General features: G+C 35.5%; 7 protein-coding genes across 11 annotated transcripts in view; 6 read left to right on the top strand and 1 right to left on the bottom strand.

Annotated features, from left to right (window-relative positions):
- The window catches only part of LOC147408776 (uncharacterized), a 1,478-nt gene extending 1,060 nt beyond the window's left edge, over positions 1-418 (top strand). Inside the window, exon 4 of the mRNA XM_086458969.1 lies at positions 1-418. This exon is cut by the window's left edge and continues 154 nt beyond it. Coding sequence (XP_086315095.1) covers positions 1-269 — 269 coding nt within the window. The 3' untranslated portion in view covers positions 270-418.
- A 6,965-nt stretch (positions 419-7,383) lies between these two features.
- LOC147408775 (BRCA1-A complex subunit BRE-like protein) lies at positions 7,384-14,415 on the bottom strand. Of its 4 annotated transcripts, XM_086421744.1 has the most exons (14): positions 14,185-14,414; positions 13,916-14,003; positions 13,637-13,826; positions 12,445-12,535; positions 12,258-12,293; positions 12,073-12,171; positions 10,739-10,869; positions 10,562-10,610; positions 10,341-10,430; positions 10,208-10,261; positions 9,740-9,805; positions 8,343-8,440; positions 8,175-8,261; positions 7,384-7,667 (listed from the first exon to the last, which is right to left on the bottom strand). In XM_086421744.1, exons 1-13 carry the CDS (start codon positions 14,269-14,271, stop codon positions 8,192-8,194), a joined length of 1,149 nt encoding a protein of 382 aa, XP_086277870.1. In that variant the 5' UTR covers positions 14,272-14,414; the 3' UTR covers positions 7,384-7,667; positions 8,175-8,191. The 4 variants fall into 4 exon arrangements, with proteins under 4 accessions (XP_086277870.1, XP_086277863.1, XP_086277878.1 ...); XM_086421737.1 differs by lacking the exon at positions 7,384-7,667 and having other exon boundaries at positions 7,997-8,261; XM_086421752.1 differs by lacking the exons at positions 7,384-7,667; positions 12,073-12,171 and having other exon boundaries at positions 7,997-8,261; positions 14,185-14,415.
- Positions 14,416-16,552: 2,137 nt separating this feature from the next.
- On the top strand, positions 16,553-44,149 carry LOC147408774 (nucleoporin (DUF3414)). 2 transcript variants are annotated; one of them, XM_086421718.1, is made up of 32 exons: positions 16,553-16,879; positions 16,971-17,144; positions 17,387-17,482; positions 20,624-20,693; positions 22,426-22,559; positions 23,249-23,389; positions 23,469-23,626; positions 23,737-23,905; positions 23,988-24,086; positions 25,978-26,055; positions 26,139-26,198; positions 26,328-26,485; positions 28,452-28,650; positions 29,708-29,827; positions 30,653-30,735; positions 30,875-30,985; positions 31,777-31,869; positions 32,773-32,861; positions 34,605-34,753; positions 35,098-35,241; positions 35,339-35,446; positions 36,046-36,156; positions 36,555-36,662; positions 36,769-36,879; positions 37,261-37,415; positions 37,569-38,043; positions 39,060-39,167; positions 39,333-39,391; positions 40,536-40,920; positions 41,214-42,785; positions 43,522-43,729; positions 43,890-44,149. In XM_086421718.1, exons 1-32 carry the CDS (start codon positions 16,742-16,744, stop codon positions 43,985-43,987), a joined length of 5,961 nt encoding a protein of 1,986 aa, XP_086277844.1. In that variant the 5' UTR covers positions 16,553-16,741; the 3' UTR covers positions 43,988-44,149. The 2 variants fall into 2 exon arrangements, with proteins under 2 accessions (XP_086277844.1, XP_086277838.1); XM_086421712.1 differs by having other exon boundaries at positions 23,734-23,905.
- A 1,396-nt stretch (positions 44,150-45,545) lies between these two features.
- Positions 45,546-46,322, top strand: LOC147408773 (peptidyl-prolyl cis-trans isomerase 2-like). The gene has a single exon (XM_086421726.1). It carries the CDS (start codon positions 45,612-45,614, stop codon positions 46,128-46,130), a length of 519 nt encoding a protein of 172 aa, XP_086277852.1. The 5' UTR covers positions 45,546-45,611; the 3' UTR covers positions 46,131-46,322.
- A 3,403-nt stretch (positions 46,323-49,725) lies between these two features.
- On the top strand, positions 49,726-55,217 carry LOC147408772 (putative magnesium transporter NIPA6). Its single transcript, XM_086421701.1, has 9 exons — positions 49,726-50,081; positions 51,367-51,423; positions 51,565-51,655; positions 52,237-52,397; positions 52,507-52,634; positions 52,759-52,896; positions 53,843-53,935; positions 54,063-54,180; positions 54,780-55,217. The coding sequence occupies exons 1-9, from the start codon at positions 49,958-49,960 to the stop codon at positions 54,872-54,874; spliced, it is 1,005 nt and encodes a 334-aa protein (XP_086277827.1). The 5' UTR covers positions 49,726-49,957; the 3' UTR covers positions 54,875-55,217.
- Positions 55,218-57,467: 2,250 nt separating this feature from the next.
- LOC147408771 (glycine-rich protein) lies at positions 57,468-61,751 on the top strand. The gene is made up of 2 exons (XM_086421686.1): positions 57,468-58,746; positions 61,422-61,751. Exons 1-2 carry the CDS (start codon positions 57,533-57,535, stop codon positions 61,492-61,494), a joined length of 1,287 nt encoding a protein of 428 aa, XP_086277812.1. The 5' UTR covers positions 57,468-57,532; the 3' UTR covers positions 61,495-61,751.
- A 5,172-nt stretch (positions 61,752-66,923) lies between these two features.
- On the top strand, positions 66,924-69,416 carry LOC147408770 (Pollen Ole e 1 allergen and extensin family protein). Its single transcript, XM_086421675.1, has 3 exons — positions 66,924-67,178; positions 68,193-68,595; positions 68,838-69,416. The coding sequence occupies exons 1-3, from the start codon at positions 67,028-67,030 to the stop codon at positions 69,187-69,189; spliced, it is 906 nt and encodes a 301-aa protein (XP_086277801.1). The 5' UTR covers positions 66,924-67,027; the 3' UTR covers positions 69,190-69,416.
- Positions 69,417-70,041: the final 625 nt, after the last annotated feature.

The following is a 70,041-nucleotide window of genomic DNA, read 5'->3' as shown; positions in this document are numbered from 1 at the left end:
ACAATGAAACATCACTGTCAGCCAAAATTGTGGAGAATTCGAAACACCCATACGGCCTAATGCCTCCATCGTTGTTTTCTGGAGGAGCTTGTGTGAAGGAATTGAGCCCATTTGGTATCCCTGATCTCAACATTAAAGCAGAGGAGACTTTTGAGATGACAGCAATCGCTTCTGCTCAGGCAAGAAAGAGAAGGCTTGAGCTCAATAAGGAAAAGAGGGAAAAGAAGAAGGAAAAAATATTCATGGCCTCTTTGAGCACACGAAGCTGATCAAGATTTTTGTTTCTATTCTCCAAAATTTTATATTTTTTTTGTTGTTGATTGACAGACTCAAATGGGTCCAATGAGCTTTGCTTTATGTAACTATAGAACTTATGCGGAGAGGTTTAATGGAGTTTTTTTTTTTTTTTTATAATTATTTTTTCCTTTTATTGGAGTTCTAATCCATAAATAAAAAACCCTAATTTGATTGAAGATTTTGATTTGATGCTTAGTTTCTAAATTGGAAACTTAAGGTTACAGTTGTCAAATTAGGCAGTTAATGCCAACAAATGTTTTTTAGTTTCATACTAAGATAAAAGAGTCGTGTTGGAGTCCAACGTTAGCCACAAACGCTTAATGAGGGTTTACATCAAACGAGCGGTTGAGATGCGATAACACTTCTAATGATTTCCATCTTTCTACTTCTTGATTGATGATTTCTAGTACGTTATGGGAAAATACAAAATGTCCAAGATTGGCAAATCTTTTGATCCAATCGTTGCTTGTTCTTGTTTGCCTATCGTTCTTATCCCCAAACTACGTTGAATAAACAACTGAGAATAGGGCTGGTAAATACCCGATCCGTTTCAATTCGAAAAAAATAAGATTCGGATCTTAGAATTCCAATAAATTTTTGGATTGATCTAATTATACTTTAAAAAAAATTTTATACACATCACATATTACATATTACATGGTCAGTTCTCACTCGATCTCTCACTATGGACAGATTTGTTGGTAGACTTATACATAAAACTAAACTTGTTCGGGTATCTTGATTAACATAAACTAGAAAGTAAATATTTATTTTGGAATCAATAAAAAAGTCTATTTTGGATTAAGTGAATATTTAGTTGGATTGGATTTGGTTCTAAATTTTATTGATCGAATTTCAGATCCAGATCATATGGTAAAGAATTCGGCCGTTGAGCACTATAATTATTTATATGAAATTACGATGGATAATTTCTTGACTTGATAGTCATCTTTTTGAAATCTTTAAGTAATCATGTAGAGACCAATCAAGTTTGATGAGGGTGCTTTAGCCACTACAAAATTAATATCATTTTTATTATTTTAATGGGAGTTTTGGACTTGTATGCTTGACTAGCAATAATAAGATAACTTGCTTTTTAGACATTTTGCCCAAATCCCTAAGATATATGCAATACCCAACAAATCACACATATCAAGTAAACAAAGATAAATCCTTATAGATGGCCAATGAGAGAGTTTGAAATCGAAACCCCATCATTTTTGGAGGGATGCCTTAGCCACTGGGCCCAACACTCATTGATTCAAAATTGATATTATTAGACCTAGAGTGGAAGAATATGTAAGAAATTGAAAAAGTAAGGCTTGAAAGAGAGTTTCCTCCAACTTTAGGGAGAATATTTAAGATTTTGCAAGGTTATTTTGTATTATTATTTCTTACGTCAACAACAAATTAAATTTTGAGTGATATTTTATTTTCCATATGAGAGTTATCAAGTTCACACGCCCATCAAAAATATATTGACAAGTAGTCCCTCTCCCGCCATACACGTAGCTTGCCACTTCTCTTCGCCCACCCTCTTAATTGTAAAATCTGAAGTGATACCTCCTTAATCATGTTCAGTGGTTTAACTGAATGAAACTCTCTTAAACCCATATCCCAAATAAGATATAAAGAGTCCGAAGTTGCTGTTAATGAAAAATTGACACACCTCAATTCTAATGTCACATACGTTTATCTAGAATTATCTTTTGATTGCACTCCAACATTCAAATTAGGATCTCAAATTAGAATGGAAAAAATGAAAGAGTGTGTTTGACAACTAAGATATTAACAATTGATATTATATTTTTCATAAGTTTTTTTGGATTTGTTCTATGTTTCTCCGTTTCTTGAGATAGTTTGTTTATTTTGTATTATTATTGCACACTTAGGTGAGTGGTTGATGCACGTAAGTTATGAGTTCGATACCTAGCAGGGTGCACCCTCACTTACTTGATGCGTGTAATGTGCACGTGCTCCAAAATAAGTCTTTGGATAAGACCATGGTGTATGAACTAAGAAAAGCCTAGATACGAGCTTGGTCCACTATCTACAGAGATACCCGGTAATCAAAAAAAAATTTATATCATAAATTGAGATTAGGAACTTGAGCCATGCCAATCTGATTTTCTTTGGTTAATGTCATCTCTAATATATGTATGTGACAAGTGGACAGGCAATTTGGACATACCCCTCCATATTTTGGTGATTCTTTTCAAATTCATGGCATACCCATTGACCTTGGTCTATCATAAAAGACTAACATAAAATGATCTAAACACCCTCATCTACAACCTCTAGCTAAAAAATCCTTGACTTTTTGTACTTTTTTTATGGGTAAAAAAAAAAATACTATTCGACATCATCTTCACTCCATTTTCTTTAATCTCCCGTCGAGAACCCTTGATTTTTCTATCCAAAAGTCAACCGTCTTCTACTCCCCGATGGTCCTATCTTAATAAATGTTAAAGATCATAATAATAAAAAAATCTATGCCTAAGATTGAAGTCGACGGATTTTTGTAAAAAAAAAAAATCTAGAGTTTTTAATTGGAAGACATTTAGTTCTTTCCTATTGATCTATTTGATAAGATTGAGGTTAGGGCTGCAACTTGGGCTGCTTGGCCCAAACTCAATCCGGGCTGAACCCAATTGACGGGCAAACTTGGGCCGAGTTATGTAGAAATTGAGTTGAGTTTGGGTCAAAATATCTCAACCCAAACCTGATGTTATATACTAATATATAAATATTTTCATATTAACTATAATTTTTTTTATTTAACCTTTTTATTCCATCTTATTATTTTGATTTGTGGACAATTGATTATTATTAATGTGAATTTTGATTTTGTATAATTTTTCTAATTGCTAGTAGTTTTGCTTTTTTATGTTGTATGTCTTTTTCTAAAATATAAAATTTATTTGCTAATCAAAATGAAATTAGGGTTATTCCTCCTTATTCTTATGGATTTCTGACATTTTTAAAGTACACACCGTCAAAGAGAGTTTTAAGGGTCTACTAATTGGATTGTCGAAACCTAAGAGGTGCTCGTCGAGATCCATCAGCATCAATTCTTAAAGTTTTGTTAGGTGGTTGTTCGATTAATAACACAATACCTCTGTTTGATCCAAGCCAATGGTATGCTACTATCAACAATGATCAATGAATTCGAACCCACCAATACAACATTAAATCAACTACAGCCTGCCTGTGGAATGGTAGTACCTGAGATATTGTCTTGTAATTTCATCACACAATCTATATACATATAGTCAGGGTAGTGGAGACAGGATTTTACCCACGTGGGGGCAATTAAGAGTGGACAAAATTTTTGTGAGGGCAATAGTGGCAGATTTCTTTATCCGTCACTGTTATATGTGTCAATAGCTCCCCCGCCCCCCTCTCTAAATCCGTCCCACATATATAGGCAATGATTTACAATCGAGACTAGTCAATGAAGGGGTCTAAATCGGTCCAATTGATGGGTCAAATCCTAAAGTGTAATATAGAGTAAAAATTTATTTTTCTTCCCAAAATTGGTCCAATTGATAGGTCAATAGTGTAAGAATAATTTACCATAAAAGTTGAAAAGTTTGAAAATGTCTGATTATAAGAAGAAAAATCAAAGACTCTTTGCTTAGAAGTTGAAAACGGGGACATTTAGGGCATTTTCTATTGATTTATAAGAGAAAACCTTGTTCAATGGGGCATGCCATCAGTTTCACACCACATTTCTCAAAAACTCCCAAAAGTGGAGGGACATATGAAAATCACCCTAAAATTAAAGGATTAATAAATTTGATTAGGACCGACCTCACTGTCTTGGTGGGATCAACCAACTCATCGGTCCAGCCAATAATTGAACCAAACAGATCTAAATATTTTCTTGAACTTTTTTTTATTGGTAATTTTTTTATATATTTGGTGTTGCTACTAAATAAGCATGTTTTTACACAAAAATTAGCATATTCTCTTAACTTATCGTCATACGACTACATAGCAAATGAACAATCATTCGCCACCACTTGACAAACCTTCTTATGCAAAACTACACAAAATAAAATGACCTCTTCATCAAATAACATTCACATGTTAGTTTCCAAGGAATTGAGATTTGTTGTTAATGAAAACTTGCACTAAGCTGCTAAACCAATGGCACGACACAACGTGTATTGAATAACATCAACCGATTGCTTATTTGGATTTGGAGAAAAAATTGTGGGAGAAGATGGTTATGCAATCAAGGTTGAGTTAATGATTTTTTGCCTCCCCCACGAGGAATACTCAAAAATATTCTCCTGATGTAGCATATGCTATAATCATAGATATTTTTTTTCCTTTGGATACACAACTGCACATATTTATGGGGATGTGCACATGTGTATCTTGAGGCATAAAATCTAGCACGTGTCACGTGGGGGGAGTCAGATTATCACAACTCATTAAGGTTTCCTATTTTACCCTTTTCTATGTACATGTGGCATCGTGCCATTGGCTTTTCATTACCAACAAATTCCGACTTGTTATATCAATAGTAATACTTCTGCTACATCTCTACTTTTACGGTCATGAAGTCTTGGAATTAAGATTGAAACCTTCCCATTGAATGAAGAAAATGACTTCATAGCTGCAAAATCGGTGAGCATTGTTCACTCCATCTCACACTCACCTATAAGACTTTTAAGTTCTCTGTGGGCTCACACTTTAATTAATCCCTCTAAACTCTCCATATAAAAAGGACTATGACCACTCTAAACTTCAATATAAAAAAAAAACAAACAAAGAAGCTCAATTAACTTGTGAGCTTACTTCCTTCTCTCTATCTCTCTTATTTGATTTTCCAAATGGGAATTCTTCACTTCAATAGGGCAGCCCTTTTGGTCTTCTCTATGACCTTAATATTGATGGCGGGTTTCTGCTACTGCGAAGATAAGTCTGTCGAGGTTGTTGACAAAGAGAATGTCAATACTGAGACCTCTCCTGAGCTTTTCCATCACTTACTCCATCATAAATACAAGAAGCCCTTCTTTCATCATATTCCAAAGTATAAGAAACCATGTCCCCCTATCCACAAAATCAAGAAACATCCACTGATTCATAAGGTTCCAAAGGATCCACACATCCCAAAGATTCCATCTCATCCAGACATCCCAAAAACTTATCCACCTGTCCTTCCATTTCCTACTACCCCCACTCTTCCTCCACCTTACTTCCACCCTTAGTTTGGGTATTTGCTTCCATTAGTAATTTTATAAAGCCCTCCTATATGCAAGTAAAGAAATAAAAGTCTGTGTGGTGTGTCTCACTTCTGTCCTTAGTTGAGAGTACTTACTTGAGAATCTAATGGTAGAATAAAGTCTCTAATTAAAAATATGAGAAACCATTTGCAAGACCAAGTGACAAGGACTCTTTTATTGTCTAATAGATGTGTGTATTTTCTTCGATACTTTGTAAGTTTGGAGATATATATATATATAATAAGAAAGTTATTGTGTCTACCATATTTATATTATATTTTGTCTAAATGGAATGAATTATAGTAATTATGCTTGGCTGTTGGGTGAATTGTATCAATTCTATTATCTATGTTGTGTGTGTGAAATTTGTTAATGACAAGGATGCCACTTGGATGAAAATATATTATAGCAAGAGACCACAAAACTCTGTAAACTGATGTAAAATAAAATGTTATCGTCCTTGGTGTGTTTGGTTGTGTTAGAGTACTAGTTATGTTGTATTTTATTAAGATGTATTGAGATGCATCAAACCATGCTAAATAGGATTAAATCACGAAGTTGGGATAGTTAGGTTGCATTGTATTAAAGTGCACGTATTGAGACTCAATACACTGAAGGATGTTGATTTGGGTATTTGCCTCCATTTCCACCCGTACTCTTCCCATCTTTGGGAAAACTTTAGAGCCCCTATATGCAAGTGTAGAAATAAGAACCTTTTTGGTATGTAGTACTTTTGTTTCACATTTAAATTATTTGTTTGAGAATCAGAAATTAGAAACAAACCTATTTGAAAGAACAAGTGATAAGAGGCTTTCTTTGTTATCCAACAGATGTGGGTATTATTTTCATGGACACATATATTATAAGTTTGGAGGCAAATAATAATTAAGTTGTGGTGCCTACCATAATAATATTACTTTGTCTAAATGGAACGAGTTAGTTGTGCTTGTGCGAATAGCAAGCAATTCCATTAATTACTTATATCGTGTATGTGAAATTTGTAATTGACAAAGATGGCACCTCTATCAATATAGGAGACCACAAAACTCCATAAATTGGTGTAAATAAAAAATTAATGCCTTCCAGGGATCTCGGTGGTTGATACAAACCAACGAACGTGCCATTAGTGCTACAGAAAGCTAAACTCACATCTCTTTGGGATCATAGCCATTACAGCCTGCTCGCCCTTCTTTTGGGGCTACATAGCGTGGATAGTACATGTGATGTTCATGTTGATTTATTTGTAACGTGGGTCCTTTTTTAATCTTGTGATCATGAATTTTTCAAACATTTTGCTGGTCCAGATTGTAGACCATGATTTTTCTTTTTTCTTTTCCACCTAAGGGACCCAATTTAAGGGTGATTTGGCCCAGAAAAGATTAAAATGGGAAGATTATAGATAATTTAGACCTACCTCTTCTAGGCTTAGGTGAATATTTGAGATGCCCTGTGCATTTCTGAACCGATGACCTAGCCACCTCGACCATGGTCATTCACGAGAGACCAACAAAAATGATCGACATGCCCTAATTTTCAATCTCTCCCCAAGGTTTCTTGCAGGTCTATTTTCTTGCCAACCCATTACTAAATGTGTCTCACAAGAAGGTTCAAATTGTTGGCTGGTCCTTGAGAGTCAGTTTCTAAAGTTCTCAAGGTCCTATTGCGACACAAAAGCTTGAGGTCCTCTACCCCAAAAATGCATTATGGCACACTTCCTTAGACCCATTTGACCAATGAATACATGAGGCCCATCTCTTGTTTGATCTCTACACACCAAAAGTCAACTTGATTGGTCAGATTTGAGCACTCAAGAATGATTAAAATACGTGACTTGAAATCATCAACCGTATGAAAAATACTCAAAATTCTAGCCAATCAAGCTGATTTTATTCATGTCTAGACTGCCCACAATGTCCAGCCAGACAAGATTTTAAATTTGTGATTCGACCCTGAAAATTCACATTGTCGGAATTATTTTATCACAACACAATAAATGAATTTATGAAAAATAAACCAATTAAGTATTTTACTTTCCCCTCTTTTCTCTGCCTGTCTCTGCTCCCATATCCACTCTCTCCCCCTCTACCTCTATCTACATCCCTCCCCTCCTCTCCACTCTTTCCTTGGTTTAGGCTGCAAGGAAATTTAGTTGTAGAGAAATCATTAAAGAGAAAGAAAGGGGTGTTGCAATGAAAATGATGAAAAAATAATGGTTATCTCCACCTTCTTGACAACTAAACAATTATACGATAGAAGATCTAGAAGCAAAACTTTGTCCAAACAACCAGATCACCATCTTTTGATGACTCCAACTAAAAGATTTTCTAAACTATTGGTCTTCCATCGTCAAGATAAACCTGGTAAAATTCCCATAATTAAAACTACCAAAAAACAAAAAGACTACATTTTATGGTTGGATTCACAGGACTTGAACCCACAACCTCAAAGTGGCATTTTCAATATGTCAGCCAACTAAACTATGGTCCACCAAGCGCTCAAATACAAAAAATCAAGAAAATATTTACAAATAGGGGGAGAATACTTAAATCCAACACCATATAAAAGAATAATGATGAGTTAAAATGGAACACACATTATGAGCTTAGTTCTAGTCAAGTATATGGAACATTAATTACACACCTTTTAAATGAACCACACTAGTGTTGTTGAAGTAGGGTATCATTGCAGTACTTCTTAAAGTTCAAACATTCCTCCGCAAGAAACTCACTGCCAAAATGATTTGCACAAATAAAACAACCATAATGCATATAACATTCCAAAAAGTGGCAAGTTTTTGGAGAAACTCACAATATTCTCTCAGCCATTTGTGATGCATCCCATCTTGGACTCCATGGATAATCCGCCAAAGGAGGTGACATGATTGGCATTCCTTGAGAGTTGAAATGCTACAAAATTACAAGAAAATGACCTGACTTGTAAGGACTGCGCTAACAAGCCACAACCATAAAACTTGGACAGCCCAACAAGGCCTTGGATGGGCTTGGGCTGAACTTTTCTACTCAGTGTTACCTCGGTCAGGGATTTGAGAACCCAGCAAAAAGTAGAGATGGGCTAAGGTTGAGGCCTTAAGCCCAGCCATACCAAACCCAACCTTATAATATAATATAAATATATTACTAATAGTAAGCTGTTATACTTAGTTCACCTTTATAATTAATCATATGACTTGGACAGGCAAACTTGATTTTAGATCGGGTTGGGATTAGATCAAGTTGTACAAAGGTCAGGTGGGCTTGGGTTGACCCCCCCAACCCACCCAAGTTGCAGTGTTACTAGATAATAATGAAAACAGATGCGGAAAACAATAATGAATTGGAGATTGATGTGCAGTGGAGGACTAGAGGTTAAATCCTGAAACCCAAAAAACTGATTCAAATTTTCAACAAAAATAAGTCCTTTACAGTCCAAATTTGCCTCCATATTTCCAAAAGAAGATGAAAAGACTCTGAAAAATCTACACCCAATAGGTTCATGATATACAAAGGTGGTATGGTTTTAAAAGTACAAAGGGGTGAGAAGTGAAAATCCTTATTCCCCTTTGAAAAGGGATTATGGGTTAATAGATCCTAAGTGAGCAAAATTCCCGACAAGAATTGCAACCAGAATGTGGGGAACAGAGTGGCTTTCTCAATGCTGTAAGGCTGCCTTGGCACAGTGTGGAATAAGCCACACACACACACAAATTAAGCACACAAAAATGCTAGTGAAGGCACATGATATATTATTGTGTATGAATATTAAAGCATTTATCCAATTACACATGTATAAGAAGGAAAAAAGCTGAGATCGATGCATGTATATGCGTTGTACCAATTTCTGTGTTTTTGTGACATATTGTAATTGGCAAGGGTTTTAGAACGTTGATAGATGTGTATGGGGTGAGGCAGCAGGACCTCATGCTGTGCGAGGCATAACCCTCCTGGAGTGGGGGCATAAGCCTCATATTCCTAACATTTTTCAGAAAAGGTTATAAATATATAGGCGTTGAAGCAAGCATCAACTTGTGTATGCCTGACCATTGCAGGCTCGGGCCTCAAAGGGTATATATATGTATATGCCTTTCAGGCCTCGAGGAATTTTGCTTACCCCTAATCTCGAGCACACACCTCTGATACTTTCTGAACACTGATCAAAACATGAATGAATAAAGGTAGGTATTAGAAACGTTGAAGTTTATTCATTACCTGAGAACTTTGCAGCACCAAAACAGGTTGTTGCCTAGGAAACTGAGTTGAAAGGGAAAAGTGCGCCTACAAGAACCATGTGGGAGTTTCTCATTTGAATGTAAAATAAGAAATAGGACGCAGATGTGTCGACAATAATAGAGAAAAAACAGATCATCCAGGTTAAAACTTTGGATATAAATACTACATAAAAGGAATATTTTCTAGAGGATTTTCTTTGAACACAATGATCCATGCATAGCGCACTAGAAATATTCTGCATTCTCAGTTAGGAGTTGGTCTCTAACTGCTGTGTTTTGGTCCCTGGATAGTCCCTTACAAGGGGTCTACTGCATATAAGCATGTCTGATTGATATCATGTGTAGGTCATGTATGTTGGAAAAAAGACAATTTTTTGAGAAATAAATATCCCTCGTTATCAAAAGATAACAAAACAAGATTCCATCTCACAAGAAACAAATAGCATACCAGAAATGTAAAGATCCCCGAGGCAGCAAGAATTGTAGCCTTCCTGCAAAAGACCTGACAGGGAAAGAATAAATCAGATCAAACATATTTAATTAATTAGATGAGAAGATACAGTGATGTCTAAGATGCATACTGGATCAGCTTCCACTGGCCTTCCAAACAGAGGAGCTAAAGCCTCGATAAAGCGTCTCCTAGCGCCAACCGATGCAACTGCCTCCAAGATCTTAAAAAGGAACCATATAGGGTTATGGACCCAAAATAGTGCGTCTAATGTTACTTAACACTTCACATGAATCCTTGACTGACAGAAACTCCAAATAAGAATGATGGGCATAAAAAAAAAATGTAACTAACCTTTGCCTTTAGATTTTCTTCTACAGTAGGAAGATATTCAGCCATGCACCTTTGGAAACCAAAAAATGAAAAACAGGAAATATCAACAAAAATCTTTGTGCTTCCTCTCAAAATCACGGGGAAAAAAAGATAAATGTTGCCATGCTGGGTAATTACAGAATAATGGACACGTCTTACATTCCATCTAACCATGTAGGAAGCTTAACATCTTCAATAGAAAATAGCACCTTCAACTCTGAAGAAGAAACTAATTTTATACGTGGGGCAGAAGGAGCTGAAGAGTATTTCCGGCTAACTGGAAATACCACCTGCATCCATACAAAAAATCACTTAAACCAATTGTACGCAAAAAAAAACAAGTAGATGCATCCTTCAATCCCCCTTGCATTATTACCTTCAATCCAATGAGTCCTTTTTTTATCTAATCTCTTGGCCAGCATTGACCAATGAAAAGTTAAGTGTGGTTCTAAGTCCTTTGGGCATTATACATTATCGTGTGTGTGTGTGTGTGTGCATGTTAGAATTCACCAGCAATTTAGAATGTTGTCAAGCTTCACATGATCTTTCTTCCCCATGCAACATAAGAAAGAACTCTAAACAAGCAATGGTAATCTTGTATTTCAAGCATTTCAAAAAGTGAGGAATGAAACAACACTTCCCCGAGATTTCTTGTCCATTTTTTTCAAATTCTTCTGAATAGAAGAAATCCCTCCATCTCATGTTTATGACTTCTATTGTTCAATCATTTCTCTTGCATTCACAAACACGGTGAACTCTAAAATACCCCCATATTTAAGTGTACACACATAAGCACCCATATACACATATAATAAGTGCATTTGAGCTTTTAACATCCTACACAAGGTACTAGATGAATCCTACAAGTTTAATCAAATCTTAACCCAAACGCTCTAAATCCTAATTCTTAATTTTTGAATTGCTAAGTGTGAAGGAGGGGTATTCATCCCAGGTCTTTGTTTGCATATAAATCAACACAACTTATATGATATTTAAAACTCCACCTGTGCGAGCATCAGGTTAAATTGATGCCTTGACTGACGATATGGCTCAAGATAGAACTGAATGGCGAAATTGTTTCCATATTGTCAACACCAATATTAGGCATAAGGCATAGATGATGATGATACTCTTGTCTCATATTTTTTTCTCAATTTTCAGGGACAACCTTTTCGAATTCTGCAGTTTTATATTATTAAATTCAGAACTACCCTTATAACTTTACAATTCCATAAGACTTTCATAAAATTGGGGGGTCAAAATTTGCATTTGTGTATACACACACCAAAAGATCAACAGAAACACCCTTACAAAATATAAATTTCAAAAACTAAGATATTTCAAGAACGACGTGTCTTAACCTAGATATTCATTACACCCCATATGCCCAACTGAAACATGCTAAAATTTTCTAATGATTATGATCATTATCAATGCTAGGGTTCCACACATGTTACCCATTAGCTAAACCACTAAGAGAAGCAAGAAATAACCTGCAAGTATAACTTCTGTGGATGTCTCCATGGGCACCCATGCACCAGTTTATTTAAGTTCATGTCCAGCAAAGGTACAGCAAATTTCACCTCCTCCAGCTACACTAAAATTTCAATCGCTCTAAACAGAATTTTGGCAAATATATTTGATTAAAAGGAACTATAGAAGCATCAAAAGTATTTACCTTTTCAGGTCCAGAAATCATACAGACTTCGATGCCCTATCCATGACCACATTAGTGAACAAATCAATATGTGCCACCCAACCATTAAAAGAATGCAAACTGACTCGAACTTAGTCGATGCCATGTTCAAGTTAGTTTTGTTTATCTACAAGGAAGATAAACCAAACATTCTCAATGAAGTAATTACCTCCCTGGAAAAAATGGTGCTAACTTCAAATTTTATCCTCTCATCATCAAGTTCTCCGATTCGCTTCCTCTGGTACAAATTGTACAAATCCCTAGAAGACAAAACGACCCAATTAATAGAGTACATAATGCAATTTAATATGATACATGAGATACACTGGATCATATTGGATGTATCTCAACACAAAAAGCAAGTTGTGATGTATGTGTATCAATCTTTGTGGTAGAGATTTGGAAATATTTAGAAGGCTAGTATTATGAATTAGTATTCTCGAAATTATGAAAGTCGAGGTCAGGTATGGTTTTCTTTAATTTCGTTCTTGTAATTTTCTATATAAACTCATATAGGGTTCTTGCAATGACAATCAAGTTATCAATAAAAGTTATTTGTTCAACAGTTCAACATGATATCAAAGCCTAGCGCGATAGTTGTTGCCAAATCTATATCTTTTTTTTAAGCTTTACTATTGTTTTACTTTTCTTTAAATAAAAATCCTTCCTCCCCTCTATACCTTTGGAAACATCTCTAATCCGCAGACTCTGTCTCATGATCTCCACTTTTTTTTTTATCTTAAATCTCTCTAACAATAGTTTTTTATTCAAGTAGCATGACCCTACTAAATATGCTCCTGAGAGAGATCCTAGCAAATCTAATCAAGTGGGCTATCGGCTCCGACAGACTAAAAAAAAGAGAGCGGGTTCAACAGTCACGGACTTCACGGACAAGCGATGAACACCAGCAAGCAAGATTGGACATCTTTGGCCATCTATCAATAACACACTGCACAAGATCAAGGTTTAATATTACATTTAACCACTTATATGTTCATTTTACAAAGGATCGTGCAATTGTAGGGTGGGGGGTAATAAAGCAAATGATGCAATGTAATATGATACATAAGATATCGTGAATCATATTAGGTGTATCACATCACAAATGGCAAGTTGTGATGTATGGAACGTTTTGGTAGGGATTCGTTAGGATTATCAATTAGAATTTTCTAAAATTATGAAAGTGAGGTCAAGTATGATTTTCTTCTATTTTTAGTTCTTACAATTTTCTATATTAACTCACCTACAATGCTTGCAATGATAATCGAGTTATCAATAAAAGGTATTTCTTGAACAAAATCATGCACAAATTTCTAATGGGCGGAGGATTGAATACAACATCAAGACTCCCAAGCCCTAACCTTAGTTCCTGAATAAGCAACAATAGGCGTGAAGGGTCTTTGCTATTCCAATCACACAAACTGCTCTTGGATCTCTTCGCATCTGCTTCGCTTTCACCAATAACAACAAAGGGGTGGAAGTTTTCTTCTTCAATTTCGAATATAACATCCGGAGCTGCCATTGGATACTGTGCATTGTATATCACATCCCCTATAAATTTTTTGAACATTTATAAGAACATGAGTTATAAGAAGCAATACGATGAAGAAATCATAATAAATTTTAACAAAATCACAAACATCGGATGTAATCGAGGCAGAATGGGATGAGTAGAGTGAACCGATCGGACAATTGAGGATTCTTGCAACCAGACCATATCTGATCAACCTGCGGAATCATAAACATGTAGTAAACTTTCGATCTAGATATATAAATTTGCAATCTAGGGTTTTTAAAAAAATTATGAAAGATTGGTTCAAAGTTCGATGCCAATATTTCGATTCTTCTACCATGAATCGTCTTTTGTCTAGTAATGGAGATGAGATGTGTGGATAGTGGAGGGATTTACCTTTACAGAAAGGGGGGAGTGAGTGAGGAGATAGTTGAGCTGCGAAGCTATTAGTGGAGGAAGCTTACTATCGACAGCCATGGCCATCACAGAGAGAGCGCTTTCGGTCCTTTTCTGAGTTTCTCAACCCCCTCAAAAAAAAAGTACAGGTTATTAGCACCCACCATTTGTGCTCACTGCACCAACTTAAAGCAAATTTGGTGGATGACCGGTAATTGATTGAAGAAAATGGGTAGACTGAGCATAAAGGTGGGTGCAAATAGGACGGATAAAAAAATGTGAGATCAGGACATGAGAGATCCTATTGCCACACCGAATTTTCATAACGCCGTCCCACTTCATATGTAAATGGGTGAAGCCCCATTTCGTCAGTTGAGTGTGAAACCTACGACGAAGAATAATGTTGAAGTGACCTTAAGATTACTTCATATCACACATTTTGACGTGAAAGTGTGTAAAATCATAAATGATTTCATTGAGATGGGAGTCAAAGAGCATTAACGATTCCTGCACACTTTCACGTCAACATGAGTACCATGAGATACATTTTGATGTCACTCCAACGCAACTCTATAACAAAATTCCGAGTCTGATATACTAATCATTTTAATTCTCAAAATATACATTTGTCATTTTATAACCTACAAACTTATGGATTCATCATTTTTAATATTTAAGAATTTATAGATATACCAGCGAATTCATTGGGTATAAAGGTGATGAATTCACTCGAAATCCATATTTGAAAATTAAAATGAACAAAATACTAAAATCAAAATTTGGACATAAGTTATTCACGTGTTGAAAAAAATTGCTATGTAAATTACTAAAGAATTAACACATATCTTAGGGGGACGTTAGTAAAAGTTGATGTAACAATTGAAGTTCTCTTTTGACATACCACAACCACGTTTTGGTGAATATTTGAGACACCCGTGTTTTGCCACTCCTGGCTTCAGTTCTACCTAGACGATTACTAAAATGATCTAAATACTCTCGTCTTCGGCCTACATTTAGACATAGTAAACTATTTTTTATCTGTTTGATCTCATGTCCAACCTCTATAGGAAATATTTATTTTTCTACTAAAATTTCATCTTCTTTTAATTCTCCAAAAATCCTATAGTGGACTTGAAACTATAAACGTGCATGATCCAAGTTTTTTTTTCCCCAACTTTGATATTTTGATATTATGTTAATCTCCTCAAAATACCAAAATGCATATTCCGAATCAAAGTTTACGATGTGATCATCAAAATATCTAGAATTTCAGCTTCGTTCTTCATTTTTTCAAAGAAATCATTGAAATATATCTAAATATTCAAAGTTAACAGTTTATATCCAATTCATCGTACACGATAAAAATTTGTCAAAAATAAACGCAATCGTCACTATAAAAATAAACTCTGTGAAAAAAGATAAAAAAAAATGGTAGTTTGGGTATTTAAAAAATATCAAAAGGGGAGATGGGATTCAAGCACCATTTAGGAAAAAAAAAAAATATCTTCCACGTCATTCAAGTTATCTTCCCCAAATTTAAATATAAAGGTGAGAGCATTTGTGAAACCCAAAATTTGTTGTTGAATCGGTTCTACTCAGTCCCTCCCATTTTAAAAAGACGAGGAAATTTTACTTAAAGGACTCTCGCACAGTAGTTTATATCTAAATAATCCATAATTTTTAGGTGGTAACTTAATAGTCTATGTAATGATTTTTTTTTTTATTTCTTAACGGTCCCTCAACCTCATCTTACCTTATAATATTTTTGAAATATCCAAATTACAATTTTTTATTTACTTTTTTACATATTTTACTTTTTTCAATAACGATTGCAACTATTTCCGATGTGTTTTTTTTTTAATATTGTGAATGACAAATGAAAAGGATACATTTCGATTTTGAATATTTAGATATACTTTTTGATTTATTTTAACAATTTATAAGAAGGAAGTTGAGATTCCCAAATTTATAGATCATGTAAAGCTCACATCTTTTTATTGTCAAGTTCGACATTTTTTATCGTTAAATTTGATAATAAAAAAAAAACATCAAATTGGACAATAAAAAATGGTGAACTTGACACTGTAAATGTGATATAATGTTTTTTATTTTATTCTTATTTTTTTAACTAGGATATTTGGTAGGTATTTTTGAAATATCTAAAATACATATATTATAATCGTGAAATGGACAATTAGATCAAATGAGAAGTATATCATCATACGTTTGTCATTAACGCCCACAATTGATCTTAATCTCGCTTGAAAACCCAATTATTTGGAAAAGAAAACTTTACTAAATGGACCATAAAACATCGCCCAAAATTTAAGAGCTATTTAGAAAGAAATCCATTCGACAGAGTCCTTTAAGATGAACCCCCAAAACCCAAAGCACTGTACGTTTATAGAACACTTTCCTCTTTCTCTCCTAAACTCGTTCGAAGCATAAAAGGGCGGGATCAAGAAATTTCCTTCCCGCGATTCCTCTCCAAGGGTTTCAAGTTCTAACTTCGAACAAACTTCCTCTCTCATCACAGACCAGAGCTTGAGCTCCTCTAATGGCGACTGCTGCAGCCGCCATTGATCAAGCTGCGCACCCTAAGTCAGTAGACGAGTCTCTATGGTGGGACTCTTTTGTCCATCTCTTTAACGACCTTGAAAGCGCTTCTCTCTCCACCGAACTTCCATCCTCTCTGGTAAAACCATTTCATCTATCTTTCGATTATACTTCCAAGAAAATATCGAATTCTCATCTTTATAAATTCAAACTCTTTTTGTTTTGCTCAGATAAAGAAGCTGAAGAACAACCATGCTTGGTTCTTGGATACAGTTTCTCTCTTTAAGCCTCCAAATCAGAAGTCAAGAGCAGCATTGGACTCCCATCAGATTGATGTGGGACCTCATCGTTTAATCGTGCAGCCCAAATTGAAAGATTTAGCTTTACAAATTAGTTCTTCTTTGGTAAGTTTTGTAACATTCTTGCCCATTTTTCTCCATTGCAATTATGGTGTTAAAATTCTATATTCGACCATGTTTGAAAGGTACCAATTAGGGGGGGAAAATATCCAATTTTGAAATTTCCTTTATAGCAATCTTGAATAATCTTTCCACTAGATATAATCCACGACATGGTGATGATGAAACTGAATCCACCGCTGTAAGTTATATTATTGTATCAAATGAATTTTTCTACCGACTTTCAGGGCTTAGATGAGGTGCAGTCATACATTCTCGTCACACGGTCTGTAGAGAGTGAAAATTTTGCCGATGATATCAAAGTTCAACAGTTTCTTCATTTGGTTAGTAGCTTTCTTCTTTGCCTTTATATGCCACAACTATACTTTAGTTCATTAATTGAACAATGGTTGATTGCATTTACCTAAAAAAGGTTCTTATGAAGTGGTTGGATGTCCTTGTTATGCCATGTTGGATTATTGTCATTCATGATATATTAGTATATATATTATGGGTTGAAGTTTCAATATACCAAGCATTCTTCTTATGGTTAGATTAGATAAATTTCTTATACGACTTCTTCAGAAGGTTACACTGAAAGCTTCCCGTTTATTGGATTTCCCATTTTCTCACTATTGATCTGTGTGAATCAAATAGTAAAACTTTACCTATGAGTGGTTGCAAATGCAAGAGATTCGGTGGTATTTTATATCTCTCTTCAGAATAGTTGAGTATATTCCATCATCTAAGGTCCTCCTTCACTCATGCCTGCAGTGGGAGGGCAGTTCTTTTCTTCAAAAATATTATTGCGGAGTTCTGCCCGTCTTGTGATCTGTTTTGAAAGGGAGGAACAGTCAGATTTTTGAGAATAAAGAACACTTGATGCAAGATGTTAGTATTTTATTTGGGCTTGATGTTCTTTTGGTGCAAGGTATTCAAGGAATTTAGGGGAGTGTTCTTTGACTATTTTGCAGGGAAATGGAGAAGGCTTTATGATATTTTTATTGATGATGTTAATCCACTCCAGCATTTTCTTATGAAACACCTACATGACCATCATATTCTTCTTCTTATAGCAATGTAGGTGAAATAGGCCATATCATGAAATACATCCAAATAATATGTTTGTAATTACACATAGTGAGTGGATCATGCAATTGTTGGATACAATGAATTCCTTGCATATGAAGTTGGCTAATTAATTGATCCAGAAAAAAAAAAAAAAAAATTCTATATAAAGAAAAGTATATGAAGTTGGCTAATTGAGGTACTTTGGGTTTTTGCTCAATTGGAATGCTCTGAATATGTATTAAGAGCTTTGCTTTGGTTGACTAGGCTTTGTCTTTGATGGGCGCGAGTTTTATTGGACAAGCTGAGCTTTCGGAATTTTTCTCAGAACTACATTTTTCTGGAGTTAATTTTGATCCCAAACATGAAGTCATGCAAACATGCATCTCAATGTGCTATTGGGTGACTTGAACTCATGACATTTTGCCAAGGTCATTAGAGGAAAGCTCCCAAACACTATGCCGACCCATTTAGTTGTGTTGGGGATACTCAAACTAATGGATTGTATATCATCTTGAAATCTGTGGGGGGAAATTCTTGAGCACGGACACGTGGCTCGATCGGGGGCCAAGATTAATGATTTGAGGTCGTGGCTCGGTTTATTAATCCCGACGAATGCATGTATTCTAAGCTCGGAACTGTGCCATCAGCTCGTAGGTCGGTATGACGGGTCTGACAGATGAGCATGCAATAGACAGCTAGCTCTAACAACCCACGTCATGTCAGACCAAATCTGACTTTCTCAGAAGTGATAGGGCAGTTGCAACAACTCCTGCAGCTGACATGTCAGAGAGTAGGCTAACTACCCCAAGTCACCTCAAGGGGTGGCACAGAAAACGAACAAGTCAAGCACCTATATAAGGAAGAAGATTATGAGTAAAAGAGGTTCGAATTCTTCTTCTCTAAGCACATTACACTGATCAATTTGGCTAACTTGATCGTCGGAGTGGGCTGTTTTGCAGGTCCCCCCGAGCTTAAAGAGAAGGAAAGTGTAGTGCCATTTCGAGCATCTACAAAATCCATGCAAACCTGTTATGAAAATGAGGTTAATGTTGGGTTGAAGCATTTCGGTTGGCCTGAAAAAAGAACAATAATATTTCAGATGGGCCCTTTGTATGATTTTGGATTACCTCATAATGCTTTAGCCTAATTGGCGGTTTAATAACTCTCACCACTTCAGATCTAATGATCTCAGATATGGATTGTTCAGTTGATTAAGAACATTCACAATCTCAATAAACTCAAAATCAAACACACAGTTCTGTCATGTTTTGGTTCCACAAACCAAGTCTCTACACCATCATGCACCAAATCCTTAATCCAACGGATCTTACCACTCTCAAATCCACGACTAAGAAAGTAGAAACTTTGTTGTTGTGATTAGACTTAAAAATTTTAGCCATAGATCATAATCATTGAATCTCTTGGAGAATTGGGTCTCGAGGCTCCAAGGTTTGATCTCCCTCCTTATATATTTTTTAGACCTTTTAGGGTTCTTCAAAGAGTCCTTGAGAGCTTAGAGAAATAATTGTATAAACACATTTTATAGAAGTTCAGATTAAAGCTCTTAATTTCTTATTAGAAACAAATTCTGTGCAGTTCGATCAATTGCCCATAACTGTCCAATCGATTGGATATCTCAGTCCGATCAATCGCCAAAGGAGTTTTGATCGATCAGCTGTAAGCTTATTTCAATCGATCGGATATATGATCTGATATATTGAAATTGATCCGAATTCAAAAATTTCCCCTCTCTTTAAGGTGCTCAATCTGAGATCAATAACCAATTTAAAGTTAATCTAATCACCTAAGTCTATGGATGATGATACCATGGAGTTGGGTTCAATTCCCACCAGCATTGAGTTAAGTTACCAACCTAGATGGTTTGACAACAATAACTTTGAAAATTCTTCTTTTCCAATCATGGTCAATCGCTGGTCTTTTTACGAAGTGACACATGAATGCACATACTAGACCATGTATGGTTATGTAACTTATGACTTACTATTTTTATATGAGATTGGGAATTTTTTTGAAGTATTTTTTTTTTTTTTTGGGTGATGGGTTTGGCTTCTCAGTTTCTTGAAGATGGGACTTCACTAATTTTGGGTTCTATGTTTTTTAATATTTCATTTGTCACTTGTTACTCTTAATATTAAGTCCTTGTACACATATATCGCCGCATGTTTAGATTTTCTTTTTTAGGGTATTTGGGTTTGTTGTCACTTGTTTGTTTTCATCTAAATCTATTTGTGCTTCTGCATACCCGGTGGATGTAGTTGTAAAAGCTGTTCTTGTTAGTCTAGATGTGAAATATTGTATGGTTTTAGAATGGAATAGTAATATAGTGTAAACAAAATTTTTATTGGTGTTCTCTTTGTCTGACCTTTGCCTCTTCCTTTTATGCTTTTATAAAGATATCACTTCAATACTACATTGAGCGACAGTGCTTGCTGAAGTGTACCCGGCAGATTATCATGCACGCTTGTAAGTCAATTACTATGTCATTGGTTTTTTTGCAATATAGACTTGATAAGAAAATTTTCCTCCCTTTTTCTTTGTTCTTTTCTCACCCGTGTGCTTCGTAATAGTTATATTACATTGCTAAGTTACCTATCAAAAAAGAAAAAGAAAAAGAAAAAAAAAACGACAGGCTAAAGCTTTTCCACGTCCATTGTGATTTATGCCTGGTGGTTAAGGATAAAGTGCAAAGGTGCTTTGACCTCTTGTACTGTGAAGTGTGACCTTCATCTGTTGATCAATGTAAAAATAATAAAAATATGGATGATCTGGGAATTGATGAGGACACTTTGATGTGGTGCACCACAATGTATAATCGGTCATCGGCAGACTATGTCAAAGTTTGGACTAAGTATCATTATTTACCAATTACAAATTTTCCCTCATTCTCACTGTTTGCACACGTTTTTATCTACAAAATCCTTTTCCAATTTGTTGCTAACTTATAAAATCGAATTAGATAATGCTCCACATTCTATGCATATCTGCTACATTGCAGAAAACCTCTCAAAAGGTGTGGGCCTAAAAGATGAGGAATAAGCAATTTGATAAAAAGAAAACTACTAATTGGATATGCCTTTCCAAATACCTGTTTCATAACAATACGGGGGAATGATGTCTTCCCAAGCTATATTTCTTACCCCATACTTAAAAGATACGATTCTTCTGTGTTTGTTTGTTCTTTCTTCACCGAATCCCCACCTCCACTTCTCGAGGAGAGCCTTGTTCACATTTTTAAAATGTTTTTGAGGCCAAGAACCCAACTTCATTCGAAAGGCAAACTTTCTTCTGTTCAGTTAGATGGAACTTGAGCTCTTCGTTCCCTTTCCACACCAATTCTGACTGATTTTTACAACTACTTGGCCACACTCAAGGGAATCAAGAATAGAGACAAGAAATAGACAGACCCGTTCCACCCCTCTTCGATATATATAGTCTCATCTAAGGCTCCAATATCCTATCAAACCTTTTGATGACTGAGTCCGTAATGGATTTGGATCTGTATCTAGCTCCCAAAGGCAGACGGATATAGGGTGTCGGCAACCAAATCTGAAGAATTATGAGCATTTTGTTAAAGCCACCAAACGTAAAGTAGAAAATGGTGAGGGGATAGGATCCTAGGAAGGTGAATAATGTGGCATTGGCAAGTTTTTTGAGGCTTGCCTACGTCTGTAAATGAATTCACTGACTACATTATGATTGACCCCAATGTTTTCTGTTAAAATCAGCCATTTAACTTGGGTCTGTTCCCTTGGCTTATGGTTCCTTCACCCTTTATAATGAAGGTGAATGTTATGATGGTAGGATTTTTTAATTAGTTTGTTGGCTGCAATAATCCATGATATTTGATGCTGCTTTTCCACCTTGATAAGGTTTTGTTTCTGGTTTCGGTAAACTCCCATTTTACTCATTCTTCATTCCTTTATTTATCTATTCTTGGTACTTGTTTGTAAGCCTCCTGCTACTCTTTAATGTATCATCATTTCCGTGCACGTTTAATATTTTCATCGTTTCTCTATCAAGTTGTTTCTGTTGTGGAACCGTATCTTCTTCTTTGGTTGATCATATCTTTGGTTCTATAAGTGCCACTTCTTTTATGCTTTTTTAGATGTAGATACTCAAGTACAAATACTTAAAAAGGTGATTCTGATTTAGTTCATGTCAATTTAAATCGACATATGTATTTTTTTGCATGTAGCATACATTGGAAATGGATCCGAAGAGGGAGATGCCATTAGTGAGGAGGCATTAAAGCTATTATCCGATGGATTGGATAGAAAATTATTATCTGTCATTCGGGGTCTACTGTCCTCCAAGCACCTGGAACATATGGTATGCTATTTGGAAAGATTTTATAGTGATTTAGAGGGTAGAAATTTTGGTATATGTTGTGATCTGTTCAATATCTGTCTAATATGTGGTGTTTGATTATATTTTTTGAAGCAACTATAGAACGAAAGCTTTCCTTCATACATATATATATATATATGTATGTATGTATGTATTAGTTTTTGCTTGTTAATAGATATATTTGTTTGAAGGCTCCTTTCATTCTTCTCTTATTTTCTGTTCTTTTTGTGTCACGTGCAAGTTAAATGGTAAATCTGTCAGTAGTATACTCTTCCATCGTGATTTGGCTGGGGTTGTATGCGAATCTAGAGGGATGCTTATTTAGAGTCCTCTTTACAGTGATATTCCATGAGGAGGCTATTTTTTTTAACATTTTGAGGTTGTTTAAGTAAGGATATTATTGTGTGTGTGTGTGCATTTTTTTATTTCCAATGTTCTTTTTCATCGTTCTCTTCATGGATGTTGTCTCCTGTTCACATTATAAGTATAAATGTACTTGAGAAAAATGGTCATGGTGATTGTTGGGAGGCTTTGTCATCTTCATATTCTCCCTTTCAATTTATATTTTTCTTTAATTTTTTTTATAGGCATTTTTGTCTTTAATTTAGCATACAAATTTTTGTTTCATTTATGTTTATCGTTTGATGGGCTTTATGCTGAATGCTTTGTAGGAAGTTGATCTTGCCACCTTGTGGGCGGAAGAGATTCTAATCGAAGATAACTTGGTCCTAGACATTTTTTTCCTTGCTTATTATGAGTCATTTGGTACTTGTAATGGTGAACAGTGGAGAAGCTTGTGCTTGCTTTACAAGGTATGCTGTTATCCATTGCCAGTTGTCATGTCTAATCCTTTGTTTCATCTCAATCTTGCTTAATGGCACCAAAATTCAGGAAATGTTATCCGGGTCTTTCAACTCCGGAAAGCTGGCAATATCAGTTGAAGCAAGAAATCTTTTTAATCACTCCAAAGTTCAGCTACTACTTATTCTTATTGAAACTTTAGACCTGGAAAATCTCCTTCGAATGGTTCATGACGAAGTGCCTTTCAGGTTTCAACAAAGAGTTGGTTATTTTTCTTTTAACCTGTTTGGATTTGGTCCAGTATTTCCATTTTGATTGCCTATTTCGTTTATAGATTACTTGCAACATTCTTTAGCAGGCAGGGTCATTCTGTATTTACGTTGATGGATATCCAAGATATGGATGCTATGATTTCAAGTTTCAATGCTTTTGAGATGGAAGAAGCAGCCCCCTTGATTCTAGCATGGGCAATATTCCTTTGTCTACTTACATCACTTCCGGAAAAGCAAGATAATAATGTTCTCATGGTACATGTTCTATTGAAATCTTCCATCATATATCTGCTTGGCTGTATATTCACAACCTGACATTGACCATTCATTGTTTCAGGAGATTGATCATGTTGGTTATGTTCGCCAAGCCTTCAAGGCTGCACCATTGAGTTATGTTCTCAAAATTCTTGAAAATGACATATCGAAGGATTCAGATGTAAGTTCTCCATTAAGAAATTAGACTGGAGTTGTTTGTTAACTTGTTACTTAGTTTTTCTTTCAAGTTTAGATCTTGTTGAGTTTGTATTCCCAGCCCTTTTTTTCTTCACAGGCTTGTCTACTAGCTATTTATAAATTGTATTTTAATGATCCATCAAATACCATTTGGGAGATGTGGGTGGGTTGAATGATATGTAGTTGATGGGGACATCAAATATTAAAGAGTAGATTTTAGTTTTTATTTAGTTTTCTGGTTAGGGCTTTAATTTTATGTTTTTTGAGCTTATTTTGATGAATTATTAGCCTATGATGTTAGTATAGGTGTTAGGGGGAAATTTGGTAACTTTATAATGAGTTTTCATAGGCTGAAAATTCATGGGAAATAAAGTTACGGGATTGAGACATAGATGGTGTTTCTGCTTTTGTTTTATTTAAGTTGTTTTAAGTTTTACTCTCAACCATTGGATATCATTATTTTAGTTGGATGGTTGAGATTAGATTTAGGGTCTAGAGAACATTATAAATACTTGTTTCTTGCCGAATTTTCTTGAATGAATATGAGAAGAATGATGAATAAAAAGAAAGCTTGAGCTTAATCTTCCCAACAATGGGTGTGGTGTGAGGCCATTTTGGAGTGAGTTAAATATAACATTCTTTTCTTCTAATCTTTATTTTTATTTTTTATTTTTTTGTTTTTCTTGATTTTCTTTTAGTTCTTTGATTCTTGATTCTTAATTCTTGAAATCCCTTTCTTGATTCTTGAAACCTACAAAACTCAACCCTTTATCCTTTCTCCATAACCTTAACCTTTAATCCTTTCCTTACCTTATAAACACAAGCCTTTAACCATTTTCATTGGGATTGTGGTCATACTTACAATCATTCTTTTCATTTTACCTTTTGGGTTTACCCAATCCTAAATTAAATTCCATTTTCTTATCTTCCCTCATCGTCCTGCATCAGTAGTTCTGAAGGAGTTTCAAGTAGGAGGGACAATTCAAAAGTGTTTTCTAGTCTTATTGGTATGGCAAGTTCTAGTGCTACTAAAAATAGGATGACACTTCAGGGATTGCCTTTTCTTATGGGATTTTGTATTTCCATGCCAATTTCATTTTATGGCACACAAATCATAACCATTTTTTCTACCCACCAGGAAAATCCCAAGAACAAGCTAAGAGAGTAGGTCATTTGGTGTACTATATCCTTATTTAGTGTGTGACATAATTCCGTAATATAACCTCTCTTTATTCAACAGTAATTTTGATGGCCCATAATGGTTTAGGAAGATTTCGTCAATGCTATAAAGTGGGCTTGTGGCACAGACTAACATCCCAGGAGATCTGCAAATATTATACATCATATCAGGCAAGTGGTTAGAGGATGGACCGTCAGGATCTTCCATACCCTCTGAGGTGCAAATGAAGTGGCAGATTCTCTGGAAAGAAGTGCTGTTCATGGGAATAATGTGTGCATTGAAGAACTTCTCCAAATCTCTATCTTGATTTTTATAGGGGACACCTTTTCCCTTTTCTTTATTGATCCTTGAAAAGAAAAGTCGCTTGACATTTAAAATCGCCATTCTAAGCTCCAGGTGGTTCTGCTTTGCCTGTCTATTTACTTTTCATTCCCAATATTGGTAACATGTTTCTATATCTTCTGCTGGATTGTCCAAGAGCTACTTGTGCACAAGTTCATTCCTTATGGAGCCTCATTATTAGGATAATTTCCTCTTGACATGAATGCCTTTAAATTTATCCTTCCAACAGTATTTGAGCATGCAAATAACACATCCTCTGAAGTTCTAAATGTACTGACACGTATTAATGTAATTGGGGACTATAATGGTAGTTTAAGAGTTCGTCATCTGTGGTGCAAATATTCTCTTGCAGGCCCCTACTACTGGTCATCGAAGTGTCCTGAGAACATTTGTTTCTGCATTTATTGCGTCTTACGAGATTACTCTTCAGGTAACTTCAGTCTTGCATTTCTGAGTTAATTGTACAGAATTTTTAGTAAGTATCTTGCTTATACCACTTTCTTTGTGGTGCAGCTGGAAGATGGTACCCTTAACTTGATATTGGATATCCTTTGCAAAATTTACCGTGGAGAGGTGTGAGCGATTTGTTATCTTTCTAAATGACATCCTAGGGTGCTTCAGTTAGTTATCATTGGTTGTGTTGCACAACTCATATATGGTCATTACTCATTTTGTAGACGTTATTGTTTATGTCTGGTGCAGGAGTCACTTTGTGTTCGGTTCTGGGACAGAGAGAGTTTTATTGATGGTCCAATAAGGTGTCTTCTTTGCACTTTAGAAGGTGAATTTCCATTTCGAACAGTAGAACTTGTTCGCTTCTTGTCAGCACTTGGTGAAGGAACTTGGCCTGCAGAATGCGTGTAAGTGGAACTTGTTTGCTTACCTATATGATCCTTTCTATTTTTTTTTATTGGTTTGCCGATATGATCTTCTTGGTCTTTATTTCTGCTACATTATTCCTTGCAAGTATCACTTTTTCAAAAGATCTGTGGGTGGTAATTTGTATAAATACTTATGTAGTTTGGCTTTAACTATAAGTAATAAATAGAAATAATACTTGCTTGAGCACCTGTACTTGCAATTTGAAACCTCATCCACACTAGAGTGCTTTTATTTTGTGCTCGACTTTTAATCCCAATCTTTTGGGCATTAACTTGTATTGTTGTAGCTCCTGTTTCCCTTGATCACATGCATTTTTGTGCATCACTCTCAGTGTAGATCTTTATTAATCATAAAGGACCCATAGACCTAGTTGGAATGGCTTTCTATTTTGATTTCATCTGTATGATTTATTTGACACAACCATCTATACCTTTGGCACCAACTTTTTATTTATTTATTTTATATCGATGATAAAGCATTTATTCAAGAGACGAAGCAGGCAGCTGAGATGACCACCAAACTGAGAGCAAAACAATATTAGACATTATCTTCTCCTTCCATTTATTACATTCTTATACTTACCAAAAAAATAAAAATAAATATTAGAAGGTGATCACGAATCCAAATTTTATGGGCGAAATCACAATGTATGAGAAGGTGATCACCGACTCCCCATTGGCTTAACACATAAAACAATAATCAACTGAAATAACCCCCTGACCCTCAGATCATCTGAAATTAAAATTTTTCCAAAGCAGCAATCCAAATGAAAAAAGACACTTCTGAAAGGAATTTAGGAGACCAAGCCCAAATCTCCAGTCACTTTCCCAGCAGAGCTGAATTCATCAATTCGAATCTCTGAATTCCTAACCACATTTCTTCTTACGGTGATGAACAACCTTCCATTTCACCTGATGAAACTTGTGATAAAAGATAGTCCCTCACTAATTTTTCTAACCACATCTCTAATTCTCCGCCCTTTTAGGATCGAGAACAGGGATAAAAGGTATGTCGGGATACTACTCAGTGTACTTTTGATAAGCATCAACTTACCTCCTTTAGAAAGGTACCCAGCTGTCCAAGACCCAACCTTTCCTTGCTCATTCGATGATTGAATCCCATGTTATGGAGGATCTATATGCAGCTCCCAAAGGAAGGCCCTAATAAGAGGATGAGGAGTCAAGCTGACACCCCAAGAATTCTGCCCACATATTAACATCCGGGACATTCCCAACTCTGAAGATCTTACTTTTCCTCACATTAATGGGCAGCCCTGAAAAAACCTTTAAGCACCCAACAAGGCCGCTTAAGATACTAACCTGATCAGAGGCAGCCACAAGGGAAGAAAGAGTATCTCCTGCAAATTGCAGATGAGAGATCCCTGACTCATCAACCACAAAACGTCTCAAATCCCCCATTGTCACCGCTCTAGTGGTCATCGCCATCCTGCCAAAGGTTTCAGCAACAATGCTGACAAGGAAAGAGGATAAAAGGTCACTTTGTCTTAGAAGTGGAGATTCTACACCCGTGACATTGTTGATGTGACATGTTCTCTTTGTTTTTGTACTTCGTGGTCATCTTGATCACTTAAAAAAAAATTAAATATAAGCATTTTCTTATATATAAAAAAAGAGTGTTGTTGTGACTTGTTCTTCAGTTAGCCATGCCAGTTACTGTTTGCAACTTGTGAGTCCTATTCAAAACTTTGGTGAAAATGGAATTTTAGGCACTGAACTCTTAGGTTTTCTAGTCCGTAGTTTCACTGGTTAGGCCACTATTTCAACCAACATTCCATATAAAATTTTTTTTCCTGGTTGTTTTCAGTGGGAAATCATCGAAGAGGAGAAATATTTCCTTATCTTGCACATTGCATAGAACACATCTTGCTTTTTAGTATAATATTTTGTCTTATTGTTTTTTAAGTTTTGTTTGTTCTGTTAACAGGTATAATTTTTTGGATAAGGCAGTTGGTATATCATCATTGTTTGAGGTTTCTGATGATATCGGTATGGAGAACACTTCTGAGATAGAGACACACCAACCATTGAATGTTCCCGGGGTCGAGGACCTACTCATTCCTAGTCATACCCGTGGTCATGTTCTGAAAGTCATTGATGGAAATACAGTTCTGGTTCGTTGGGAGGTATATTTTAATTGGCCTTATGTTTGCTTATCTTTGTTCTTACTGTTTCACTTTAAGATGCTTGGGGCATCCTTGGAAACCTTGGAAACTGTAATTTTTGTTTGATCTTCAACATCGTTGTTTAATTTTTATTTGACTTACTGATTATGTTAATGGTGGCTGAAGTATGAAATTTGATCAAAGCTATTTCGTACCATTGGTCCTTCATCCTGAAAGAGTTTAGAGGATTTGATTTGAGAACTTTCTTTTTAGATGTGAGATGATGAGGTGGTTCATCTTGAATTTATTGTCATTGCTATGTTTGTGACGTGCTTCAGTAGTTGGGAAGACATGTAAAAAATTATTCATGCAGTTACTTCTGTTTGGCATCCCTCTGGATTCAAGAGGGTTTACTGTTTTGATTGTCCTATTTTTTTATAGGTAAGCTGGACTTAGACCCACAACCTCAAAAGCACTTTGATGTTAATTTGTGTTTTTTGAGGCATTAATTTAATCTCCTCTTGATGCCCACTGATTCGAAATCCAATTTAGCGGTTGATCAAGATGGGGAAATTTGTAATACCTGTTGTTCATGAGTCACGTGCATTGAATTTGTTTAGATGTGCACTATGGTGCAACTCACATATTTCTTTTTTTTTTGATACATGGGTATCCAGACTTAGTCCGATTAATCCCATGGACAAAATCTTTTCAACCTTATAAAGCTTATCTATATCTTTATTTATTCTCAACATTTCATTACCGTCATTATCTCTTGTTCATGGAATGATTGATTCTGTAGGTAGCACCAATCAAACTAATAAGCTTGAGATCAGAGATGTCCACTGCCCTTGATTTTTTGGGATTAGTGCAATAAAAGTGCTATTGGAAAAAAAAAACTCAAGATATCCTTCTGCACATTTTTTATTTCATAGCCAAACCCAAAATCTTTGGGATACGGCTTCAATGATGATGATAAATGATGACATTTTTTTATCTCATCAACTTGGGCTCAAAATTTTCTTTTCCATCACATAATTATGTTCTTGTGCTGACACATGCATAATTTGTAATGCAGTATACTCAATCTGGAGTAATTGTTTTGCTCCTGCGTTTGGCCCAACGGTTGCTTTTGAATTATGATGAGGAAACACTTTTTACTCTTGACCTACTTTGTCGATTGGTGTCCTTCAGCCCGGTAAATTGTTATCAATATCTCCTCTTTAATTTTTTTCCAGTTCTTGTCAATTTATTGAGTAAAGTATTCTCTTTCTTTCCGATTTGTTTTTCAGTTTAGAAATGGTTGATATCAGTGAGCTCCTATTAGCAATTGTATAGATGTATGCAATGACTACATCATCTAATGCCAACATAGTTGCTCTTACCATTCATGCCATACTTAGGTTTCCCACTCAAAATAAAATTTCATAAAACCTAAATACTAAACAAAAATAACATAAGCTAAATCAGATCTCAAGATGAAAACTGGTAGAAACCCTTACAAAAAAAATAATACCTAAAATTGAGAATTTTAGATCTATGATTATCATGTATCCCATCACTGATTTGAACCACTTTTTTAGGTGAAGTGATAAAACCTCTGAGATTTGTTGGAAATTTAGTGTCAAGGATTTCGAAAAGTCCTTCTAAATGAACTATTTATTAATCTAAATGGACTTCTAGGTGAAAAATTCTTATATCTACTTTTTAAGAAGACAACGTATACACATTGGGGAAGGTTTTCTGGACTGTAGATCTAGACTTCCTTACGTGCCATACAGGGATGCTCTGACACATGGGACATGGTAATCAATCTAGTCTGTCCAAACATTGGGCTGTAATCTGGATGACCATAGACCAAAACCACGAAAGCTTCACATGCTTAAGGATAGACAGGCCTGTCTATCCGTGAAATGGATGAGCCCATTATTTGAAATGTCTCTTTTTTTCCATTGATCTAATGTAAAATATTTACTTTTTTCAAACTGATATCAACTTCGTTATGTTGAACGACTTTGTACAGACTGTATGTTTTGCTTTGATGGGTCCCATTTCATTCCATGTTCAAACGGCACATATGAATGATCATGTAGAACAGAGTATGCGGTAAGAAGCTCAATTACTAAGTTGTCTTTTTTGTGTCAAATTTCTAATTATCAAGACTTATTATTATTATTATACCATTTTGATTATATCTTTATAATTTCCTTTTAGTCTACATCGTTGCATTATTCCTTTTTTGCAGGGTTGATGTGATCGAGATCATTTGCACTTTGGTCAGAAATTTGTCGTCTAATGTTAACGCCACAGCAGTGATGTCCATGAGTATTAGTATTTTAGCAAACATGTTGAAGTGGTAAATCATTTGTGTTCTTGTTGTTTTTACCTTTGCATTAGCTTTAGTGTGCGTGTCTTCTATTTCTTCTTGTTTCGAGAAATATCAGTAACTTCATCAGATTAATATTTTCTATATTGGTATTAAATTTGTTTCCTGTTCCTTTTCTTTATTGTTCCATGACAAATTATATACATTGTAGACGCATGTTTTTTCATTTCTGCGGACTACATGGTGGTTTGGAGTCACCACCATCTGTTTTAGGGCGTGCATGGTCACCTATAACGATCGACTTTCAAGTGCACATCTGCACAAAAAGTAACTCTGATCTATTGCAACCTAAGACTTCAGATAAGGAGGTTTATTTGAGAGTTGGGAAAGGTGTTAGGCACCCCAACTCGCCTACTTGGTGTTAGGCACCCTAACCCGCGGACATAAAAAAATCCACCTGTCTATACTGGTTATAAATAAATCTCGTAAAAAAAAACCATAGTTGCGTGAACCTTTGATGCAGGAGTATAGGGTTCTGCGCAGCATCTATTGAATTGTTAGTGGTTTTACTAGTCTAGAATACCGAATCTTTTTATTCAATTGTTGAACTAATTTTTGTATTCAATCTCATTTTTGTATTCAATCTCATTTAATTGGCACTATTAACAAAATAATTTTGAATGCCAAATGCCCTGTATGTGCTACTTTCATTTTGTTTTTTGCAATGCTTCATTAGAATTAGTTTGCTTCCTGTAGTTTTTTTCTTGGTGTTTCCGATAGATATGACATGGTTATTGTTGTTTTTCTTTTGGATGTTGCAGCTTACCATCTCACGTTATTGCGGTGGTTCTAAAGAAAGATATCTTTGAGGTGGCTTTGAATACAAATAACTTTGATGTGGCCAGTAATAGAAGGTGGATATTTTGTCTTGTATGATTTCTGGCATCTATTGAAAAAATGAAGCAATCAGTTCTTAGGTTGCTTTGGTTATATTCCAATTTAACTTGTATCGTATGATTTTGGAGTTGTTCCTTTTGACACCGAGGAACCATACTTGTGTCTTCAGATTTTCTAACTTCCTTTTTTTGACATTTTAATTGCCCAGTGGGAAATAATGCCAATTAGTAAGACCCCCTGCATTATATAACATTGTTAAGTCCCTTTGGTTGTTTGTCAACATTGTTGACTCCCTGTGAAATGCAAGTGTCTGTCAACCACTTAATACCTATTGGAAAGATGAGAATCCCACCCAAAAAAATTGTTTCTGTTGAGTTTGTAAAAGGTTTGGGTGTATTTTTGTGGTCATATTGACAACAAATTAGTGGGTTTTTTAATGGGTTTCATAGCTGTACTAAGTTTTCATGAGTCAGCAATGTTGATCCATGGTCAAAAGGTCTTAATCATTTCACAAAGCTCAGGGGGTCCTACAAATTGGCTGGATTTGCTGGAATGTCGTACTAAAGTGACTGCATAATAAGCATCTAGTAAGTGTGTCTTCATTTATAAGATACCGTTAAAAGCATCAATTTGAAGTTGTCTTCTTCTCCGTCTTAACTATTTCATTCTTGTATTGATTTTTCACTTAATTTGTCTTGGCAATTGTTGTTGTTCTTCTTCCTTTCTCTTAACTATTCCATTTTTGTTTTGATTTTTCACTTTATTTGTCTTGGAAATTGGTAGTATCATGAAGTAAATATTTTGACCTTCATTCTCCAGTTAGTATGAGTTCAATGCATTCTCAAGAAAAGATTATGAAATTAGTTTATTGTATATTTCACATCCGCATATCATCTTTTAAGATAGTTCCCTTCTTCCAGTGGCATGTGGTTACTTTCAGGTGGACTCGCAAGAATTCTCTTGATTGACTGTGAGCTGGCTGTGGATTGCTGCCCATTGACTATTTCAGGCATGTTAAATCTTGATTTTCTCACATACTTAGAATTGCTATTGTTATCTGCACTGTATTTTTTTTTTTTTTGGGAGTATTTTGCACTCAATTCTAAAATATTTGCCCAGCCCATATCTTTCTAGCGAGTTTGAATCTTAGACATAGGATCTAATAAAATATAGTTTGGATGTGTAGAGAGGAAGTAAGACCAAATACAAGAAGAAAATGGGCCATGCAATAAAATGTGACATGAAGGTTAACTTCTAATGGTAAATTCTCCTCAAAGAGGGTATATACGGCAGTCTTAGGAGAAGGTCCAAAGATGAATTGGAGTAAAGCTATTTGGAATAAAAAAAGAGCACCTGAACATTAGTTTATAACGTGGGTGGCATTGCATAAAAAAACTCCTCACTAGGGAAAATCTGCACAAAAATAAAAAAAAGAAGTTAGTTTAGTTTCGAGATGCTTTTTTGTTACAGGGCATTGGAAACAAATGAACGCTTCTCCAACCGCGCTTAATCAAGTTATCAAGAGTAAGGATTCTGTCAAGGGAAGCTGTCCAAATGAAGAAAACAACTTTGGTTGGAACAAGAGGAGACCAAATTGCATGTTCTGAGAAAACAAGATCAAACGGAGGCCACAACACTTACTGAAAGGAGCGAACAAAGAATCTTCCCTTGACAGTTAGGCTTTGTGAAAGTAGCAAACGGAGGCAATAATACTGTTGGGCTTGTTGTATTGTTCATTTGAGGATTCAGTGTTTTGGCTATCAGTTATGAGTAGGCCATGTCAATTGGTAAGCAGTGGGATGCAATGACCATGAGTTAGTTAAGATACTAGGAAAGCAAGTAGGGTGTTGACAAGTAGTTCGAGGAATTAGTTAAGACATGTTTCGTTAGCACATGTCACAAGTGAAGATGGAAGGTTCAATGAGCTACATGAAGGGAAGATCTTGGGTATTTTTTCCCCCTTTGATGGGTAAGCTGGAGTTGAACCCACGACCTCATAGCTGTTTTTCCATATGTCAAACCAACTAAGCTATGGGTTTAAGTCCAAGGGATAAAATAGCTATGAGTCTATATACAAGATACATGTGGTGTAGGTGAAGCTATGGTGACTCGTGGAGTAGGCAGTGAGTGGAGCTTGAAGAGCTTCCGGCTTGGCTTCCACATCCATTTCCAGTCTTACTCATTTGAGGGAGGAGAGCGAAACCAGGGAGTAATGAGCTATTTGAGTTGTGAGTCAGTGGCCTGGTCTTAGCTGTTCGTCTTGTCTTGTCATGTTCACCCGTTAGGGGAACATCGGGAGGGAGCAAAGACAAAAGTAGGTTAGTTCACATTGTAGAAATCAGTTTAGTGTTAAATCGTTTATTTTTTAAGCTAGAGCAACAAGTTTTTCTAATTCAATTCGCCTAGGCTAGCATCTTTGGATCCGAATTTAGGTGGACGTGACGAGTAATGTTGAAATGATTTCATTTCTTTCAAAACTGAATTCAAGTGTCTGATTTTGTTTTTTATGTTTTCAAACACAAGGTTAGTTGATAATATTTGTTGTAGAACTCTCGTTATGAAAATTTCAATTGGCGATCGTTGCATGTCGTATCAATTATTATCAGATTCTTCACATGGTCAAACATGTTGGATTCAAAATTTTTGTATTTATGCTCGCTTGTAAATTGTGTTCATATGAGTACTTTTTTTTTTGCCTCCTTGAAATAAATGCTTACCTTTTCCCTGTCCTGCACAATTTTTATTATTGCAGTGCTTGACTTTACCATGCAACTTGTGGAAACGGGAGCAGAGGATGATATTGTGTTGGCTCTAGTTGTGTTCTCTCTTCAATATGTTTTTGTTAATCACGAGCATTGGAAATACAAAATGAAGCATGTCCGATGGAAAGTGACATTGAAGGTACCCTTTGACGCCTTGTTTTTTTTTTTGATGGGTAAACTTAATTTATTAATTAAGAAGAAAGATAGATGACTGTGGCTGAGATGGCCTCCCTATACAAGATATTATAAAGAGGCCCCCTTCACCATTACTGAACAATGCATAATGTGTCCCATCTGAATAAGAAATCCCCTAAAAGACCCCTTGGTCTCCTCCCTTAAAAGATTACACAAAAAATATAACAACCTTTGCACTTTATTACTACTATTGCGATAGAGATTACTGAGTTTTCTCGACTTTTAATTTCAATGGATGTGGCACTGCCAGTTTTGTTCTCATTTTTGCACTGGTTCCTATTGTGTTAGGTACTTGAAGTGTTGAAGAAATGCATTATGTTGATTCCAATTTCACGGAAACTAGGTGGTATTGTCAGGGATATTTTACTATGTGATTCTTCTGTTCACAACACACTTTGCCGGATTATGTGCATAACTTCAACGATGTTAGAGGTCGGTTATTTGGCCCTTGGTATTGCTAGCATACTTTATCTGCAAGTCATTGTTCCTTTTTTCGGGGGGTCTTATTGAAAGTTAACATTTTTAACAGAAACTATATGTCAGTCGGCTATACGAAGTGGAGGAGATCGAGGGATTGCATACTGCAGTATGTACCGTGTTAGATATTGTATTTACCACACTCTCCACTTTTTCAAAGGTGTGTTTTGGAACTGCCAAAGTATTAATTTTCTTTTAAAGGCTGTTCATATCAGGGGCTTGGTCCACATTTCATGAATGTGCCATCATGCTGTGTCATTACCCTAATCCTTCACGATCTAATGAATAAATGTAATTGTTTAAGTCTCTCTCTCTCTCTCTCTCTCCTGTGTGCTAGCCAAACCTTGGGTCTGTCGGCCTTGGGTTGGCCCTGCCCAAGTTGCATCTTTCAATGTGTGCAGGTGCATTATGCATATCTTATACTGTGAACGCATGATTTTACCATATATGAATTTCCATTTATTTCCACTAGAGCCAAACAAACGTGTTTACGTTATTCCTTCCAATGTATGGGAGTTCAATAGAAGTTTTTGTGAAGCGCAATGGTTATGTTAATACTTGACAATACTTTCTGTGAAATCTATAAGCTTCTATCAGGTCTGCAATTATCTTGTTTTTTATTTTGATGAATATTTTCTACAAGATTCTTGGTGCATGTAGATGATATCCTTACTTCTACTGTAGTTTGTGGAAAGTTTTATTATTGAGTTCTTGGTTCATAAATTTTCCATTTAATTCTTTTGCTTGAAACACTTTCAGGATGATATGTCCAGTCTGCCAGGTTTTCACCAAGCAATGTTGTCATCTTCAACCAAACCAATTCCTGTTGTTACAGCAGCAATATCCTTGATATCCTACTTCCGTGATCCTGTAAGGGCTATCTCCACACAAATAGGGAACCATTTGCTTTCCTTCTAATATTTTAACTTTCTCTCATATTCTGGATTACACAGTAAATTCATCTTTAGGGTGTGTTCGATTGCCAAAAGAATGGTTTCTCGAGAAAATGGTTCTACTGAAAATTGGTTTATGATAAATGCATGCCAGTGTTTGATTGCACATGAGAAAAATGTCAAAAAAGAACCAGTCTTATACATATTTCATTTTGATTTCTTTGTTGTTATGTATATGCTTGTTCAATAAATTATTAATTTTTACCTATCACAACAAAAAAAAATTCTTTTTTTGACCGGGGGGGGGGGGTGGTGAATACATATTTCATGTCGTTATAAATGTTGATTTTATTTGTATGTGAGTTGTGTATGTAGGCAATACAAGTTGGTGCTGCTAAAGTTCTTTCTATGCTCTGCATCATTGCAGAAAATGCACAACCATATTTGTTTGGTGATGTATGCCTTGTTTCAGATGAGATGCAGGTATGACATCATATTTGAGCTTATTCCATCATCTTGCGTGTGTAAATACCGTTGTCTAAACCAACTATTTCTGATTTAATTTCACTGTCAACTGGTTGTTTTTCAGATTTCAGATTTAAGGTATTCCATTTATGACATATTATGTGAGGAAACACCAAGAAATGAAGATTTATTTGTTGCTATTGTTAAACTTCTCACTTGTGCAGCACGTTATCAGGTTGGTTTCTATATTCAATGACGTTTGGATTGTCAGTTGTTCAATTTCATCAGTGGCTGGTGAAATCCAATGTACTTTGCTTTGGAATGATCCTGTGTGGTCTTCTGAATTATTATTAAAATAAGAAATTCTTTGGCATTCTGGTCATTGTATACTGCACTGTTGCAAATCTATCCCAATCTTAAAGGAGTTTCTTAAAAAATTTAAGTGGCATTTTATGGAACTCACTTATATTAGATGGCTAAATTGCTACTTTAGAAAACCAAATATCCTTTTTTTAAATACATAAGCCGTCATTTTTCCATTTGATATCAGTTTATATCATATTATAATTTCTCTTTCTTCCATGCCACAAACAATATTAATGGATCTCTATTGCAGCCCGCTTTTCTTGTTTCTATGATAGCCACTAAGGAGACTATGGAGGTTCCACTGAAACAACAATCAGTTTCTTTTGGGCCATTGAGGTCCAAGAAAGTAAGTCTCATAGATGCACTTCTGCAATATGTCAAAAGATCCTCGGATCTTATTGAGAGGTATGTTATCTGGAGTGGACAACAGTCTTTGTTAATTTAATTTGGATGTTATGGCCTTCATTACTACCTTGTATAGTTTTGTATGTTATGCTCTATATTATTTTATCCCTGAAAGGGTGTACCACATAATTTGATGAATTTTCTTATTTCCAGGCATCCCCATTTACTGCTGAATATGCTTAACTTCCTGAAAGTATTGTGGCAAGGGGCTACTCAATATGTGCAGATCTTGGAATTGCTTAAAACAACTGAAATGTTCTGGAAACAATTGTCTTCCTCTATCTCATCAATTGCAACCAAGAAATCTCCTTCGCTTGATAATCAGACCGAAGATGAGACTCGACACCTGGCATATAAGTATCAATGTCATTCTGCAATTTTAGAAATAATGGCATATGACATGTTTCTAGAGAAAAAACTACTACAAGTTGAATTGCCTTCAAAGCAGACTTCTGAACCATCTAAGGAGAGGATAGAAAATAAGGCTACTTTGGAAAAATCAAAAGCAGCTAATCGAACTGATCTTAAGAATATTTTGTCTGCATGGTGTGAGAGCTCAGTCGTGGGTGACCTGATCAAATCATATGCGTCTTGCAGATACGACGAAAAAATATTTTTTCGTGCAAAGGTGAATTCACTTTCAATTCCCTCCCCCCCCCCCCCCCCCCCCTTCTTTTCTTTGCATTAGTTAATGCAGTAAGTCAGTAGTGCTTCATGTACATTCGTGGAGTTTTTATTTGATTCTGTCCACTTTCTGTGTTGGATGGATTGTCTTTTATCATATATAGTGTCACTGTTCTAAATAACTCCTGTCAAAGAAAAAAATGTACTCGCATGTGATAAAAATCTTTTTCACTCAGTAAAAACTGGAAATCTCTCTCAAATTTCATGACTGATATTGAAATTCAGGAAAAGCCCTTTGGAATCATTTTGAGATGGAAATTCTCAAAGCTAGACAATAGATGGTGAGTGTAGTATAGAGTCATTTGGGTGCAAGAAGGATTTCCAGATACAAATTTATTTCATATTTGGTTTGATCGGATGTATGGACAAGTATGTTACAAGACCTGCATTAAGATGCTGTTTTCCTACTTTGAGACCTGCTGATTCCCCATCCTCTCTACGTAAATGCAAAAGTTTGGAGATGGAAAGCCCCTTTTAATAATTTGATCTAGAGTGGTCAACCTCCCTAATGAAGCTGCCTAGATGAAAACTGAGACTTTGGAAGGAACCTTTCCACCCCAGTACAATTCTAACATTCATAGATCAAATGTGCTTTTATTTCTCATTTTTGTCCATGTATTTTTTTTTAATTATAAATATTAATTATCCCTCTATAATATTGCCTAGTTTGACATGCCAGGTTCTTATTCATCACCTGCATCACTCATTTGAAGTTTCATCATTTTGTGCTTGTTCAGTTCCTTTTACCTGATGTGTCATTTCCTTTATGTTGGAATGATGACTCAAATTTTATTTTTTCATTGTTACTGCTAGAATATTTTCATAAAACGAGTATCACTAGCACCCGAAGCTGTGCAAAATAATACTGATAAAGGTCATGAATTCTTAGTGTTTCAGCTTCTGTTATAGATTTGTTTATAGTTAAGCAGTGTTAATCATTTTCTCATAAGCCACTTCCAGATTGCTGCGAGTTCATTTCTTGTGCATGTGATGGGGAAGTTAACTATTGGTGATGCTGGAAGTATGTCTTTATCATTAATTGAGAAGATTCAGAACATGTCTAAAAAGGTTAGATCCATTTCTGATTACACTTGTGATAAATATACATTCAATAGCCCCTTGAAAACTTATTTTTTAAGTGATTCAAATACTCAGGTTCAAATCTTATTGGTTTGTTACTCTTGCTTTCATTTTTGAACTTACGCATATTCATTGTATTATTCTTTTCTACAGTTAAGAGACACACCTGCATTTTCTGAACTGCTAGGTCAATATTCACTGCGTGGTTACAGGTAGAGTGCCCATAATCAAGGTTCTAGGGATTGTTTTCTTACCACCACCTATATTTTCTATTAAATTCTATATATTTTGAACTTTTTTTTTCCTTAGAGATAATACTAGAATCAAGGCTTATGCATCACCTCATGGGGTAAAGCCTCGTATACTTTTGCACCTTTCAAAACATTGCTGACGATCAGTGTCAAGGCTACATATGTTAGGACCAAGTATTTTGTTGTCTTTCTAGGTTCTCTTCCTTTTAAATAAAGGATACATAGTTCACAATCATCTAATTTTGATTGAGTTCTGATAATATGACGGACTTGACGCACGCTGACGTGGAAGCACAAAACTTATTAAAAAAAGAGAGAAAGTTTTTCTCTCTTGCCCGTTCTCTGCCCACATTTATTTTTTTAGATTTCAAATCTTAAAAGGGATCGTTGGGCCCACATTGATTATCACATTGACAATCCAACAACACAGACATCTAGATTTCATGAAAATATTCATATTCAAAAAAAAAAAAAAAATTAAAAACAATAGTTTTTCGAGCTTGATCCATGGTAAATATAAAACACAAGGTGATCAAATCTGAAAGTTTCTTTTTTTCACTATGGGCAAGAGAGAGAAACTCTTGTTTTCTCTTTTTTATTTTTTTAATAAGTTATGTGCTTCCACATCAACGTGTGTCAAGTGTCATATTATCAGCACTCATTTTGATTCTCTGCCACTGACTTATAGGGAAATAAGTAAGTTTGTTTACAAAATTGGGAATTCCTTGAGTTTGCTATGCTTGTTGACATTTTCTTTTCACAGAACACTATATATAGTGTAGTGTATACTAGGTGTACATGTGTATGATAAACCAATTTAGTTCCCAAGTCTCGGAGCACCGAGGATGGGTCCTTTTTTTCAGAATTCTATTGCCAAAGCTCCTTATATTTTGTTTCTTCTCTCTTTTTCATGTTTATGTTCTGAATCTTTTCCTTTTAATTTTATAAAATTTTGATCAACTTGTTGTCAATTACTCAATGTCTATATACATATATATATACCCAGAGTTTTTGTTTTAATGTTATTAACTGATTATTGCTCCCATCGACTTGATTTGAGGTCTTATGCTTTTAAATGCTGCCTTTGAATCATTTGTGTTTGCAGTGTGGGAAAGGAGCTTAACATTTTAATACTCAGTGACCTCTACTATCATATACAAGGAGAGCTAGAAGGCCGTGAGATTAATCCCGGGCCATTCAAAGAGCTCACTCGATGTTTGCATGAGTTAAATTTTTCGCAGACCGATGAGCACAAGTACAACAGGGACTTTCCTACAGATCCCAATGATGTGTACTTGTTTGACCTTGTACGTTTGCGAGCAGATTTGGGATTACAGTTTTGGGATCACTCAGAGTGGAAGGCATCTAAAGCAATTGCCAAAAGGATGTTGTTGTACATGCAGGATGCAAACTTGATGGCATTTCTTGCACATTCCAAGCTTTCCGCATTGAAGGCTTTAACAACCATTGTATCTGTGTATGAGGGAAATGTGAGTACTTAGTAATCTTTGCTTGCCATTCAGTTCAAAGTCCATAAATTATGCGTAGATTTAAGCTTTTTTATTTTAGGTTTTTATTAGAGAATGCTCAAGAATTATTAATAAAAAAAAATCTAGTATAGCTTTCATAATAGCTTCGTAGGATTGTTGAGATTGAAACGAAATCGTTACTTTAATTCAATTTCTTGCATGAAATCATACTTGAGAAATCTCAAGATTATTGTCCATTCTTTTTCTTTCCTTCTTCATGCAAGTTATTAGTTCATGTTTACCTGGCTTTGCAGTTAACTGAAATAAAGACAACATCGATTGGTGGATGGATTTCTGAATCACTCGTTGGGTCATGCATTGATCACATATGCAAATGTTTGCAGACAACGGTAGAATCATTAGTTCCAGATGCTGATCCTTGTGAGGATGTTATTAGTTTCCTTGGAGCTCAAGCAGACTTACTTCTCTATCTTATCAGATTTTTATACAGAATACTTTCAAAGAAAGCAAACAGGCAACTGTCTTTATCTGTTTGTACACTTGTCCTAAAAACCTCAGGTGCAGGACTTAGAATGTTGAGTAGTATCAGGTCATCAATTGTTGGGGTAAGGGAAACAATGAAGCTCTTCCTGATGTTGCTTCTCATGTCAGTTGGGTTCTGTCACTCCAGTTCACGTATTGAAGGGCCAGATAAGGAAACTGTTGAGGCCTTTTCTGAGGTGTCTCTTCTGAATCTTGGGTTGTTACCCATTCTCTGCAGATGCATTGAAATGAATGAGTATTGTACCCTTTCACTAGCTACAATGGACTTAATACTCAAAGGTTATTTGACCTCTAATACTTGGTTGCCCATCATACGGAAGCATCTACAGTTGCAGCTTGTTATTCAGAAGCTTCGAGAAAAGGATTTCCCTTCCATTTCCATAGTTTTGAAATTTCTTTTGAGCCTTGCACGAGTTAGAGGAGGAGCTGAGATGCTTCAAAGTGCTCGTTTTTTCTCATCTCTGAAAGTAGTGTTTGATATCTTATTGGACAAGAAGCCTTTCTTAAATACTCTATGTGAGAGTGATCTTTGCAGCTCACCTGACAAAGATGAAAAGTCAAAGCATATATGGGGGCTTGGCTTAGCTGTAATCACAGCAATAATTTATTCTTTAGGGGACAGTTCTTCATGCGTTGATATTGTGGACAGTATAATTCCGTACTTCTTCTGTGAGAAAGCTTATTTGATGTTTTACCATCTTAATGCACCGGACTTTCCATCTGAAGACCATGACAAGAAGAGAGCTCGTACTCAAAAGACACAAACTTCTCTAACGGCTCTGAGAGAGACAGAGCATACTCTCATGCTAATATGTGTTCTTGCAAAACATCGGAATTCATGGGCTAAGGCCATGAAAGAAATGGATTCACAGTTAAGGGAGAAAAGTATTCATCTTTTAGCCTTTATCAGCAGGGGAGCTCAGCGCATTGGGGAATCTCCTAGTAGGACTGCACCCCTCATATGTCCTCCCATACTCAAGGATGAAATTGAGTCGAACAGACAACATTCACTTATTAACAGTAAGCGTGGATGGTTTTCTCTTTCGCCTCTTGGTTGCGTGTCTAAATCTAAAGTCTCTACTGTCTCATGCACAGCATTGGTTCCCTTGATCAAGGATCAGACAACTGAAAATGCTGATTCAGTCCTTCAGACACATTTTTCCGATACTGTTACAATTCAGTTATATAGAAATGCTTTTCTTCTTCTGAAATTTCTCTGTCTGCAAGCTAAAGAAGCGGCTAAAAGGGCAGAGGATGTGGGCTTTATTGATCTTGCACATTTCCCTGAACTTCCCATGCCCGAGATTCTACATGGCTTACAGGTAAAGTAATAGAATATATATATTCTATAGCAACAATAATGCTTATGTGCTAAGTTATATGATGTCAAGGATTTGAATCTACACTTAAAACCTCGGTTTTCCCGGTTCACCTAAAACATCCAAAATGGTCGATCACCATCCGCTTTCTATGAGCAAAAATATATGGTTTACTATAACTTCCTTTGTCCTCTTAATTTTTTTTTTAAGGACAAATTTATTAAAAAGGTGATGACCAGACCTGCCTAATTACAAGCTAAGGATTAGTCTAGCATAGATCCAAACAGGCCTACACTGAAGATCCCATTTAGAATATACTGAGCACAAGGATTGTAATTTCATTGCTCAAGCCTGGACATAATAAAATTTCATTTACCTATCCAAAAAGGAGGAAGGGGAAGGAAATACTGTTCAAAATTAATGCCAGTGGATTGGATCTAAAGACCGAACCCTAGGATGTAGTTGCCAAGGATATGATGCAAACCTTGTAAAATATATATTGTATTCAACGTATCTTGTTTTCTCTCTTTCCCACTATTATTCCTATTCTCTCAATTTGCATGCTTTTAGTATTTGATTCTATTGCACGAATCTTGTCGGGATAAGGCAACGCTGTCAGATTTTTTGCATTTACGATTTTCAAATGCTATTGGAATAGTTTGGCTTAGTTTGACTCTATATAAAGAAAATGTAATCCTTTACTAAGTCCTTAAATGCCATGTTATTTTTGGGGATTCAGGACCAAGCTATTGCTATTGTTACCGAACTGTGTGAGGCCAACAAGTTGAAGCAGATGCGAGCCGAAATCCAGGATGTGTGTTTCTTATTGTTGAATATAATGGAAATGGCCTTGTACTTGGAACTTTGTGTGTCACAGACGTGTGGAATAAGACCCGTACTGGGACGTGTTGAAGATTTCTCTAAGGAACTCAAAACCTTAATGCAAGGTAGGAATCCTCAGTCTGCATACTAATATAAATTGTGTTATTATTATAATTTTTTTAGTAAGCATATAAATTGGTTTCAAAATTAATATACTTTCGCTGATTCTATCATTTTTGTATGAGTGGTTAAGATCTGACACTGCTATTTCCTTCGGTTTTGTAGTTATAGAGGAGCATACTTATTTTAAGTTAACGCTGAAGTCTTTAAAACAGATAGTATTGTTAGTGTATCCTGGCTTGTTGCAATCAGAAGGCCTGTGATCTGTCAACTGAGGAATTATATAAACATGGAGGTATATAATGATTTTGCTGTACATTTATTCATGCAAAGAGAGAGAGAGTGAGAGAGGAGTGCCCTTGTACATTAATTTGTCCAGGTTGTTGTAACAATTTCATTTCTAGATTTTCTTATTTTCCAAGGCACACTCTCTGAGTTTCTTCTCACCATACAGGACATTTATCAGGGTTTGCTTGATTTTAATTTGCCTGTTAAAGTTAGGTCTGATTGGTTGGTAGACCATATTTATGGTCCATAAGCTGTCATCTTTAATTTCCTAGTGCAATTTCAGACGGATGTGGTTTAAGAGAATGGATGGCGAGCACATGAACCTCTAAAGTAGCCACCAGAACTCCTTTTAATCTTGTATAGATAAATCAGCAAGTTTTTTTTAATCTAAATGGACTACAAATAGCATGGATATGTAACTCTGGTCCAACAAAATTTTGATGGAGAGAAGAGATCATTTGGAAAATAATAGAATAGAAAGTAATTTGTTCTATTTTCTCACTTTCCCTCCAAATCTCTCTCGGATTTGGGAGAGAGAGAGAGAGATTAACAATTTTCTCTCCATCAACTCTCCTCTCCTTATTTAACTTCCCAAACAAGAGAAACGGAGTTAAAATTTCTCTTCTCCATTTGCAAACATAGTGTTTGTTTCCATATAGAGCCTTGAACATTTGGCTCACTTCAAGGGCCTAGAAATTGAAAAAAAATAACACAGGTTGAGCTGCCATGTATGACAATTTAATTTAAGCATATTTTGATTTATTTCAAAGATTTGGAAAAATAAAAAGAAAAATGAAATGTTTAAGAAATTGCAAGAATTTCATTAGTCTATGAATTAATTGTTTAATGAGATGGTTTGAGCACTTTATCAGAAGGAATGTTTTAGTTGAAAGTCTTAAAATGTCAGAAAAAGATCAACCAACTAGATGTTAAAATCATATATGATTAACCAATCAAGCAGATATTTGTTTTTGTTGGGGATGAGATTGGCCAAAGTGAGTGGGCCTTTAGTGTGCTTAATGGCATTTTGGGGGTGATAAAGGAGGTTTTGTGTGTCGGAGGCCCATCGAGAATGGACTCTATTTTACCCTTAAAATCTTGGATTTGAAATTAGAATAATAGATAAGATCTCATTGATTCATTTAAAAAAAAAAAAAAAAAATAGATATCACATGCAGTTCTATGTACAGGGTTCGACATCATTCACATGGAATGATTATTCACCAGGCACGCGAGTAATGTCGAGAGGTACAAACTGACACGTGTACGTCAAACATATCTTATCGTTTCTCATTTCTAACTTTCGTCTCTACCAAACGAGAATAAAATCAAGCATATACCGCTCAAGCAATTTTTTCACTCAACCTTAACCAACTCGAGTCAAAATTTAACCATGGTAGGGACATCCACCGTCATTATTCAAGCCCTAGAATAATCCAGACCTAACACGTGTAAGATTTTCAACGGCCAAGATCCCACCAAGATAGTTATCACTAAGTTAAGACTACTATATAAAGAGCTTCAACACCAAAACCCTAGACTTATCAGTACACTTTTGTCGAATTTGCAGGTCAATTGGGAGAGAAAGAGAGAGAGAGAATGGGGAACCCTAAGGTTTTCTTCGACATGACGGTAGGTGGAGCTCCGGCAGGACGTATCGTGATGGAGCTCTTTGCAGATGTGGTGCCTCGTACCGCCGAGAACTTCCGAGCTCTCTGCACCGGAGAGAAGGGCAAAGGACGGTCCGGAAAACCTTTACACTACAAAGGATCGTCTTTCCACCGTGTGATCCCCAAGTTTATGTGTCAGGGAGGCGACTTCACGGCCGGAAATGGAACCGGTGGAGAGTCGATCTACGGTGCCAAGTTCGCCGATGAAAACTTCACCAAGAAGCACACCGGTCCCGGTGTTCTATCCATGGCGAACGCCGGTCCTGGAACAAACGGATCTCAGTTCTTCATCTGCACTGAGAAGACAGCGTGGCTGGACGGCAAACACGTTGTGTTTGGGCAAATCGTTGAAGGAATGGAAGTCGTGAGGGCGATCGAGAAGGTTGGATCTCAAAGTGGAGCGACCTCCAAACCTGTTGTCATTGCTGACTGTGGCCAGCTCTGTTGAAGAGGATCTCTATGAGCTTTGTCGTCGTCGTTTGTCTTATTAATAGATTAGGGTTGTGTTTCGTCTCTGTTTCCATAAATCTTTCTTTAAAGACTTAAAAGTGGTGGTGTCATGTCCGTGTCTTACTGTCTTTGCAGTGTTTGAAAAAACTACCTTTAAATAATTTAGTCTTCATTGCTTTTGCTTAGTAAATGCTTTTAGATTTACTTGCATTTCCTTATTTCGATCTTCTATCTTACTTCATGTTGATTTAATTTTTGTTTCACCGTACAATTCTAATGAAGATCGGTGGATCATAAACCTCAGATCTAGAAGAAAAAAAAATATGACACAAATTTGTATGTCTTGATCTGTTGTTCTAACAGATCTTGATTTCAATTAGAAACTGTCGATTCAAATTAGATCTGGAATTGTCCTCGTTTTAGTACTGTAGGATGGTCATCAAGATCGGACTGTCAACACTTCTCCGGTGCTTCGGTAGATCTGGATCAAACATACATCGTGGAGAAACCGAATCCAACAAAGTCGTCTTTTAGTTTAAGGCGATTTTCTTTATATCATGATGTCGACTATTACTTTATCTTTAACTAAAATAAAATAAAAGTGAAAAGAAAAGGAAAGAAGATCGTGGCGCCTCATCCGTCGATTGATATGACTGACTTTGGCTTATCCTATAATTTATTGTAAGTAGGCATATTTGGAGTGGGGCTGGGGTGGCCTACATTGGTGGAATTTGTACATCCATGTTTTACAAGTGAAATGAACATGAAATGTCATTCATAATTTGGAGTTTTGTTTGAAGAAATAAATATCCATTATATTGAATTTTTTTCCCAAACGACTTTTCCTCAGTCCATCCCTTTTCAGGACCAAAGCTATCGTTTGCGAATTATCTTGAGTATGTTTTTGCGGACGAACCATTTTTCCGTAGCCGTTGTTCTGCTCTCCAACTCCACATAACATAAAATTGCGAGAAAAAAAAAAAAAACCTGTCCTCTTGTACTCTTTAAATTAGATTTGAAAACAAAATAAAGTATTTGAAAACGAAATAAGCCTTCTTTTTTGTGATCAAATCAAGTATTTGAAAATTGATGGCCATTAAACTCTTCAATTTAAACATTCTAAATTGTTGTAATTAAGATATACCCAAAGAATAACCACAAAGAATGGGCTACAGATCCCATAATGTCTTCGTCTTCATTGTATCTATTTATATATTTAACCAATGTCATTGTACCTTTTATGGTTTATGGGCCAAGGTGTCTGGACCTTTAAGAACACTAGACTAATCTTTGGGGCACATGTAGTCTCTAATCCTAGACTCCCACATGGAGTGGGTAATTTTAGGGATAAATCCTTGAGAGGGTGGGTATTCAGATTCTTGGTCATTTCAATGCCATTGTTATTACCATGTCATGATTTCCAATCTTTGTATTTTGTTTCTTTCATGGATGAGATTGAATTGTCTCAACGAGTCATCTCAATCAAAAAAGAATCATATCTTCTACCTCTAACCTAAAACCCTTGATTTTTGACATTTTTCAACCTCTTTGCGGAAGTGTTTAATCCTCGTCTTCAATCTTGAGATTCTATCTACTTCGAGTCTTTAACCTTGAAACCTCAAAGCAAAATGAGTTTCCTAGAAATACAAAACTATGGAATGGGTAGAAAATTTTAGGATTTTCTAAGGAAGAGAGCTAAGGCAAGATAGAAAACAATGGAATGAAGATAAGGTTGAATAGATTAAAAATAATTTTAATAGAAGTCTAAGAGTTTTAAGATCCCTGATTTTGAGAAGAAATATCAAATGGAATTTTTGGAGAAGTATAAATAAAATTTTGAGTAGAAATATCTAGGTTTTCTTGCAGATGGTTATTAATAGTTAGTTGTAAATGACGACTTAAAGATAAGATTCAATAGGTGTTAAAGAGCCTGAAGATGATTCATTTTGGGAAGAAAAACCAAGGGTTTTTTGGCTAGAAGTTGAAGACGAGAGCATTTGGGTCTCATCAAATATACACCAAAATGGCAGGGTATAATTTTTTTTTTTTTTAACATTTGAGTTCGTTTTTTAAAATCCAAGATATGTGGAATCTTTATAGAAATATCTAGCAAACGAATCATTGTGAAGTATATATCATGTTAAAAATCCATTTCGTTGCAAACGAGACTGAGATCATGCAGTCTTTGACGATATTTAAAATCATGGAGGATGTCTAAGTTGATTTTTCTACCCAAAAGTCTATCTCAAACTTCTCCAAAAAACCTATTGTTCTTAAGATTTCAAAGTTGAAGTCTAATCGAAGATGAGTATAATTTTTTTCTTCTCTTTTTATCCAAAAGATAGAAGATGATGGATGTTTGTCATTTCCAGTAATCTCTCAAAAAAGAATGAGGTGGATATAGCATTAGTTTAAAGATAGAGGAGGTATCTCAAATGTTCATCAAAATTCAAAGTGGCATGTCTAATTCAATCTAAATCACCAAATCTTAGAAGTGTTATGTGATCTGTAGAGATCGATTTTGTGATAAATCGATATTAATCATGATTTCATCATTAAACTCATAAAATAATAGAAAAAATAGTGAAAACAATGATTTTTATTTAATGACCTCTTCAACTCGATCTCTACCCTTCCTTCTCCCCATTTTTCTCCTTTCCTTTTTTACAATGGCCTATGACCTTTTAAGTAGAGAAATCTTAAAAATAAATAATAATCTTAATTAATCTTATTATCTTTTATCTAAATTAATAATTATTTAAAAGAAAAAAATTCAATTTTTTTTTAATAAAATAAAAATCATCTTCAAACGATGTCACATACCCTGCCTCCTCTCCATTCCGGTAAAAGATGATTTTATCGCTCCCCATCATCCATATCCAACCCATTCATGTGAGTTTAAAATTAAATTCAAGTTTACATTGATGGTCCAATCAGTCATTGTGACTATAAGAAAAGCCGTTCGGCTCGCGGCTCGAGCTCAGTTACATCTACCCTTCGCTATACTCAACTTGAAAGCGCTGGAAGGGAGTCACAAGCCTTAGGTCTTCTACCAATTACAAGTGGACGGTTGTGATTAAAGATTTGACTTTTATTTAATTCTTATCTAACTTTCGTATGACCAATCTCATAGTGGGTCCCACTCCCCAGTCCTCTTCATGTGCCGCGTGGTGCGGTGGTAGTGGTACACCTCATTAATCATAATTACTGAAGGGGTTGATTAGTAATTTTCAATTAGCATCTGTGGTTATCGCTGGAATGCCATAACGAAGCTTTTGAGCCAGCAGTGTTTCTCCCATACTTCGCTGCCATTCGGTACATCGCTGAATTTCCAATTATATCCCTCAATCATGCCAAAATATCAAACATGTTCCACGACAACCCGCGTGTATTACGCGACAAATAGTTTCAGTTTCTCGATGTTCTAAACTCTCGTGATATCAGGTTCTTTGGACTTTGGGAAAACCCAGTATCGACGACAGTGCAGAAATCGCATGTAATTTAATTTGGTACTCACGATGTACGAAATCAAAATTTTCGCGCTACAGAAGCCAAAATCTCCCGACAAGAATAGGACCCGTGTCCTCTACGCCACAGAGTTTTGGATCTCTAATCTATTTCTTACTTCGTAGAAAAAATGGTCTTGTAGAAGACTATCGTCTTGGTCTATCTGGATCGTCGTTTCTGGAGGGAATTCGAGCCCTAGAATTCGAATTTGTTGGCGGGAATTCGAATTGTTCTTTAATTTTATCTGTTTTTCTCGAGAGATTTGAATTTCTAAGAGAAAGCATTACAGCATAATCCGCGCAGAAGATCGAAAGAGAGATGTCGGTTTCGGATAATACGAGAGGATTAATTCTCGCAGTCCTTTCGAGTTGTTTTATCGGTGCGAGCTTCATCTTGAAAAAGATAGGACTTAAGCGAGCTGGTGCTTCTGGCACTCGTGCAGGTAAGAGAAATGTTTCTAATTTTCTTTTTGTAGGTTGTAGATCTGGAGACGAAGATGTGTTAGATCTAGATCGAATTATTGATTTAGTTGTTTAATGTTCAATCCAATTTCGTCGATTGAATCACTTCTGTTGATTAGAAAGAGTTAATGGTAGAGATTCTTGAATTTTTTGCAACTTGAAACGTTTTAATGTGTAGTTATTTGAAGGTTGGATTAAGAGAAAGATAGAATTGTTACTGAGAAAGATAAAAATCAAAGTAGAAATTAGGTGGAATTTTACTTTAGGAATTACATATGATGCCCTTCACCTCAATGGTTGTAGCAGTAAACGCTAAAATAACACCAATTATAAACCAGTATAGTAATAATCTCAGGTTTGACGGCCAAGAATTCTTCAACCACACATTATTGAGATTTGAAATTCAGACTCAGAATGTATTTAGTTTCTTCTTTATTGTTTACAAGCTGCCTTTTGAGGTTCTTGAATGGAGATTTGCTGTTTAAGAAAAACGTTACTAAGCGATGAACCAATGGCATAATGCCAGTGTATTGAAAAAAAAAAAGAGTTATTGACTAGTTGAGATAAAATTTTGGGAATACGGGGGTTAAATGGTTAAGAGATTCGATTTCGCTATATTGTATATGTGCCATCGTGCTATTGGTTCACCAGCTTAGCACAGATTTTTGTTAACAGCAAATTCATACTCCATGAGGGAGGAGCTTTGGTGAATAATACCATGTCATGTTCCAATATTTTGCTTCCAACTTTTATTTACATATTAATTTATTATCTATTCTAATTATATTCTTTATGTATTTCATTAATTAACATGAGTTAAAATATTTTTAAAATATCTCTCTCAACATATGTACCAAACTGTATGAACTTCGGTGTATTGGTACATGGGGTTAGTGTGTTTGACACTTCATATCTGTGTCAAAACCCAGGTATGTGTCCATTTGTATGTTGTATAGGTCCAAAGTTATAAATACAATCCTAATAAATAGTAGAAAAATCTACGGTGAGCACTAAGCACACATACATTGATGTGTGACTTATGATGTAACTGAGGAGGACCTGAATTTATTAATCAGAAAAGGCCCCTAGCACTAGCAAATGGTACCATGAGCTTCTGTAGAGGACCCTCTGTAGAGTCATTGAAACTTGACAAGGATTTAAGTTCTATAACATTTGTGTTTGCTTCATATTTACCCGAGGCTTTGCTTGCTGAAATTCAGCAACTTCTGTGTTATTTCTGAAGTGTATTAGTTTTTTGTACTGTAGGAGTTGGTGGTTACACTTATTTATTAGAGCCACTTTGGTGGGCAGGGATGATAACAAGTAAGCTCTAAAAACCATTGAAAGTTATTTACATTGTTGTTTTCCTTTTAATATTTTCTCGTAAATATCTTAATATTTAATTTATAGTCGTAGTCATATGGGCTATGTGGATATTTTGATCTGAAGTTTCCTTACAAACAGTGATTGTGGGAGAGGCTGCAAACTTTGTGGCTTATGTTTTTGCTCCAGCCGTTCTGGTGACTCCTCTTGGTGCATTGAGTATAATTGTCAGGTAAGGAAGCTGAAGTTTCTGAGGTACATTACTTCATCTCATAAGGAAACTGATGTCATGACCTAAGGCCTAGAGTCATTGTGTATTCAATGTACTCACATGGTCACACCCCCCCCCCCCCCCCCCACCAATATATATATATATATATATATATATGATTAGACAACACTATTTTGGGTTCATGAATCACATGCATTTTTGCCACTATAACCTGCCTTTTTGTGGACCTACACACTAAGAATCAGCCTGAGTTGTGATTTATAGTTTGATTTGAGAATTTTCATCATGGTCTTGACACCCAATGTTTTTCACCCACGGACCTGCCCATGATGAGAAATGCTCAAATCTAACTGCTGAAAATCATTAATCGGGGTTATGCCTGGTGTTGGTCTACCAAGGTATGGTCCAGCTATTCATATAGTCAGTGTGCCAGAAAGAAAGTAGGACGTGGCATGTTTGGGATAAGGTGGGATGTTAATGACCGTTGGTTCATTATATCATTCTCCATCTTATAATTATTGATAAGAAGATTTAAATAGTTTCTACAACTTACTTTTTTTTTTTTTGATGAATCCGAGTAGTGCCGTCTTAGCACACTACATGCTGAAGGAACGACTGCAAAAACTAGGTGTTCTGGGATGTGTGTCCTGCATTGTAGGTTCGGTAGTGATTGTAATCCACGCACCTCAGGAGCGTACACCAAATTCTGTTGAAGAAGTTTGGATTCTTGCAACTCAACCAGGTATTATTGGATTAAACCCTTCTTTTATATTTAATCATATTTTTTAAGATAAAACCACTGTTCTTAATTCTGATATATTACTTGTTTTGCATGTATTCCCTGTCTACAGAATTTTTATTTTATGCAGCAGCTACATTATCTATAGTATTAGCTCTTATGCTGCACTTTGAACCTCGCTATGGGCAGACAAACGTCCTTGTTTACTTAGGCATCTGTTCTTTGATGGGGTCACTGACGGTAAAGTATTTCTCCTTAGTTAGCCTGCTTTATTGGAATCTTATGACTTTGCATAACATCATTGTTTTTGCTAGCCCTTTTAGATGTGTGGGTTGTAGTAGAACTTTCTTGTGTTGATGTGCAGGTTGTAAGCATTAAAGCCATTGGAATTGCAATAAAGCTTACATTAGAGGGAATAAGTCAGCTTGCTTATCCTCAGACATGGTTTTTTGTGACATTTGCAGTCATCTTTGTCATCACACAATTGAATTACCTGAATAAGGTTTGTACAATGTTAATTTTTGTTGGAAGTGTTTGCAAGTTGGTGTCTACAGTTGATTTCCTAGAAGAAAAACGTTTCTTTCCATTATTTGTTGGAAATGTTAATTTTTGTTGGAAGTGTTTGCAAGTTGGTGTCTACGGTTTGTCATCTCTAGACTGATTAAGTGGAATGCCTCTTAGTCCACTTATATCGCATCAAAGGATTCTTTATTTACAAAAATGTTTTGTTTAACTAGGATTTTGAGTTCTTTAGATCATTTCATAACATGTATGCTTCTAACTGATTGTGCTGGTTCATATCACCTAAAACCGCAGCAAAGTCTGATATTTCTGAAGAATAACACCACTTATAGAGCTAGATCTGTATTGATTATCTCCTGAGCTTCTTGTAACTTTGGAAATGAAGTAACCTATTGTTCAATGGCTATTTAGTTTTCCTAAAATAGGCTACTTCATTTCCAAAGTTACAATTTGTTCCTTTCTGCTGGTGGAGTTTTCATCTTTGTCTACTACAGCACCTTGGGGACAGGGCTTCAGATTTCCCGTATTTTGAATGCCACCTGTGATTGAATTCAATTGAAACTTTGTTCTATGCACCTCTGAGAACTTGGATGTTTGTCTAAATATTTTGACTCACACAGAAAATCATTGGGAGGTCAAATGAGTCACCTCATCCTATGCTCTTTCACATTTTGTCTCTTTAATTTAAATGATTTCTAAACCGTAATATGGCTTTGCCTCCAAATCGATGGATATACTATTCCACCTTTGCAAACAGTTGAACTGTGCATCTGAGTGGGGCATAACTATTCACTCCTACTTTCTTTTGAAGGTAGTACAACACTTTTCTAAGTAGTTTTTGTTTTTAAAAGGAAGAGTGGTTCGTGTAGTTCTTCATGTAGAAAACAACTACAACAAATTCTCTGCTGATCACATTCCTATTTCAGGCATTGGATACCTTCAACACAGCAATTGTTTCTCCAATTTATTACGTAATGTTCACAACCCTGACAATCATTGCAAGCGCAATCATGTTTAAGGTAAATTTCATATTTGTATCAGCTATAAATTGTGCTTTTAAAAAAAAAATCCGTAATAAATATTTCTCCCTTTATATTGAAAGAAAATTTGTGCTTAAATCTTGTGGTTATGTCCTATATGATGCAGGATTGGTCTGAACAGAATGTGAGCAGTATAGCTTCCGAAATATGTGGATTCATAACAGTGCTTTCTGGGACAATAATACTGCACTCCACTAGAGAACAGGAAACATCTCCTTCAGCTGGTAATTCACGACTCAAACTATTACTGTTGAAGAGTGTCTTATCTGCTGTTTCTTTGAATTTTGGTTAAAATAATAAACAAGGTATCATTTGGTAGACCTTTGGACATTCTAAAAGAAGCATTTATGGGGACACAACCCACGTTTAGTGTTGGGACTCTTTATCTATGGGTTTCATAGGAGATCGTAATCGCAAATCTTTTCCATTTTTTAAAACAATCAAAAGTATGGTTAAAGATTAGTTTGACATTCTGGTAAAAGGGGTGGTTATGATCCTTATATCATGCCAACCTTTGACTTAGGAGATTTACTTAGGGTTATAGAAATGGTATGTACAACCCGTTTAATGCATATGCCTTCAAAATATTCCAGAATAATAAAAACTGCTGCTAAGGTAATGCAAATCAAATGGCTTGAAGTTGTGAAGTTGAATTGAATGTAATATTAATGGATAGTTGATGTGTTGACTTGGCATTTTATTTGTGTGAACTATCCAAATTATTTGAATGTTTGAGCTAATTTTGGTGTCATATTTTTCATCCACTGTTACTAAATCTTGTAATTGATTTGAGCTTCTGATGTATCTCTGTCGGTCAATGCAGGATCAATCTCATGGTATGTTAACGGGGAGCCAATAAAGCATGTCGAAGATGATCACTTTATCACATTACAAGGTTCAGAATACATTATTGAATAGTTAATTTTTCACGAGATGCTTTTATAGGCATGATAGATGGGCAAAAGGGGCTACACTGATATACCCAGTTAGGCTGACATGCTAAATGGTTTTGTGGAGAGGCGGGACTTGTTTGGTTACAGAGTTGGTTTAGAACAGCTTCATTGGGCCTTTATTCTTGACATGCTGTGGTGGGACACGGTCAAAGTTGGAAGATATTCTCCGTGTGTGGTTCCCAACTATGAAAGATATAATAAAATCCAGAAAATCTTTGTGGTAATTTCACAACAATACTGTATAGATATCCTTGTTTTTGTACAGATTTATGTTTGTGGGTTCGTCAATCAGATTTTGAGTTGACTTCCATGGTGTAGTGGAGTACATGCAACACTCCAATGTCCGACTAAATGGTGTCTTTTTCTAGCCTGGATGGGAGTGGGAGATCATGCGTAGCCTTGACTTTCCAGCTAGACAATAATAATATTAAAAATATGAAGAAGAAATAAAAGGGTGATTTAGGCAGTATTGATTCTGCCCAAAGAGAGATTATTAATACTTGAGATAGTCTATTGGAAAGGGATTTTTAAGGTGAAAAATGGCTGCCTGAACTCCAAACATAACCTTAATTTGTATTGACCTTGTTAGTAATTAATGCCAGTTTTTGCGGATTAGAGAAGTCTTCTTGGCTGCTTTGACTCCAGTCCAAAGACCAAAATAAAAAAATATATACCGTGGCCTCGATCAAGGTTCAAACAATTGGATCATCATCCGAGTTTTGTGTGCTGGATATGGCTCATCCAACGGTTTGGACCTTGAGATTAGGGCAGACAACATAGCCCTAATATGGACATTGAATATCCCTCATAATGGATAATTCTTTTAATAGGTCATTGGATATATTTTTCATGAACTCAGTAACACGAATTGTAATGTTTTTCAAATCCCATGGGTCCTGCATCATCATCATACTTAACGATCAAGTCAGAAATATCCCTTTGTTTCCATTATTTTAAAACTCGATTTTGCATCTCATCTCGACAAGATACTAAGTTGTGTCAGACAAGTTTTTCGATAGGTTTGAGACGTCTCCTTCAAAATTGAGGCGAATGAATGTGGGGTCTTAAATCTCGTCCGAAAAATTGATTTGTCCATCGTCGATGCTTGATACCGAGACAATTTGGGTGAAACATCTTGGTCGAGTTTTGAAATCATGTTCGTTTCTCAGACTTTTTGTAGAGGTCGATTTTGTGATAAATTGACCTTAATCACAATCCCATCATTCAAAAGAATAGAAAAATAAAAGAATATGAAATTTTTACTTGATTCGACAAACATGCTATGTACACGAATTCGGGAAGTCATTCCACTATACTCAGAATTTATTGTATGATTTCTCTCCCTCGATCTTCCCCCTTCCTCCTTTCTTACAAAATATATTTTAAGTTTTTAAATAAATAAAAATCATAAAAAGAATATTAATCATAGTTAAATTATAATTAACAATTTTACCCTTTATCCAAATTAATAATTACCTAAAATGAGAAGAATCCTCTTAAATTAGGATTCTTTCTTAAAAAATAGAATTATCTTCAAATAATGTTATGTGTCTATCTTAAAAAATGCGTTAATGATGCGAATGAACGATCTAGATGAGAGGATTTTATCCCTCCATAGTTTTCTAAAAAACTATTTTTTGTCAAGAAGTATCATCCTTCAATCGAAGGATTTTCGGTATACATACCAACTCTTGTGGTGGAAGAATGTAGAAAACATCCTCTCTATTTTTTTGTGAAAAAAAATAAATCTAGAAAGAAGTTGAATTTAACTTGATAATAATAATTCTATAGTTAAATATAATGTCAACCGTCTAATTTGACTTTTTTTTAGTACTTTCATACTTATTCAAAATAGTAAAAAATAAATAGAAAAAAAATTAAAAATCAAGAAATTTACTATAAAAAAAAACCGTAAATAACCGAGAATAAAATGTTTCTAATTGTAAAATTAACTAGTTTCAAATTGGAAATAAAATTTGATCCTCAGAGCCATTAGAAATGAATCTTGTTGGGTTTTTGTCAGCTTCCAAATTAGTAATATTATAATGGAGTGAGTGGTGCATCAATAAGCTTTTGGATCTAAGGGTCCATCAGAAGTAGCATAATCCAATACAAGCCCAACTAATTTTGGGATCGGCCCATTGGACTTGTTTCTACAAGCCCAAGTTTACCTTCTCTATTGGAACGCTGTATTTTGCTGACTAAAATATATTTATACCAAGATCGACGGTGTTGATCATCCCCACAAGAACAAAACCTGGAGCTTTTCTCGCTAATACTGCTTGTGGGGTCCACACATTCTGTTTCCCAAGGCAACAATAAATGGTAGTTTGCTACACACTAGGTGTGACTAGAAAGCGAGATGGTTCGTTGTATTTCTTCCACTATTGGGACTCGGTTACAATTTAATTTAGTAACTTCCGTTATACACAATAGTTCCTAAATCGGTAAGGATTATCCGAATACACCGTTGATCTTTCTAAAACACTAATCTCAACGATTGCTTAAAAGGTACGCAAATACCCTAACATCCCCACCTTATAAATATCTCCCCAACCGTCCACTTTGGAACAAAAATCGATCGAGAGCAAGAAAACATCATCCAGAGAGAGAGAGAGAGATAATGGCGACCACTGCATCTGTTTGGGCGAAACCAGGGGCATGGGCTCTCGATTCTGAAGAACAAGAAGCAGAGCTCATGAAACAAGAGAAAGAGAGACAGAACGGTCACTTAGATTACGAGACAACGAATCATCATCATCAACAACAACAACAGCCCCTCTCAGATTTCCCATCTCTTGCAGTAGCGGCTTCAACCAAATCCAAGAAGAAGAAACCACAAACCGTTTCAGTTTCCGAGTTCATCACTGGAAAACAAGTCACCTATGGTGCGGCAAAAGCGAGTCACACTCAGAACACCATTCAAGCCAAGGGTCTCACCCATGACGAGCTCCTTAGCCTTCCGACTGGACCGCGTATGCGCACCGAAGAAGAACTCAGTCGCTCTTCATCGCGTCTCGGTGGTGGATTCCAATCTTATGGTTCTGGTGATAATGGGCGTGGTCGGTATTCTAACAGCGACGATTCGTCGAACGGTGGTCGGTGGGGATCTTCTAGGGTTTCTGATGAGCCTCGTAGGAATGGAGGGTTTAATAGGGAATCTAATCGGGAATCTAATAGGGAATCTGGTCCTTCTAGGGCTGATGAGATTGATGATTGGGGTGCGGCGAAGAAATCCATGGCGCCTCCTGCGTTTGAGCGGAAAGAGAGGGGTGGGGGGTTTTTCGATTCGCAGTCTAGGGCTGATGAATCGGACAGTTGGGTTTCGAAGAAGAGTTTTGTTTCTTCGGAGCCTCGGAGATTTGGCGGTGGTGGTGGAGGGTTTGAGAATCTCAGAGAGAGGCGAGGAGGCTTCGAAGTGTTTCAGAAGGAGAGTTCTAATGGAGGCGGCGCGGATTCTGATTCTTGGGGCAAGAAGAGGGAAGAGGGGATTGGTAATGGAAGGCCGAGGATTGTGTTGCAACCGAGGACGATGCCTTTAAGTAATGGGGATCAGCAGCCCGGATCGGGATCTAGTACAACTAGAAGTAAGAGTTCGAACCCCTTTGGAGATGCACGGCCAAGGGAGGAAATTTTGGCAGAAAAAGGTCAGGATTGGAAGAAGATTGATGAACAGCTTGAATCAATTAAGATTAAGGAGATGAGTCCCGCTGCCATCGAAGGACCGGTGTTTGGGAAGAAGAGCTTCGGAGCTGGAATTGTTCGAACCAGTGTGCCCGAGGATCGAACAGAGAGGAATTGGAGGAAGGCGGATTCGGTTGACCTTCCAGTTGCAAGGTCTGTTATTCATTGATCTTTATTTCTAGGGAGAACAAATTATGATTCCTGATTTCTTTATTCTTGTTGGATACCTGAATTATTCAGTGGTTGATATTTGTAGAAGTTTTGAATCAATTTGTTGGCATTTTTTTGATTTTCTGACCAACTGCTAGCTTTTTTAATCTAAATTTATAACTCTCTATTTCTACTAATTGGTAGCTTGGTTGCCACATTGAACTCATAATTTTACTATAAGCTTGTACTGTTGTTTGGTCTAGGTAGATGGGATGGTTGATTTACATCCATCATTCTCATGAAGCCTATGAATTATGATTAAGTAATCCTGTTATGTTAGGAAATTGAGTAGATTTCTGTAATTATGTTGTAGAAGAAAGAAAATTTTATTTTTTATTGTAATTGAGTGCAAGTCCTCTTACATACCCTTTGTACTTCTGACAACTGGCTTAACGAAATGATGACTACTAACAGTTCCTTTAAAAGAAAGATGGTGTGATTCTCATTGGGGTTTCAATGGTATATCATTGTTCTTTGTTAAACTTGTTGTAATTGACATTAGATGAATGCGGAGATTATTAACAAATAGGCAACTCACTTGACTGTTTGACATTTCAGATTAATAATTAATTGATATGTGCGGACTCTCGTTTAAGTTTTCATAGTTTTGCTCAAGTGAAACAATAATCATATGAAGATGTCTGCCCCTACATCATAAAGGGAAAACTTTTTTTCCCTTCAGTTTACTTGCTACACTTATGCTCCATGATTCTTTATTATTGACTCAAATTATCATGTAGGGGATGCTTTGAAAATCCACTAGATCAAATTTAGAATATCTCATTTTGGAAATCCTCGAGATTGCATGACTTCAATTAGTTGTAAACGTATCTTAATTGTCCAATGGCCTCTTTGAAAATCTCAATCATGACTAGGAATTGTCTGATTATATTGTTTTAGGTAGCTTTTATGGCACATAATGCCGTAATTACTCCAACTTCCAAGTTGTTTACCTTTTTTTTGTCTTCATTGTCTACCATAGTTCACATATAGTGAGTAACACGAAGTTCCATGTGTGGATAAAAATTAAAACTGAAGTGTAGAACAACTGTCGGCTCTTCTTTTTTTCTTGTAAAGGTTTACTTTCTTGTCCCCTCTCATTAATTCCTAGATATGGGCAAACCAATGAAGTATCATAGGAATAATATTTCTCCAGGAACCCTTTCTGTTGTTTCTGTTAGGGACTGTTTTATCTGCTTTCCTTGTTCCCCTACTGAGAATATCTGAGAGCAATCAAATCGATTTGCAAGTATGTTGGTTAATAGGCTGCTAGAGGGTAAAATACTCTTGAGGAGTTATGCTGGTAGTTGAGTCCATTATCATGGTATCCCAAAATTTTGGGGTAGCTGAATGGATCTATGTACCTCTAATCAATTCTGGGGTCTCAGATGGTGTCCCAAGTTGAATGGGATTCTTTCTTTTTCTTTTTCAAAACATAAGCTGAATGGAGTTTTGTTAATATTTGGTTTTTGTACGGTTAGATCAGATAAAAGAAAAGTTAAACAAAGTGACACCATATGTTTGTCTTTTAGGCATGTGAAACAGTTAAAGGATGCTGTTGTATGAAGAATTTATTAATGCTGAATTATGAACTTCAAAAATCTTGGTCCAAACATTGTAGGTTGGAAAATTTCGATTAGTATTAATAGTTGTGTCTGATGCTACCCACAGCTATGGCCCAAAATCATGACTGAATTTGGCAATTTTATTTTTTAGGAAGTAGGTTCTAGAAAGGAAAGTTTTCCTAAGCTTTCATACATGGTTTTAATTAAAATATGAGGATACAAATTATTACTATTCAAGTAAAGGTTAAACCATCGTAATTGAAATTTCACTTCTCAAATATCAATATTTTGATTTGAAGCAAATTCCCTCTAGAGGAGTATAGATTACCTCATATTTTAGTTAAAAGCACCTTAGGAAAATTTTCCTTTCTAAGACACTTTTCCTAAAAACGAAATTTATACTCTTTTAGAGAAGTTTCGTCTTAGGAAAAAATTTCCCTTGAAATTTTTTCCAAGCTTTAACTGAGAGCCTAACAAGTTATGAACAGCCCTGTAACTGCAGAAAACTGAACAGTTATGCACAATAGAGTACCCTGAATCTGGTGCAAGTATGCACTACATGATTAAAAAAGTATGTCTTTGTGAGGGTCAGTCGATTTAGCTTGTTTCAATTACAAATTAGTGAATTAATAGGAGCCATTTCAGCTTTTCTTAATCGTATACTCTTGTTACTCTGAGTAGAACCTCCTTCATGCTGATATTCGTGGTAGATGAAAATCTCTATCGTAACCCGTTTCATTGATTATCTCAAGATTTGTGATTCAACAGAACATCCTTTCTACTCTTTCTCTGGGGTTACTAGCAAGGTTCACTAATAATATATGCAAGTAGGCAGTTCTCTGATTTATGAGTGATGAAGTTGAAGATCTTTACTGTTTATTTTCTTTGGATACAAATCTGGGTGTTTTAAGGGCACTCTCATTTTATGAAATTGTTTCTTTGTTTATTTTGTATTTTCTTATCTAGCATTCTGGCTTAATGATGCAAGTTAATTCTACCATCTCTGGGTTTTTAGATTTTGACCGCTTTCTCAAACTAATATATTTGGTGTAGTGCTGAGAAAGCTAACGAGAACGGTGGTGAGGCTGAGAAAGCTGATGAGAATGGCAGTGGTGCTGAAAATTGAGAGAGGTGCATTCGGGAGATCCATTGTGGGAAGAGCTGCTTCTAATTTTATTTGTTGGATTATTAAGGTTATTTTTAAGTCTTTTTTTTTTTTTTTTTTTTGTACTTCTCTTCCTTTGTGGTGATGTTGTGGAACTATGGATGGTAACAGTTTTGGTAGTCTTTCCAGTAGTGTGTCCTTTTGTTAATGCCCAAAAGGCTTATTTGTATCAGATATCATCAACAAACTGAATATACTGTGATATTTTATTTTTTTTCTTTCTTGATTGAAGAGTGAGGAAGGATTTTGATTGTGTTAATTTTGTGACAAATAAACAAAATTCTGTTGATTATTAAAGAAAGATGCAAAAATTGTAGAACTTATTCATGTTTGATATTTTTTCTCCTCCTGATTTTTGGTTAAATATTGCTCTTGGTGTCTTAGTATTAATTGATGAAAATTTTGGTCTGTTCTTTGTCTTAAGAAACCCTGGTTTATGGATCTCTTGGGGATCACTGTTCACAAATTTATTGTGTCATCTGATATTTTTAATGAAAGAAAACACCTGAACATTAAAGTTATTTTCTGTTGGTCACACCTTCCTTGGATCACTTTTAATGAAATCTGTGTTTCAGCTTTCCCAGTATTACCTATTGTAGGCAAGGGAATGCCCCCTATCACTTGAATTATTTTCTAATAATAACAAGGTACGATTCTTGTTTTATGAAACGGAATTGGGTTAATTATTAATAAACAATATGTATGTTGAAATGATTGAACCTTTCTATGGAAAATCACTATAAAACAAAATGTGCATGTTCTAGAACAAAATAATTGGAGATATGATTCAAGATGGAATTTGAATGGTTAAAACATGATTCATATTCCAATTATTTCCAATGCCAACAACTAATTGTTGGTGCATCCTAGACGTGACAAAGTAGGTGTAACGCATGGAGAATGCTTCTCAATGTGACTCATTCAACAAGTGACATTTGTATCATGAGGTGCAGGATATGATGTTGGCACCTTATCCATTTTCTTATCTTCTACGTATGTGCACATATATGTATATATATATATATAACTAGAGGGCCAAGTAGTTGCAACCACCCGTTAATAATTGCATTCCATCACTTAAAATTTTTCCTCTCACACTCCATTTCAAAATTTAAAAAATATTGCACTCCTTTTTCATTTTTTTTATTCTTCTTCAACCTTGCCCATTTGTGTAGTATGGTTTGTATATAGGTTTCGCTAAATCCTTGAAATCACCATGTATATCCAGATTGATAAATTAAGGAAGGACTGTTGTTGACGATTTTACAGCGAGGCTTAAGAAATTCACTGGAATCCATGTCGACACTTCAGACTGATCAGAGATCATAGAATTCTAACTGATAGTATCCAAGCATAGTCTTTCCAATACCTTCGGTTGGCGCCAAAGAAAATACGAATAAAATCGATCACAAAAAAAAAAAAAATTGCATTAACAAACAAGAAGCCAGTGGAAGATGAATAAATCCTAAACCGTGTGATTTCTTTAATCAAGTGCAACTCGTTGGTTGAAGTCAAGGTTATTAAAAATATATATATTTTTTAAAAGTTGGAAAACGGTCTCTATAATTACCCGTGAAGATAAGAAATCAAGAGCTCCACAAGTTCAAAAATATTTTAGTATAAAACATCTTTCAAGCGTTATACATACAAACTTAATCGCGCACAACATACAATTCCTTTTTCATGGGCTTTGTGTTTCTACTCGAATTTCAATTTAGTTGTTGTCCATCTCTTTGCTTTACTTATCTTACCGTTAAGGGTGTAGCTTGGTTTGGTTTGGGTCGGTTTGATAATTAAATTGGAATCGAATGGACATAAATCAAAATCGAACCAAATTCCATTGAAATCAAACCAACCCAAACCGAACTAAAATCGGTTTAGTTCAACGGATTTCTAATATTCTATAAATTATAAGTAATATTTTTTAATGAAAAAATAAACATAAAATTTCATACACTAATCTATCCATAAAAAGTCATAAATTTATTCATAAAAATTACTAATATATGTCCTAACTTCTAAAATAATTCATAATAATTATTATATACATATATATTTATTTATTGGATAGGAGTTCGGTTCTATACAAGCTTAATCCAATAACCGAATCAAATTGATCGGTTCTCCATTTTCATAACCTGGAATCGAACCGTAACTTGTTCCAAACCGAACTAAACCAACCCAAAACTATCGGTTATCGGTTTAAACCAGACCAAGTTGCACCCCTACTTACCATCATATTTACCTTTTGTATTAAAAGATTAAGTTAACAAAATATTTTCTTTTTATAATTTAAAATTGAAAATATTTTAAAAGGTAATATAATTATTTTTTCCTAATTAATAAGGACAATCATGGTTTCACTTCGAGTGAATACTTGTATTAATATTTTCAATAATCTCATTCTATTGTTTTAATGTGATTCCTCACACCTTTGCTATGTCTAGGCGGCTAATATCATCATAGGTTACTAATCTAGAAAATTTTACGACCCCCAACTGACTAGAATCAAATAATTATTGATATTATTGTATGTTAATGTATTTTTTAATAAATATTTTTTTTGAAAATTTCTCAATGTGTAATGATTTTCTAACGCCCCCATCACATAACCATATGTCATTTGCCTCGGGATATGCATAATCATAAATCTTTTCTTGTGTATCCCGAGGCAAATGATCTACAATTTTGTGATGAAGGCGTGTGTCATATCATCGCAACTCTCGCTCAATTAGTTCCATGATTGCAGCAACATTTATGAATTTCAATAAGAGTATAGAAAAAAAAAAAAAAAAACCTAATAAGATGGATGGTGAGAGGTTACTCATGGAAGTTAGGCAATCAACATTTGTAGAGTTGGATTCCAATACTTGAATATGATGTTTGGAGAAGGATCAGTTCTCAAAAGCACCAGAGTAACCCATATTTGAGAGGGGTTTTTCAACGCCTTTTAAAGACAAATATTTTTGGTGCCATCAAAAGGTGATATTTAGCCATTTTTGGTAAAAGTTGAGCACAAATCGGGATTTTAAAACAAACGAATGACTTATAATGTGCTGTTAGTTTTATTAATTTATTGCAAAATAACCCATATTTGAGAGGGGGGTTTTTATGTCTTTTAAGACCTATTTATGGTGCCATTAAAAGCTGATAGTTAGCTATTTTTGTTAAAATTGGGTACATATGAGGTTGTTAAAACAAGCAAATTACTTATAATCTTCCGTCAGGTTTTATTTTTATTGCAAAATAGAAAATTGGCTAAAAGTTGTCCTATTCCCAACATACCCCTCCCCAACTTTTTTTTCCCCTTAGAATGATTTATCAGTAACCCTTTGCATTTTGGTGAATATTTCCCTACGTTTTCAAAATTGATGATATGCCCCCTCGACTAAAATCTTCAGATAGAATAATGAAAAACAACCTAATCCCTAATTTTCAACCTCCAACTAAAAATCCTTGATTTTTCTCCCCAAAATTTACTGTCTTCAAAATTTTCTATTCTTATGGTAATTTACTTTGAATCTACTCAATCTTATCTAATCTATTATTTTCAATTTCATCTCAACCCTTCGTAGAAAATCTTAGATTATTTTTTGTGAAAAGTTCTATATGTTTTTTTCTTTCCCAAAATGTTATCTTGCTTTGGGGTTTAAAAGTTGAAGTACATAGAACTTCAAACATTTTACCCAAGGAATTGAAGATAAGTGATTTTTTTTTTTTGGGAAAAAATGAATTTTTTAGCTTGAGGTCGAAGATGAAGATATTTTGACTTTCATTTATTTATTAATTTATTAGAATTGATGTCGGTCAAGGATGCATTTCATCAATTTGAAAACAAAGGGGTATTTCAAATATTCATCAAAACGTGAAGGGGTGTATATACCTAAATAACTCTTTTCTTTTTCACATGGATGGTTCAAACACCTCACACATGATGGCCAACGTCTAGTACTTATTGCATGAGAAAGAAGATCTAGAAAAAAAAAATCTCTCTCCATTAATGAGGAGTACCATATCCACCGCCTGAAATTCAAAACATAACGGCTATCGGATTTTCTTTAATTGCAATTTATTGAAAAATGATTCTCACCATGAAAGCGTTAGGTGACATTTTTAATTCTCTGAACTTTGTTGAGTTATTAACCAGATCATACTTGTCTTCCTAGGGTTTCTAATGCTGCTATCTTAAGTTTAAAAGAAAATTACTTATTGTATGCTAATAATATAAACTTCTTCCCAAATACCTCTAATTTTTTAACTATGATTTAATGATCCAATTAGAAAACATTTTCTTTGTAAATGCTCCTTTTCCTTAAGAAAAACTTTTGATGTATCCAAAATTCAATTTCTCACCTCTTTTCTTTTGCAAGAGTTTCTCAATGATGATTGTGACCCCTTCTAATGATTTGCAAAAGTGAATGACGATCGGGGAGAACGACACATAATTTCAAAGATTTCAATACTACTTTTAATTTATTCCATTGATTCATTAGGATAAACGTGTCAATAAATACATCTTGGGAATAAGCATATGACAGTATTTTGGTAAAAATAGATTTTTTTCAAAGGGCATTTTCGACACAAAATCCAATTTTTAAAATATATTTATTGCACTTTAACATGTGCCCTAAGGGCACCGCACTTTGGTTGAAAAATTAGCATGACTTCCTCTTGTCACTCTGCTAATTCCCATCAGCCCCGCAGGGCCTTTGGTTGGCCTAACCTAGCCTTGTAGGGCCTTCGACTTGGAGGCCTAATGTGTAGTCCATCTCTTTCTAGTGCAACTTCCTCTTACTGGGATCCCCTTTCAAGAGCTTAGCTCGTGGGGGCACTTGTTAGAGGAAGCATTACCCTATATGTTTGTTTGTTCCTATGGTGTTTGTTTCGCCTCTTCTCTTTTTAGTTGTGATCTCTTTAGGATTTTAAAGATTTAGATGTAATTTTTTATCATAATATACATTTTGCTTTTATCATTCATGAATTTTGGGTATTTTGTGAAAATCTATTTACAAACAAACTTGATTCTTGAAAAATCAGCACGCATGAAACTCGTAGCTTGGTGAAGGATCAAGCTCATCCTTGATTAATATATCTTAAGCTTGAATATATATATCCCCCATCTCAGTCGTCCATACGAAGGAGAGCCTTAAAAATTGGTAATGTTCAAAAGCCTTGATAATTGTTGTGGTTGTAAGAACATGGGTATCTTTGTCTTTGTCCCTCCAAATTCTAAAAGAACCATATTAATGATAAAGCTCTTTTTTAAAATAGAATTTCCGTACATATAAGTTTTTTGTTTTTTTCAAGAGTTTCCAAAGCTTTCCTTTTCAAACCTCCATAAATGGTGACAGTTGAGAGAGTTGAATCATAGAGCACCGTAGGCTATCAAACAACTCTTTATTTATACACTCATCCCCTCTTTATTACTTCTCCACACACCATACTGCATCAGCTTTTTCTTTATATCTTCTTCTTCTTCAAGTTTCCCATTTTCATGGATTCTCTCCACAATTTCCTCTTTGCAACTCTTCTCTTATTATCTGTATTGGTAACAGAAACACGAGGAGATGCTATGGTCACAGGCACCGTCTTCTGCGATCAATGCAAAGATGGGCAGAGAAGTCTTTTTGATTATCCACTCAATGGTAAACCCCCACTCACTCCCCAAAAAAAAAAAAAAGGATTTTTTTTCTTTATTTTGATTTTTTTATATATATAATTTATAACGTTAGGATCTGCTTCCGTTTGGATCACCATTTTCCCTCCACATGGTGCGTCCAAAAGCTTTAGTGAGACTTCTAGCCTGACTAGCATAATCAGATTTGATTTTTCTAATTTGTTTAGGGCTGTTATATTGTTATATTTTTGACATTTTGTTCCTCATTAAGAGACTTTTAATAAGATTTTAAAAAAAAAACACTGTTTTATTTAAATTCATCAATATATCTATCTAAAGGTACTTCAATAATTGAAAAAATATTAATGTTGGCTTTTGCCAACAATGCATGAAGGACTAATATAAAATGACCCAAAAAAAAAAACGTCATCATCCCCATTTTTTCTCCCAAAACCCTATCATGTCCTTCAGGTTTAATGGTTGAAGGAGCTAAAATCAATAGGTTGAGATGAGGGTACAAGTTTTACACAAGGCAATGGGTTTTTTTTGGGAGAAATCCAAGAAAGAAAAATAAATTTCGTTTTTGTTTGTTTGTTTTTTGTTTTTAGTGTGTGTGTGTGAGAGAGAGAGAAGACCAAAGTCATGGACTATGACATGAGTTTGAAAACCAGGGGGCAACTCTAATTTTATCCTTACTTCTGTGGAGGGGTTCCTTATGGACTTTGGTATTAGTCCAACTTCAATGAGACTCACTAGGATGTAAGTCTGAAGTCTTATCCATATGTCATTGGAGCTTCCATAATAATTTGGTCTAGAGGGAAATTATTATATTCATGCATAATTTCCATACCAAGATTCCTCCATTGATCTATATTTCAAGTGGATTAAAAAAGTGGAATTAAAGAAGCAAAAAATTGGATTCATGATTAAGTGCAATCTTTGTTGTTCAACACTTTTCCTTGCTATTTTTAATTTACAATATTTGTACTTTATTCCCTCTAAATGGTCATGAATTGCTAGAACATTTTATGTGAAATTATAGGAGTGAAGGTTGTGGTAGCATGTGGAGGCAGCAATGGTCAAGTCACAATGTGGAAGCAAGAGACCACAAATATATTTGGAAGCTATGCAATCAGGTTTGATGGCAGCCCAGATTTGAGTAGTTGCTACGCCCAGGTGTCGGGCAGTGGGCAGGGTTCAACAAGCTGTGGAGCAGGGGCCGGGCCTGCCCAGCAACTAAGGCTTATGTTCAGGATGTTTGACATGGAGATTTATACGGTGGACTCGTTGCTTTCCCAACCTGCCAAGCCAATGTCCTTCTGCCCAAAACCAGCGAACCCAATTCCACTCCCTAAACCGGTCCCCCCAACAAGTCCCCCAATTGGTAGGTCACCGCCTACACCGTCACCCGTGCCTTTCTTTGATCCTTCTGCCTGTTCATCCCAGTAAGTTGGTCGAAATTCTCTTTTAAAATATTTATGATTGTGCATATAAAATAAGTGGGAAAATGATTTCCCTTAAAAAGTGTGACTTTCATTTTTCCACCCAAAGCGAATTTTCCCATCAAAACATGAATATTGTACCATTGCTCCAATACTGCTTTCTTGATTAAGATGGAGTTAGATTTAATGCATTTTATTCCTCGGTTCAATTTTGTTTAAAATCATATATTGTGTTGATTCACTAGGAACTGGACAATGCCACAGTACAGATGTTACTGGAGGCTAGTGCAGCCAGATACAAAGGTAGCAGTTGCTTTTGGCCTAATAGCAGCTAGAAGGTATGGAACCGATATGACGTTGTGGGAGGCACTTCAAGGGAAGGGAGACGTTTACAGGACACTCCTAAGGGAGGGGACTACTGCCCTTCTTAACTCTTACAAGACCATTCAGTTCCCGTATACTCCAATTTCCGTGACTACGGATATGAACGCAGCATTAGTGGGCAGCCAACGACGGGCCCTCTTGATGGCATTGTGGTTTAAAAGAGCAAACAATGGCTATGGCCATGTTCCCTGCACTTTTACTCCTTGCAAGTGATGCATCACTATTTCCTTATTAATCTACAGTTTATTATTATTACATCTAATATATGCATTCGAGTTGTAATTTGGAAAAAAATATGGAGGTACTGAACAGTTCTACTATAAGATTTAATAAATTATGCTAGAAAAAGATTAAGAATCATATAGAACTCTTTGTTGTTGTTGCTTGGAGATTGCATTTCAATCCTTAAAAGTGAAATAAACGATTTGCTTCCTTGGAAATTCTTGCAAGTCATAATCAATACTATGGATAAGATGGTGTTTGTGTGGTGCTCTGGTGAATTCATTTCATACTTGATCTTCACTGCAATCACATCAATGATCAAATTAGTTTGAGTTTCAACACAATTTTTGCCCTTTGAAACGGAAAAACTGTGTAAATCATAGACCTTGCTTCTTCAATTTTGATTTATTTAAGATTTTCAATCTTATTAGATGTATTGTCTCACTTGGTCGTACCACGTGGTTTGACATTACTTCCCGGTTGGGTCTACTGTTCCTCCATATATCACTGCCCATATTTATTTTAATAGTCAATTGGTTAGGGAGGTTGACCCATCTGAGTGCATGGGCGACTTGCAACGTGTCAATCCCGGTGACTCATGCACATTGTCACTCCATGTTTCTGGGTGTCCAACATTCCTTGTTGGAACTTCTGACCATTTAAATTGAATTATAACTATGCTCAAGCTTTGTGAGTATTTGACTAAAACTTTAATTAACAGTTTTTGTATATATTTTGATGGGAATTGTTGTTGGTAACATACTTTGGTGAACAGTAATTTTAATTAAAATAATCAATATCAAGTATAACACTAGAAGATTTTTGCGACAATAATTAAATGAT

The sequence above is a fragment of the Akebia trifoliata genome, chromosome 2, assembly GCF_017979445.1.
Source record: "Akebia trifoliata isolate Shusen 1 chromosome 2, ASM1797944v1, whole genome shotgun sequence".
In the NCBI taxonomy this organism is placed as follows: Eukaryota; Viridiplantae; Streptophyta; class Magnoliopsida; order Ranunculales; family Lardizabalaceae; genus Akebia; species Akebia trifoliata.
This window is presented reverse-complemented; position numbering and strand designations above follow the sequence as displayed.

Excerpts from the sequence above, each read along its gene's own strand:
- LOC147408775 (XM_086421744.1), bottom strand. The coding sequence starts at position 14,271 with ATGGCCATGGCTGTCGATAGTAAGCTTCCTCCACTAATAGCTTCGCAG. Across the intron at positions 12,536-13,636 it reads TTGCTTATTCAGGAACTAAG|GGATTTGTACAATTTGTACC; the intron begins GTTAGGGCTTGG and ends TTTGTCTTCTAG. Across the intron at positions 10,870-12,072 it reads CACAGAAGTTATACTTGCAG|GTGGTATTTCCAGTTAGCCG; the intron begins GTTATTTCTTGC and ends GTATGGATGCAG.
- LOC147408774 (XM_086421712.1), top strand. The coding sequence starts at position 16,742 with ATGGCGACTGCTGCAGCCGCCATTGATCAAGCTGCGCACCCTAAGTCA. Across the intron at positions 28,651-29,707 it reads CAGTTCTGGTTCGTTGGGAG|TATACTCAATCTGGAGTAAT; the intron begins GTATATTTTAAT and ends TTTGTAATGCAG. Across the intron at positions 29,828-30,652 it reads GATTGGTGTCCTTCAGCCCG|ACTGTATGTTTTGCTTTGAT; the intron begins GTAAATTGTTAT and ends GACTTTGTACAG.
- LOC147408773 (XM_086421726.1), top strand. The coding sequence starts at position 45,612 with ATGGGGAACCCTAAGGTTTTCTTCGACATGACGGTAGGTGGAGCTCCG.
- LOC147408772 (XM_086421701.1), top strand. The coding sequence starts at position 49,958 with ATGTCGGTTTCGGATAATACGAGAGGATTAATTCTCGCAGTCCTTTCG. Across the intron at positions 52,398-52,506 it reads GATTCTTGCAACTCAACCAG|AATTTTTATTTTATGCAGCA; the intron begins GTATTATTGGAT and ends CCCTGTCTACAG. Across the intron at positions 53,936-54,062 it reads CAAGCGCAATCATGTTTAAG|GATTGGTCTGAACAGAATGT; the intron begins GTAAATTTCATA and ends TATATGATGCAG.
- LOC147408771 (XM_086421686.1), top strand. The coding sequence starts at position 57,533 with ATGGCGACCACTGCATCTGTTTGGGCGAAACCAGGGGCATGGGCTCTC. Across the intron at positions 58,747-61,421 it reads GTTGACCTTCCAGTTGCAAG|TGCTGAGAAAGCTAACGAGA; the intron begins GTCTGTTATTCA and ends TATTTGGTGTAG.
- LOC147408770 (XM_086421675.1), top strand. The coding sequence starts at position 67,028 with ATGGATTCTCTCCACAATTTCCTCTTTGCAACTCTTCTCTTATTATCT. Across the intron at positions 67,179-68,192 it reads TTTTGATTATCCACTCAATG|GAGTGAAGGTTGTGGTAGCA; the intron begins GTAAACCCCCAC and ends GTGAAATTATAG. Across the intron at positions 68,596-68,837 it reads CCTTCTGCCTGTTCATCCCA|GAACTGGACAATGCCACAGT; the intron begins GTAAGTTGGTCG and ends TTGATTCACTAG.